General features: G+C 39.6%; 1 protein-coding gene and 1 pseudogene across 1 annotated transcript; both read right to left on the reverse strand.

Annotated features, from left to right (window-relative positions):
* Positions 1 to 18441: 18441 nt before the first annotated feature.
* Positions 18442 to 30063, reverse strand: LOC123835606 (cell division control protein 42 homolog; annotated as a pseudogene).
* A 12048-nt stretch (positions 30064 to 42111) lies between these two features.
* On the reverse strand, positions 42112 to 51778 carry ISL1 (ISL LIM homeobox 1). Its single transcript, XM_045887918.1, has 6 exons — positions 51751 to 51778; positions 50720 to 50909; positions 47705 to 47964; positions 45603 to 45889; positions 44247 to 44414; positions 42112 to 42228 (listed from the first exon to the last, which is right to left on the reverse strand). The coding sequence occupies exons 1-6, from the start codon at positions 51776 to 51778 to the stop codon at positions 42112 to 42114; spliced, it is 1050 nt and encodes a 349-aa protein (XP_045743874.1).
* Between the last annotated feature and the right edge of the window lie 20311 nt (positions 51779 to 72089).

Genomic DNA, 72089 nt, shown 5'->3' on the forward strand with positions numbered 1-72089 from the left:
AGTTCCGTTTCTTGAACGTGAAGTTCTTAAATCATCACTTTATTTTATATCTTTTACTCTCTAACTGCATTACCCAGTAGTTCTGAATATGCACGCACAAAGACTTACACACAAGTGTTGACAGAATATTTATTCACATTAGCCAAAAACTGAAAATACATCCAAAAGAGCTATATAGTGGGACATCCATACAATGCAATACTATTCAGCAATAAAACAAAACTAACTATGGGTATACATAAAGAAAGCAGATCAGTGGTTGCTGCAGAGTCTGGAAGGAACTTTTTGGGATAATGATGTTCTATATTTTTGATGTGGTAGTAGTTACATAGGGAGATGCATTTTTCAAAATTCATTGAACTATACTTTTAAAATGGTACGTTTTATTATGTGGGAATTATATCTCAAAAGGCTGACACTTAAAAAGTAAACTAGAATTTTATAAAACAACGTTTTTTAATATTTGCTTTTCTGTAAATATAGAAGATTCAAGAGACTGGTTGTTCAAAAATGCAAAAGATAAACAAAATAGAAATGGATTATTTCTTTACCTTTGGCCGTACATTAAACGAATAGTAGCATATGGTCACGCAAGGTGTTTCCATCATAAGTGATATGATGAACAAATAATTGTATATTTAAAGCAATTTTTAAAACCATCAATACTCACCTCTTAAATATCAGGAAAAGTAAGGAAAGGCCACAGAAGTCCCTGATGTAAAACAGGTAAGTAAAATTCACAATTATATTTTTTGAAAATCCTAACATGGCAAAGAAACACACAAGTTACCTGTTTTATTCACGAGTTCAAGGAGTCCCACTTTTGACTGTAACAAAACACCAAGAGGTACCTCATTCCCAGAGGAGACAGAGAAGAGGGATATCGTGCAGGTGACTGGCTTTAAAAAGAAGTTCTTGTGAGAGTATTATTAACAAAGTCAGTGCTATGGTTGAAAATATAGTTATTTTCACAGGGAGGAAAATGCAGCAACAAGCCTTTGCTGGCAACTTTATCCCCAGTCAGCATTTTATCAATACTAACTGAAGGACAAATGAAAACCATAAAAAAATATGGTTATATGTGAAAAAAAAATAACAACTTGAAATCCACATCCCCCTGGATGTGGGTCAGAAGTACATTTCTAATGGAAATAAAAAATGAAAGTGCCTGGGGATGCCTGGGTGGCTCAGTCGGTTAATCATCTGCCTTCAGCTCAGGTCATGATCCCTGGATCCTGGGATGGAGCCCTGCATCAGGCTCCCTGCTTGGCAGGGAGCCTGCTTCTCCCTGTCCTCCCTGCTTGTGCTCTCTCTCGCTGTCTCTGTCACTATCTCTCTCTCTCTCAAATAAATAAATAAAATCTTAAAAAAAAAAAAAAAACAAAGAAAGAAAAGAAAAAATTGCCTGACCTAAAGAGTGGTCTATGTAAATAAGAAATTATCTTTCATCCTCGGCCTAGCAGAGTATGAAACCACCAGTACAAACAAGGAACAGAAACCAATGGAAAGATTATTTATGAATATTTTCATTGAAATCATTATATTGAAATTATTACACAAACCATTCAAGCAAAAATGATTCTTCTTATACAAATGACTTAGATAGGGGCACCTGGGTGGCTTAGTCAGTTAAGCGTCTGCCATTGGCTCAGGTCATGATCCCAGGGTCCTGGGATTGAGTCCTTCATCGGGCTCCTTGCTCAGCAGGGAGTCTGCTTCTCCCTCTCCTTTTGCCCCTCCCCTTGCTTGTGCTCTCTCTTGCTCTCTCTCTCTCTCTCTCATGAATAAATAAAATCTTTAAAAAAACAAAAACAAATGACTTAGTTAAAGAAAACTAGATTATAAAATATTTATCATAATAGATCATAATGTATATTTCTTTTTACCCTCAAAATTCCTAAAATTATAGCAAATATATAATAACTATCATTCATTAGCTTTGTAGTGAAAGACAGATTGAATAAAAATGCAAATTTTTTTCTTGAATCACTACGTGTTTTTTTTTCCCACTTCCTATTTCCCTTAGTTCTATCAGAATCAGTGTACTTTTGTATTCTTTTTTTAATTAGAAAATTCACAGTTGTATATGTTTTTGCACATCCCCAAATAAAATAAAGTGACATATATTTGTTTATTCAACATTTATGAAGCAACTACTATGTGCAAAGAAATATGCTACTCATTGAAGATAAAACAATATACTATATACAGACATCTTTTCTACCCTCATAGAGCTTAGACAATTAGAATAATTAGAAAAAAAATAAATAAATTGTAGTAAGTGCTATGAAGGAAAAACAATAATCTGAGGACAAAAAATGCTACAGAGTAGTCAAGAAGGTTTTCTAGAGGTGGACCATTTAAACAGAGATCCAAAGGAAGAGAGGGACCTATTCAGGTGATGAGAACTAGGGTGAATTTCCCTGGCAGAGGTGAGAACATCTACAAAACTTCTGGAGACAAAGGGCTCAGACCTTGCAACAAAGAAGAAAATTAGCTAGATTGTAACCTGGCAAATGAGGAAGAGAGTGTTGTTAGGCAAAGGCTGGGTCACAGAGGGATTTTTCAGTCCTGGTGAGAAGTTCCAATGTAATTCTAAGTGCAGTGGAAAATCAATGGAGGACTTTTACAAGGAAAATGATGTGGTTTTGTTGACATTTTGATAAAGTCACTTTTCCGACCAAGTCAAAACTGGGTTGAAAGAGAGGAAAAGCCTGTGGAGGACACCCAATATTAGACTATTGCCATCATTCAGGAGAGAAATAACAGAGGCCTGGGTTAAGGTGATAGTGGTGGGACTAGAGAAAAGAGAATGGGTCCATATCTGCTTTGTAGAGAGTAGAAGCAGGATTGCTACTAGATGAGTAGGGCATAGGACAAGAAAGAAATCATCAGCTTCTAGCATCTGGCTTCAACAACTAAATGGAGGATGGTACTATTTACTGAATCAGAAATGAGTGGGAGAAGAAAATGGGCTTAGTGGAATAAAGAACCAAGATTTCCGTTGTGGACATATGAGGTTCAAGGTGACTATAATACATCTAAAAAGAGATGATAAGTAGACAGTAGAATGCATGTGACACAGGTGAGGACTAGAGAAATAACATGTAGGAGTCATCAAAACAAACTGGTGCATCAGACTCAATGAGATCATCTATGGTAGAAGTGTAGAATAGAAAAGCGAACCCAGCAGTAAATGTAGATGAGTGCCAATATTTGTAAGTTTGGTAAAGGAGAAACCAGCAAAAGGAACCAATAGAGAAGGGTCAGTTATGGAGGAAGACAATGAAGAAAGAGGCATGTCCATGAAGGCATGTCCTCTAAGCCAAATGATAAGCCAATGATAAGTCAAGTAGGAAAATACTAAAGTGAGGACAAAGAGTCATCTAGAAATGGTACAAGCAAGTCATCAGTGACATTGACTAAGGCAGTTTCAGTGTAGTAGTGATGACTAAAATCATGAGAAGTGAATGAGAGGTAAAAAAATAGAGACATGTGTAGATAGCTCTTTTGAGAAGTTTACTCAGAGTAGGAGAGAGACTTTAAGAATTTTTGCTGCAATGAGAAATATTACCACATGATTGAATGCTAGTGGTAATAATCTAGAAGGAAGTGAGAGAAAATAATGTGAGGAAAATTGTACCATCAAAGGAATGAGGAACTTGAGGCAGAGGCTGCAGAAAATTTTCCTCCATTGTGACAGAAGTGAAGAAAGAGAACATGGATCCTAGCATAGGCGAGTTGTAGTTCTGGAGAAAGGAAGATTGACAATTAGTGTTTAATGATTTGTTTTTCTATATTTTCTGTCCAATTCTCCCAAAATGTTTAAATATTAATATTTAACTCATCCTGACTTGGAAAGTTAGCTAAAGGAACAGATTAAATAAGCCTCAAATATAGCACTCATCCTTCTCTGTGGTAACTCCCTAAAAAATTGTCTCTGAGTACAAATGAATCATTTTTATAGAAAGTTAATATATATGGGTCACAACTAATATGCTTAAAAACACATGAAGTCTTTCCAAAGAAAATTACAGACCTAAGAGAATACCATTTACTCCTTCCTCTCTATGCAAGAGAAACTTAGGGCATGTTAAAGCACAAACATATATTATAGTTATCTGTATCGTATATCAGTTGAAGGAAGCACACATTTTTGTTATTACTTAGTTGAATCCACTTAGATGACATAATACTGCAAATATCTATGATTTTAGAAGTATGGACAAAAGATCATGGCAAAACAAAAATCACATGTCTAATGTATAGGCGTGCCACCAATCAAGGGCTGAACCAATCCATTTTTCAAAAAGGCTTTTTTTCAGTCATCCACTGCTGTATAAAACAAGTAGGGCCACCCCTCAAAACCTTGGAACCTTAGGAGTCAAGGAATAAAGTTTTGGAAAGTGATGGAATTACCACAGGATAAAACTAGAATGAGTTTTTGAGATCATCTAATTTCATGGTTTTTATGATTCCTCCCCCCAAAATTTTTTTTTTATTTTCCAGTGAAATATCATGTGAAACAGATGAGAATTGTGCTCAGATTCTGATGCTAGGCCTATCCCACATACTCCTGGTAGCCCTCAATCAATCTCCAAAGAACCATAAAGCCCCAAGGAGACAGAGAGAGAGAGTGAGAGACATAATAGATCTGGTTGCTGACAATGGCATTTGGATTTGCAGACTTCAACAACCCAGATTCTCAGGCTGACAGATCCACCATGGGAGTCAAGTCATCTTGAGAAACTCTAAATATTTATATTGGCTCTAGGACATTGACCCCAAGAACAAAACCATAGTGTCTGGGATGACTCCCGCTCAGAGAATGTGTCCTAGAGACCACATGATGGGTTCCTGTTGTGCTCTCCCATTGAGATAATCCTCCAAATTGTGAGAAACCCAAACCAGCTTGGAATGAGCAAGTAAGCCATGGACCATACATCACACAAGTACTGTGCTTTGGCACAAGGCAGAGTGATATTAGTGGGACTTTTTCTTCATACTTTTCATAGAAAATGGGAAGTGCAATTAAATGATAAGAAAATAATAGTTTTCATTTTATGTGGCATCTATATTAAAATATATAAATATTTAAATAATACACCACATATGGAAAATGGTCTTGTATATGACCATATTTGGAATATAAAACTCACTTTAAATCTATACCATAAAGAAAAATTACTGAATTTTTAAAATTGCTCTTCCCGTCAAAAGATGATCATTGAAGGAACTGATCCTACTAGTTGCATCTGCGAAAAACAATTCTAACACAAGGATTACAGCATTTTATTCAAGACTAATGCAGCTTTTGCTATATTTTGTTACTGTATGGTCTACAGTATCTCCCTCCCTCCCTCTTACATACACACACAGACTCAAAAATATGGTCCTTCAGTGTGAGTGTGGTTTGCTTGCTGCGCTGATTCTTAGTGACAAGGGACTCTGCCAGCATGGTATGCTTCAAAATGTCTCTCTTGGCATCGTATTTCTGCACCACACAGCTGACCCTCTTCAGCTCCCTATCATTGAGAACAGGGTACATTTTTACAGGATAGATCTTCATTATCCATCATCATACTTATAATAAAATATAGTAATGAAAATAATATAGTAATAAAAGGAAGTCTACATAACCATATAAGATGTTGCAAAAAGAAAGAAAATATTAAAACACACGTATGCCTTATTAAATCATCTATATAATTTAGTCACATACCGAAGTAGAGATGGTATCTGCATTGCCTAGATGGTTGCCCAAATTTCCTTTTGTCTCTCTTATATGCAATTTGCCTCTAGATGTTTTTCCATATTTGTTGGAGATGAAATTTCCAGTGTATACATGGGAATTATGGGTCCAGCAGGAGAGAAGGAAACCCCTCAGAACTTAGTCTTCTTCTATCACACATCTAATAGGGAACTCTGACTTTAGCACAGCAGGGGATCGTCCTTGAAGACCATAATTTATGTATTGATGTTCTTTGGAAACATTGTAGTTACTTCAGGAAAATGATATACCACTAAAATTGGCATAACTTAATACACAAAGATTATAATGATGTTCAATAGACTGACTTCAAGGAATGTGCTTTCTAAGAGAAAGGTGAAATTAAGAAATGACCTGGAAGGAGGAGCTTGGGTAGATGCAAAGTAGGAGGATCCTGAGCTCACCCCACACCACATTTACACCTAGATATCACCCACATCCAAGCCAATAAACCAGAGAGTGATCTAAAGACTGGAAAAACTAACTCCACAACTAAATATAGAGAAAAATCTGCATCTGAAAGCTGAGAAAGTTCAGAAAGTCAGAAGGAGGCTGTCTGCAGGAGGGAGGGAACTGTGTGCTCAGAGAGGGCAGAGAAGTGGGCCCTTGCACCAGTGAGTTCACACAGGGAAAACTAATCCTCATAATGTTTGGCTTTAAAAACCAGAAGGTCTGGGTGCCTGGGTGGCTCAGTCGGTTAAACATCTGACTCTTGATTTCAGTCAGGTCATGATCTCAGGGTCATGAGATCAAGACCCAGGGTTGTGAGAATAAGACCCCTGCTGGACTCCCTGCTCAGTGGGGAGTCTGCTTCTCTCCCTTTCACTCTCTCTCTCTCAAATAATAATCTTTTAAAATAAAACCCAGAAGGACGGAATTCCATGAGTTTGTAAAACCAGTGGGATTTGGAGCCTGGAGCTTTAAAAGTCTCTGACTCAGCACTGGGCAAGCCAGGAGGGTAAGTGATAGCTGGGTCACTTCCCTTAAAGAGACAGTAGCCTCTCTACAGAAAGGAAACATAAAAATGGCAATTTACACAGCACTGGGGGCAAACTGGAGACAGATCTGTTCATACTAATTTCAGAGCATGTTGGAGGACTTCTTTGAAAACAAGGGAGCTGGCAGGTGCCATTTTCCTCCTATACCCCCCAGCATAAACACAGTGCCACCTGTGGGAAGCGGGGCTGCCCATACAATTGTAGCTTTGGCCCCCGGCTCAGGGAAAATTTTATTAAAGCTGTGCACTTGCCTCACCAAGCAGTCAGGTGCACAGCTGCCTCTGCATGCCCTGCCCAGCTGCAGCACAGTGCCCAGCCACATGCCCAGCCATGGTCACATTCTGCTCCCAACCTCATGCCATCAGCCACCCTGGTGCACAGCCCCCAGCCACAACAGTTCTTTGGGGGATCTGGCATAGGACTAGTGGCCCAATGCAAATTTTGCTAATACCTCCGCCCTGCTCCCAGTTCCCCAGAGAGCACACTGCCCCTCTCCAGATCTAGCCTGCCTGTGTCCCACTAACACCAGAGAGAACAAACACATCCTACAACAGGCAGAGAGTCAGTGCAGACAACTGCACTGACAGCAAGAGTGACTCAGACACAACAGCAAGGCATAAACAACACAATGAATGGCTCAACCAAGAAATAAAAGAAGAAATAAAAAAGTATATAAAAACAAATGAAAATGACAGCACATCCAAAACCTCTGGAATGCAGCAAAAGCAGTTCCAAGAGGCAAGTATATAGCAATATAGGCCTACTTCAAGAAGCAAGAAAAATCTCAAATAAATAAGCTAACTTTATACCTAAAGGAGCTAGAAAAAGGACAACAAACAAAATCTAACGTCAGCAAAAAGAGGGAAATAATAAGATTAGAGCAGAAATAAATGATATAGAAACTAAAAATCAATAGAACAAATGAATGAAACCAGGAGCTGGTTCTTTGGAAAAAATCGATAAAACTGACAAAACCCTAGCCAGACTTTTTAAGAAAAAAAGAAAAAGGACTCAAATAAATAAAATCACAAATGAGAGTGGAGAAATAATAACAAACACCACAGAACTAGAAATAATTGTAAGATAATATTATGAAAAACTATATGCCAACAAATTGGACAACCTAGAAGAACTATATGCCTACAAATTGGACAACCTAGAAGAATTTATTCATGTATAAATTCCTAGAAACATATAAACTACCAAAACTGAAACAGGAAGAAATAGAAAACCTGAACAGATCCATAATCAGCAAGGAAATTGAAGCAATAATAAAAAATCTCCCAACAAACAAGAGCCCAGGACCAGAAGGCTTCACAGACGAATTCCACTAAAAATTTAAAGAAGAGTTAATACCTATTCTTCTCAAACTATTTCAAAAAATAGAAAAGGAAGGAAAACTTCCCAATTCGTTCTATGAGACCAGCATTATCCTGATACCAAAACCAGATAAAGACACCACTAAAAAAGAGAAGTACAGGCCAATATCCCTGATGAATATAGGTGCAATAACCCTCAATGAAATACTAGCAAACTGAATTCAACAATACATTAAAGAAATCATTCACCATGACCAAGTGGGATTCATTTTTGGGTTATAAAGTTGTTCAATATTCACAAATCAATCAACACGATACATCACATCAATAATAAAAAGGATAAGAACTATATGATCTTTTCAATAGATGCAGAAAAAGCATGTGACAAAGTACAACATCCATTCATGATAAAAAAAACTCTCAACAAAGTAGGTTTAGAGGGAATAAACCTCAATATAATAAAGGCCTGATATGAAAAACCCAAGGTTAATATCATCTTCAATAGGGAAAAACTGTCTGATCAATCATGACTAGCAAAACTATAAATTGATACATTTCTAGAAGGCAATTTAACAATATAAATCAAAGACTTTACAACTATATACATTCTTTGACTCAGCAACTACAAGTCTGGAAAAGAGTCCAAGGAAATAATAAGAGTAGTTTGCAGAAACCACTCAAAGTAGTTTATGTATAAAGATGTCCCAACACTGAGAAGCCAAATAAATAAATGACCAATCAGCATGTGGAATACTATGTAATTAGTAAAAATGATGAAAATCTATACTCCAAAACAAAGTAGGGAGGAAACCAAGTCAGCATGCTGAAAGCTGTTACAACAGCGTCTTACCCTCCCCCTCAACAGGCCAGTTCCTGACAGAGTTCTGGGGACACCAGGCCCACTAGACGTCATTGCAAGCAGAAGAGTATTTGCTTGGTAATCTTATGTTGAAGTTTGTCTGCAGGAACAATGGAACAATGACTTCAGGAACTGTGTAAATTTTTATTGACTTTGAGGATTTAGGGCAGGAACGGAGAAAGAACTTTTTACTTTCCAGAAGACCTGGTGCCCAGAGCTGAGTGTCAGGCTCCATTGAGAAGAACCATCAAGTCTCCATTCATGAGAAGTTTGTACTTCAGGAACATGTTCTATTGTTAGAAATTTCATTATCAGAAGTAATTTTGGGAGTAAATGAGTCTAGGTTATGATGGCAGAACAGGATGAAGTGTAATGAGTAATAATAAGAAGAATTGCCAATCAAGACAATTTGCTACCACTCTGATAAAATGCTCCATTCTGTAGCAGTTCTAGTGTTCAATTTCCAGGGGCTTTGTAAAGTGATCCTGATATCCATCCATACATACGTGTGTGTGTGTATACACATATATGTAATATAAATAATTAATATATGATTATTTAATAATTAATTAATAATTAATGTAATAAATATAAAAATAAATAATTAATAATAAATTTATATATATTTATATATAATTTAATTTTTGTGTATTTAACTGATTTGAAGCATTGGTGAAGCAACAGTTTGTGTGAGCTAAGGAGGTGATTAAGAATCATGGTTCTGCACTTAATCTGCAGCGATTAAGATCTGGTAGTGGGATGGCAGACAAAACAGACACACCAGAAGAGGCTGAAAATCCCCAGAAGATTTTTCTCATGAAAGAATCACATTAAAAAAAGAATTACACCTCACTTGAAAAGAACATATGATGACTCACAGTTACCCAGAACCTGCCCATAACTTTTATGACTTCTCTTCCTCCACAAGCCAGTTCAGATAAAGCCAACTTCAACTGATAAATATTGCTCTGAGATATACACATTAATGTAATTTTTGTCAATGTCAGCATATTTTTCTCATTGTTATTTCAGATTGACCTTTACTACAGAGGTTTATAAACTGAAATTTTATATTTCTCAACAGCCGATCACTCTGTCAAGGAGGTAAAAACTAACTTTAAATAAATACACAAGGCGGTATTATAATTAAGCATGCCCTAGGAAAATGCAGAAATATTTTTTGTGATAGAAAGAAAATCCTTCCATATTTACCTGGGTTTTCAACATATCACAACAAATCTTCTGAAAACTTATTTGTGAGCCATTAGGGCCTCAAAGATAATCTTTAAAGATACCCCACAATCTATATTATTCTAAATAAACAAAGGCTGTCTATTTAACTTTTGTTATATTATTCACAATCAATGAGATATATATTAGAAATTCAATGGTAATGAACATCCACAAAAGTTCAGACTCTAGCAACCATTAATATCCCCAGGAAGGCTAATTACTGTGTGGCCAGAAGCACACACAACACAATGACTGAGGTCTTTGATTGGAAGAATCCTATACCAGCATAGGCTTGTTATTAATGCTGCCGGGAGTTTTACTAAATACTATAAACATGAACAATAAGATTGCTTACTTCATGAAGTTCAGAGTTCGATGGGGAGGACAGACATATGGACAAATAACTATAAGCAATGAGATAAATGGTGTAAGAAGATGAACAGGTGCTTCCAAATCACAGCATTTAGCTTTAACTGGTTATCTGGCAATAGTCCCTGAACTATAAAGATATTTGGTTGAGAACTAAAGGATAAGACTTTTCCAAACAAGCAGCATAAAAGCATATGAGGTAGAAGGGTCAGCATGCTCAAGAAAAAGCATGGCCCCTTTTGAGAATTCCAAGTATAATTCCAAGAGACTAGATCACTAAGGAGCTAAGGAACTTCTTCAGTCCTGTAGGTAACAGAGCACTTTTGAGGAGTTTTTACACAGAAGTGTTATGGCATACCTGCACTAGCCAAGGTTTTCCAGAAATAAGAATACAGTAGCATGGGCAAATATATAGGAAAACATTTATTAAAAGGAATTGGCTATATGATTATGGAGACTGGCAAATCCAAAATTTTCAGGGGGAGTGGGCAGCAGGCTGGAAACCCAGGAGAACTAATATTCTAGTTCAAGTCTAAAGGCCATTTGCTATAGAGCCAGGAAGAGCTGATGTTGCAGATGAAGTCCAAAGGCAGTTGCTAGAGAAGTCTCTCTTGCTCCAGAGAGGTCCACATTTGTTCTATTCATGTCTTCAACTGATTGGATGTGGTCCATCCACATCTTGGAGGACAATGTGATTTACATAAAGCCCACCAATTTAAATGTAAATCTCATTCAAAAAGACCATCACCAACACTGAGCGCTGGGTGTTGTATGTAAGTGATGAATCACTAAATTCTACATCAGAAACCAATATTACACTGCATGTTGACTAACTGGAATTTAAATAAAAATTTGGAGATATAAACAACAACAACATTAACAAGGTTGTAAAAAACAAAACAAAACAAAAACACCATCACAGAAATATCCAGAATAATGTTTGATCAAATATCTGGGTAATCCATGGCCCAGCTAAGAAATTAAGAATTAATTCTTAACAGAATTACACAAAGAATTAACCATCACAGTACCATATCTCAAATTTCAAATCAAGATGGAAGGAGTTATACCATGTGAAGTAGACCACCCAGCACCTTTTATATATTAGTGCACAGCCAAAGTTTAAAATATGTTTCTCTTGGGGTGCCAGGGTGGCTTAGTTGGCTAGGTATCCAACTCTTGGTTTCCTCTCAGGTCATGATCTCAGGGTTGTAAGATGAAACCCCACATCGGGTTCCACACTGGGTGTGGAGCCTGCTTATGATTGTCTCCCTCCCTCTTCCTCTGCCCCTCACCCCTGTGCGTACACATGCTCTCTCTTCAAAAAAAAATGGATTGATTTTTTTAAAACTCTGCTTTTTATTATGGCAGCCACCTAAAATCTCTTTGTAGTTCTGGTTATCAAGAGTCAGTTTTGTTACTTGCCACCAAAAGCCAACAACCAATATAATATTATTCCCCACCTAGCAAAAAGATTTCTCTCTCATCCTCTATTAAAATCTGACCTTCATGTGCAACTCAAAGTAAGCCTTTATTGACTTCCATTGATCTCTTTCAGCTTGGAACCCACCTAGGAATAAATCTGATACAACAACACTTTGTAAATACAGATGTGCATGCTAATACTACTCTGTAATATACAGTTATCCAATATTTTAGTATTCTTTCCCCAACTATACTCCCATCCACCCAACTCTATCATATAACATGGTTCTGGGTGTAATGATAAACATTGAACATATATATATATGGAAGGAGGTGGATTACACAATTTAGAATGATTTTTCATTTAAAAATTGTCTTCCCATTATGTAAAAAAAAAATTATTTGGAAACTCTATTTAGGTGGTATTCCTCATTCGTTGACAATACCAGATAAATAAAGCACTACCTATGAATTTAAAATGCACACATCATTTTTAAAATCATCAAAAACATAATTTAAGAGTAATGAAAAAGTGGGAAAGTGGGAAAACATATTCACAACATATATGAGAGGGATTAATAACTTTAATGTATAAAGATCTCCTAAAGATTATGAGAAAAAGTTGGACCACCATCATGAACAAGCAATTTAAAAAGAATTACAACTGGACTCTACATATTGGTTTAAATGCTAATTAAAAAGTGAGATAATATTTGCACCTATGACCTTGATATGGATATTTTAAGTTATTGTAATGCCCAGTATTGATTAGGATGTGGGGAAACAGGCACCTTTACACACTGCAAGGAAAAATAGAAACTGGCAGTCAGCCTGAAGGCAAGTTGGCAATTTATATTAAAAGGCTCAAAATGCTATTTACTCTTTCATCCAGAAATGCTGGTGAATGTATACAAGGAGTAACAGAAAAGAATAGTCATCTCTTTGAGAGATTGGAAACTCCTAAAGTCTTTGTTCAACTAATAGGGAAATAGGTAAATTATAATTATGGTTTATTCACGTAAAGGAGTATATATGAATTTACACAATCCTATGAAGTACATATACTGTCCTAAAAACATAATCATAATATAATGTTAAGGGAAAAGGTACAATCTACATACTGTATATTGTGCACTGCAATATAGTGTATACTTTTAAAAGCTATATGCAGAAGTAAAAGTTTAGGTGAAAATTTAGAATGATGATGGGTGATTCTTAGTTCCTTCTTTTTGCTTTGTTTTAATTTTCTGCTTTTTATATTTTACCTTCACCGTGTATTGCTTTTTCAATGAGGTAATTGAAACAAATGTGTATTAATTTTTATAGAACTTGAATATAAACAATATCATTTATTAGAAAATAGGGAATATCTTCAACAATCTTACATTTACATAAGATTTTGTTTGTAATACTTTTCCCATGCATTGTTGTCTTAAGGCTCTGTGACATATCTATTATCATCCCAATTTTAAGGATGAAGAAACTAAATTATTTGAGCAAAGTCATCCCACTGATAAATGACACGGCTCTGTCTTAAATGCAGCTCTTCTGAGTTTAAGGCCATGGTCCTTTCCACAGCACCAAGAGCTGCCTCCCACTTACTCCCTGCCTGGCAGTAAAAGAAGTCGACTGAGCATTAAAATATAGTATCTTTAGCACTTCTATTCCAAATGTCTGTAGGCGCAAGCCAGCAGATCATTATTTTTCATTTCATTGAGTTTTTTTAATGACAAATTTTGACTGCGAACTCTTTTCAGACTGGAGAGTTCAAATTAAAATGTCAATTTTGATTCAGTGAAGATGCTCTACTTTCAAAATATTTAAGGAAAATATTTTCATGAAAACCAAGATGATTGGATGTTAGAGTATATAAATGTCATGATGAGTTCCACCATTTAGTAAAAAGACTTCAGGCCTTATTGGACAAATCCTGAAACTTTATAATGCAGGAAAACACTCTCGTTACAAATAGACATGTGCCTATGTATATTCACATAAATATTTTAAATGTATGCAAAAGTTCAAGATCCTTATACTACAATTTGTCAGTGTCTATGACAAACAATCCAATTTGTTGACAAGCAGTCTCCAACAATTATTGACGGATAGCATCCATTAGACTTCTGGATACTAATATAGCTCTCATTGATGAATTGCTATGCATTTTGCTAAGCCTCATTTCTTTCCATATATACATGTTAATTCCTTTGTAGTCATTTTATTTTACAGGAGATCAATGAAGACTTTTGAGGTTTGCTTTAGTCTCTAGCCAAACAAAACAAAAATTTTATAGATCTCTCATCACGCAGAAAAATCTTACAATTTATCATAACCAATCACCCTACTCCCCAACGATCAAGCACTTCACCAAAACCTATTAGAGCCACACCTCACAAGCAGTTTTAGTTTTAATGTAATTCATCCATAGTTAGGTACTGATCTCTTCAACTGGGGATCACGACTGGCTTAAGAAAAAAGGCTTTTGCCCAAATCTCCTTTACCTCTCCTTTTTTCTGTCTTCCAGAACCAAAAACAATTCTGCCCCACCTTTCTCTCCCTTTGCCTTCACTCTTCTCTGAAATTTCCAGTGAAGATAAGAAGGAAAGGATGTCTTTATTCCTTCCTCTTCTGAGAACTCCCAGAGTACTCTTCCCCAGGCCATAGGAAGATAAATCAGAACGAGAAGATATAAGTTGATACTGCTGTCCCAGCCTGGCACTATTTTCTCTCCTCTCTTCTACCTTCCCTCTTAGCATTCATCTTTATTTTTCTGCCTCACACAGATACAAGCAGCTCTCCTTGAGATCTCCCCAACGTGACTTTTCGCTAAAGGAAATTAATAGGTTTTCCAATGACACACCTGGATCATCACAATCTTTGTTGCTTGTTTTGTTTTCACTACTTGAACCACTGAAAGACTCCTCCTCAGCCATACATACGCCCTAGCAGGGATATTTTATATGTCTTACTTGTAAGTGGTCTTACTGCACATGTAAAGTAATTCCAGAAACATAATTACAAATATTTTATTTTTAATGGATTCAATCCAATTGTCAAAATACTTAAAAAAAAGTAGTCTGCTGAATTTAACCAGATTTCCTTGGCCATTGTTTTTAGACATAGTAAATCATAAGCTGACAGATCCACTGGAAAGCAAAATAAAGAGGGCTTTGGTAATATCCAGTTTCAGAAGGTTTCTCTAGGTCAACCCAAAGTTCAAGTTAACAATTATTTATAGAGTACTTATATTCTAACACTATTCTAAATTCATTGAAGTTACAATAGAAAAATAAGACAAATTAGCTGAGAATTCAGGAGAAATATACACAAAAAATTTAGAGAACAATGCAAAACTGTAATATAGATATATAAAACATATAAATATATGTTTTAAAGTGTATAATTAAAAGGTAATCACCAAGGCAAAAGCCAGAAGTGCTAAAGAAACTCTCATAAGTGAAATATTGGTAAAGAGAGGTTTTGTGGAAGATACAGAATGCAAAATGGACTATGTGGCTGAGAAACATTTCAGGAAAGTCCATAGAAAGGATGCAGAGGTGTAAATTAACAAACATGTGTGGAACTAGAACTAAAAGCTGTAGGAAATAGATGACCTTATTCACATGTTTCACATACATCCCACACTGGAAAATTCAAAATGGCTGTACATTCTCTTCTCATCAAGAGCTAGAGTCTGTCTGGACAATTCCCGAATCAGGGCTGTTATCATGGCTTCCTTTGGCCAGTGGGAACTTGGCAAGCATGACACAAGCAGAAGCTTGAGAAACAATTGCACGTTGTATAGCCTTTTGCTGTACTCGGTACCCTGAGACTACCATGGATGGGAAAGAACCCAAGCTAGTCCCCTGAAGGATGAAAGATGAAATACCTCAAAGAGAAGTGAGGTGACACAGACAACAATTAGTCCCCTTGCCAAAGCCTGCCACCAGCCAGGGATGCAAGTGAGGCCCGCTGACCACAGAAACACAGGTACACCCAGTTGAGATCGATAGAACCAGGCCAGACAGCATGCTCCCAGTCCACAGAATTCAAACCTATACATGCACACAAACACACACACACACACTTTTTATTTCTTTTCTTTAAAATTGCTATCATCGGCGCCTGGGTGGCTCAGTTGGTTAAGCGACTGCCTTCGGCTCAGGTCATGATCCTGGAGTCCCGGGATCAAGTTCCGCATCGGGCTCCCTGCTCAGCAGGGGATCTGCTTCTCCCTCTGCCCTCTTCCCTCTAGTGCTCTCTGTCTCTCATTCTCTCTCTCTCAAATAAATAAATAAATAAATCTTTAAAAAAAATAATAAAATAAAATTGCTATCATCCACTTCACCAAATAAGTCTCCAAATGAGTCACCTAGTATTCAGTTTTTCCTTCCCAATTACCTTAACCATTACTGTCAGATTAAGTTTTCAAAAAAGGACAGCTTTGATTCTCTCACTCTTCTGCTTGCAAACTTCTACTAAGTATTCATTCATTCATTCATTCATTCATTTAACACATATTACCAACCATCTGCTAGGTGCCAGCCACTAATCTAGATGCAGGAAATACAGCCTTAAAAGTGTTGTACAAAGTCCCTGTTCCACAAGACTAACAAACATTCTAGCTCATCATTTTCTACAGTAAAGGCTCTCTAGTCTGGCTCCCCATAAGATCACTGGGACAGATTTACAATTAGGTACTGAACATAAACAATAAATGACAAACCATACACTATTTAAATGGTCATCCACAGGGAGAGGAAGCAGAGAGGCTGATGGGACAGGCTGAATTACTTTGACAATAATTTGTTTTGTAAATGTAACTTTGAAACCATGTAAATATTGCACATAATTACAAAACAAAATTAAACTTATAAATTAATCTCTAAAAATTAAAATAAAATAAAACAAATGAGCTGAATACGTAACAAACTGCTGGTATAATCAAATAGATGAACTATTCAAAGTAACCTTAAGACAGAGCAAATGCCTATACATCCTTAGTGGCATATACACCAAGAACAAAAAGATTAAAAGAACAGCATTTCAGCAGTAATATTATTAGAAAAGGTGTTAGTAATTTTTAAGGGGTTTTTGTTTGTTTAATACATCTGAAAAGAATGCATATACAAGGAACTGAGACATGACGAACATTGGTTCAACAGTAATGAATCTACAAGAATTAGGATTTGGGGAAGGGGGACAAGATTACCTAAACATTTTAAAAAATTGGAAATTGCAACCAAACTAAGCAAATAAAATCCCTACTAACACATAGTTATGAAGTCTTCATAAGACTCCAGGATCTTTTTATTAAACTACAGAACCTTAACTAGCTACTCTAGAGTTCCTCATATACAAAACAGAAATAAGGGGATTCTCCTGACTGGTCCCCATGTTGTTAAATGTTCTCCCCAACCCCAGCTTCTTCATGGAGCAGGTCTCCATCCTCCCAACTTGAAAGATGATGTGCATCATTCCATAGACCTCTGTCTTCTGGCGCCATCCCTCACATTTTCTCCATTTACCAGATCTTCAGCTGTGTTCTAGGAACACCATATCATATGCTAGTAAGCAGGACATCTATGCTAAGCATGTAAGACAATGACTGACAGTGAAAAAAGATGTTTTTTAATTATGTATTCAATCCATCTGGTGTATTTCAAAAAGTGAAATACTTTTCTTCATTGATCAGTGAAAGACGTTAGAAATTAATTTTTAAAAAATTAGCAAATGGCAAATCATTCTTGAAAGTTACAGTCACATGTATAGTGCACCCTAGAAAAAAGGAGGGGCAAGACAGGTTCCACCCACTTTCATGAGTTTCATCAAATACCGGACCTACTTAAGGGTGGAGAGAAAAGGCAAAGTTCAAAAAGGAGTATGATATTAAATGAAGCATTTAGTATACTCTTTCTAATAGCTCCAGGTGGGGAACAAGTTTTCTAAACTAGATCTAGGAAGCGGAATGTGGAATCAATCCGTCCTTCTCCCATTAAGGGCTGCCCCGTGGTTAATGAATTTTAAAAACATGACTAAATAAAAACAAACCCTACACACCCTTCCTACTCCCGCTAAATAAATAAATAAATAAATAAATAAATAAATAAATAAATAAATAAATAAATAAATAAATAAATAAATAAATAAAATAAAATAAAAAACCTAAATGTCCCAGATTATTCTCCATAATGTGGATGGAGCCTGGGAGCAGCTTCCACAACCCAAATTAGTCTGTTATAGAGTCATCACAAGCATGCCTTGCTTTTAAGCCAAAAAAAAAAAAAAAAAAAAATTGAAATAGCAAAACAAAAACTAGTATTAATCACTTTTCTGACAACACACAATTACTCAAACGAAGGAGTACTGAGAGGTGGATGGGGATCATACCTACGGGCCTCGTCTCACACGAGTGCATGTAGGTAGGTGCAGGGCATCTGTCATTATTGCAAAAATGAATTTTAATCTTTAATCTTTAGTTTGATTTAACATTGCCTTTAGAACAATGCTGACACCAGCTGTGCAGAAAGGGCTCTGGGAGACGTTCACAGCAGCACGCAGGTACCTGCGGCTCTTCCACGGTTCTGGAGGCTCCAGGGCAGCCAATACTGCTCCATCAAATACATTCTTTAGGCCTTTCCGTGTGAGTGCAGAACAGTCCACATACTCGACTGCCTTCAGGTCATGGGCCAGCTTTTCAGCAGTCTCTGCGGTGATAGGCTCCTGTTTGTTCTTGGCAAGTTTCTCAATTGTAGAGGGGTCATCTCCGAGATCAGTTGAGTCCCACCAAGCAAGAAAGGAGTCTTTGGACAATGGTGAGTTATCTCTGGCACCCACTTTTCCTTCACATTTTCATATGAGGATGGGGAAAAACAAACTGGAAATACATCTGTTTGTGCAGAGCTCAGTGGTCGTCATCTGTTAGAATCCTCTTGCCCTGCACTATCACAAAGTTCAAGAGTATATGGCTCTCCACCAATCCTGTGACTGCATAGTTGTCAAAAACAGTAGGCTAATACTCAGATGGAAATCTGTTTGTTGTATGGGATATCAGGAGACATGTTTTACCAATGGCACCATCACCCACAACAACACATTTAATTGTCTGTATTGCTGAAACAGTTTTGTATCCACTTTAAATATTTCAGATTCAATGATGTCATCGGGTGCTCCACCAGGACATTGGTGGGACCACGCAGGGTCCCCTCGGCTCTCGTGTTGTTAATTTGAAACATCCATGTGTGCATTGTAGGGCAAATAATTTAGTATAAAACAGTCTCATTTTAATATTCCTGATGTCATTGAGAACTGGGATTTGGGGGAAAGCTAGGGAAAAGAGATACCCTGTGGTTCTGGCTTTGAATTAAAAGTATCAGTATAAATTTGTGATATGATGGTACCTTAAAAAAGAAAATCTCCCTTAGCTCTTTGTATTGAAGAGGCTCAGAAACATTGCATAAATAGCAATGAGAACCACTAGTATCTAGACTGCAGTCTTTTTTTTTTTTAAGATTTTATTTACTTATTTGAGAGAGAGAGAATGAGAGACAGAGAGCATGAGAGGCAGGAGGGTCAGAGGGAGAAGCAGACTCCCTGCCAAGCAGAGAGCCCGATGCGGGACTCGATCCCGGGACTCCAGGATCATGACCTAAGCCAAAGGCAGTCGCTTAACCAACTGAGCCACCCAGGCGCCCTAGACTGCAGTCTTAAAATATGGTTTCCTACTAAAGAGCTCTTTGGAGGAATAATTAACTGACTGTAGGTTTGGGGCAGGAAATGTATGTGATGTATGTGATGATGCTGGGACATCTTGTCTTATCAAATAGTAAATAATATTTTAAATACTATTAGGGTTATGTTAAAAGAACTCAGGAGCCAAATTGAACAGGTTCCCACCAAGCAAAGAGACAATAATCTGAGCATCAAAAACAGTAACACTGCAATGGACTAGAATACCCCATACATGTTTAAATTCATATTAATAGCAAGTCAGATAATTACTCTAATAATTGAATTCCATTACATGATGCTAATGAACAAATTCATTATTTTGAAAACTGATAAATAAGGGAAAGGATCATGTATCTTGCCTTTCCTATTTAAACTGTACCACTTTTTATACAACTAGTAGATGAGAGAAAATGTCTCTACAGAAGTATTCCAGCAAGTTAATGAAGGTAAGATAGAATATCATCATTTTGCAGTTTATATTAAATAAATGGCTCTAGGCATTGATTATCAGTGGTTGCTAACACCTCAATAAGAGAGACACATAGATATTATATGCTCCTAATGAAAGAACACACCTAGAAAATGGTCTTGCAAAAAAACAAGACAAACAACAACAACAAAACAAAACAAAACTCTGGAACCTAAATCTTATTAAACCTCTAGATCCAAATATCTATAAATGATTAGAAAATATGTTACATGATACCACAGGAATGTAATCAGTAAAATGCAGGGTGAGGGAAACTGTAGGACAATCTAGTTTCTTGAAGAAAACTAAACTAAAGGAGAGAGAGAGAGAAATAGAGAGGAAACACATAGATTGAAGGAGACATATCAACCAATCATAATGTGTAGACCTAGTCAAAACTCTGATTCAAACAATCTGTAAAAATTTATATGCATACACACATTTATGAAATAGTAAAAAATCGAATGCAACTGGCTATTTCATGATATTTAAAAATTACTGGTTGGGATGCATGGGTGGCTCAGTTGGTTAAGCATCTGCCTTCAGCTCAGGTCATGATCCCAGGGTCTGGGGATCAAATCCTGCTCGGCGGGGAGCCTGCTTCTCCCACTGCCTGCTGTTCCCCCTGCTTGTGGGCATGCTCTCTCTCTCTCTCTCTCTGACAAATAAATAAATGAATAATCTTTAAAAATTATGTTTTTTTTAAAAGATGTATTCATTTCTTTGTGGTGAGAGAGGGAGAGAATATCCAGGAGACTCCCCACTGAGTGCAGAGTCTGATAAGGCGCTCGATCTCAGGACCCTGTGATGATTGCTGGAATTCTATAAATAGAAAAGCACCACTTTTTGCAAGGTAGGAGGTATGGAGAAGTGAATCCAAGGGGATATATAGAAAGATAAACAGCAGGGGAAGGGAGCCTCTGTAAGCCGGCTACGGGAAAGTGATATAGTCCCAGAGTGCAAAATCTGAACCTTTAGAAATCTGAAATGTTATAGATGAAATTTTATAATGTATAAGATTTTTTCAAAATCATATAGAAGGTGAGAAAACTGGTAGAGATACAAAGGAAATACAACTGGTACAGTTATTGAAACTGGGTGGTGGGTGCATGGGTGTTCACTATAGTGTTCTGCTTACTTTTATATATATTTAAAGTTTTCCATAATACTACAATGGAATATTACTCAGCCATGAAAAAGAATGAGAGCTTGCCATTTGCAACAACATGGATGGATCTAGAAAGTATTACGCTAAGGGAAATAAGTCAGACAGAAAAAGACAGATATATGATTTCCCTCATATGTGGAATTTAAGAAACAAAACAGAAAAAAAAGAGACAAATAAAAAAACAGACTCTTTAATACAGAAAACAAACTGGTGGTTACCAGAGGGGAGTAGATGGGGGGGATGGGTGAAATAGATAAAAGGGATTAAGAGTACACTTACTGTGATGAGCATTAAGTGTACTCTTATAGTGATGTTAAATCACTATATTATACTCCAGAAACTAATATAACACTGTATGTTCATTATACTTCAATTTTTTTAAATTCCATAATAAAAAGTAAATATATATATAGATAGATAGATAGATAGATAGATAGATAGATAGATAGATAGATAGATAGATACATAGGCCCCATGCTCAGAGATTCTAGTTTAATTGGCCTGGGGCTTAGGTATGAAAGAAAGAGAGAAAAGGAAAGAAGGAAGGGAGAAAGGGAGGGAGACAGGGTGGGAGGGAGGATGAGCCACCTCTCTGCTTGATCTTAATGTGTGTGCAGCCTGGGCTAAGAACCACTTGTCTACCCTCCAGCCATTCCATAATTTCCAGTTACTCAGCCATGTCTGTTTCTCAGTGGTTCTATCCGAATGAACTGGGATCCACGTTAAACATGCTGACTCCTGGGCCTCATCCCAGAGGGACTTTCGGGAGGGTAAGGGGGCTTGGGAGTATGTGATTCTGCTATAAACCTATGGCAAAATGCACATCAGAGGGGGACTTCTCATTGTTCCCTGTACACAGCCCTCACACTATCATTCATGTTTTTGTTCATTTTATTCCTTCCTTCTTCCACCTGAAATGTCTTCCATTTATCTTTATCCAAATCATACCTGCTCGATAACCAAGTTCAAAAATCACCCATCCGTGAAGCCTAATCCCTTCAGTTGAAGGGATTCTTCCTCCTGTGAACTCAGTTTTTCACCTTTCCACAGGTTTATATCTGTTTATATATAATGTTTCAGCTCCCTTACTCAACAATAAACTGCCGTAGGTCAAAAAGCCTTTTTTACATATCTTTATAATTTCACAGAATTTAGACATACTTAAGAGTTCAATAAGCCTATGCTAAATCAATGAAGTAATGAAAACATAACAGCTGAGAGTGTCCAGGATACTTACCCAGTAAGCTCTCTTAAGAACTAGTTAACTTCCCCATTCCACTCTCAGTATCCCAAGAAGCTTCTCTAGGAAAGGTGGTACTAGGAGGAAGGCAGCTCAAGATAAATGGCTATCAGCATTTCTCAAGAATCAGCCAAATAAGCTATAAAATCTTAACTACTATCTAAATCAAAAATGCCATGCTTACCATTTTTACAAGCTAAAGAGATTGGTTTAAAGGAAAATATTCCGAAGTACTATTTTACATATAATAACCGTGTCCAAAAAGTGTTGACTATCCTGAGAGGCCACGTTTTATAAAAATGTAAATAAATATGCTTTTATGGATAAATATGCTTCAATTTTATGAGTCTTCTAAAGAAAAGGGGTATGTTTTCCTTCAAGTTGCTGAAGGAAAGGGGAAAAAAAAAAACCTTTCAAACTTTGACTGGGAGGCTTATCTTTATAAATTAATGCATGGCTCTCATTGAGTGCCTGCTGTGCTCAGCAGCTGATCTGATTCTCTCACTCAGTCTTCCATGAGTTAGAATTATCCACAGCTTGTCAAGGAGAACAGTGAAACCCGGAGAGGTCGGCTAACTGCCCAGGTCACTCAACTGGCAGAAAGGGGATTCAAGCCCCCATGGGCTTGATTCTTTCTTGCTGTAGACCTTTGTTTTCTTGGAACTTTCCTGTCTTTTGAGAGGAAAGCCACACATGGCCAGGGAAAGGAGTGGGAAAAAGAAGGGAGGGTGGATTAGAGGATGAGAAACAAGATGGAGGGCTTTTCTGTCAAACAGATCTAGGTTCCCATCTTACCACCTTCTCTGTATTGGACTTCTCTGATCTTCAGTTTCCTTCTCCTAATAACATGAACCATTTGGAGCTGTTGTGAGTCCTGTGTAAAGTGATACATATGAGGATCCTGGCTCATTAAATGGAAGGTATTGGTAAAAACAACTGGTGTGGTCAACTTTGGTCTTATCCTGAACAGGCTGTTCTTGTAGATTTCCCTTTACTGGGTTATCAACTATTTCAGTGAAATGAACTGACTGACTTTTCACCCTACACAGATTTGTTATTGTTCTTTGGGGAGTTTTCTTGTCAAATATCTTAAAGCATTATATATGTATGTATGTATACACACACACACACACATATAATATTCAAACTGTTGCAGATCTTTGTCGAATCCCAAACCCACCAGCTAAGCGGCTCTCAACTACCTCACCTCCCATAATCTGTCATATAAGCAGAAGCTCCACTCTGTGCACAAATCTTGCCCAAAGGGATGAGACCCAGGAAGGGTCAATGCAGTACACCTGTCACAATCAGCCTCTACAGCAGCCTTTCTGCATCTTGTTTTACGTTACCCAGGCATAATGATCATTATTTTTTCCTAGAGCAATCCTTTCTAAAGGCTCAGACCTGACAGAAAGGAATGGGCTAGGGAGGACCCTGGGACATGCAGGATGACATTTTTCCCTATTTCCCTCTCCCTAATTAGACTGGTTTTATCCTAAACCAATGGGTAGACGTTGATCTCTTAGGATACCCAAGTTAGAAAATATATATATATATTTTTTTCTGGAATCAATTTATATCATCCATCCAGAAGGTAAATAGGGATTTTATTTTATTTTTCTTTAGGATTTATTTATTTATTTGACAGAGAGAGAGAGAGAGAGCACAAGCAGGGAGAGCAGCAGAGGGAGAGAGAGAATCAGACTCCCCACTGAGCAAGGAGCCTGATTTGGGACTTGATCCCAGGACCCTGGGATCATGACCTGAGCCGAAGGCAGACACTTAACCCACTGAGTCACTCAGGTGAAATAGGGATTTTATGGAGTGTCTGATTCCATGGTTAAATGTGAGGTGACCCAATACTTAGAGATGCAAATTCTTCTGCCTTCAAACTCGTGTGAAGCTTGAGCGATTGAGACAGTAGTGAAGGGTACCGAAAGAGATTAAACACCACTGATGAATTATCTTTTTATTGACCAATTATAGCCACAGATATTATTTATGGAAAAATGTTTATAATCTCTACATTGCTTGTGAGAAACATAAATTACTAACCAATATAATCATTTCATAATTGTGTACAATCTTTAGTCCTCAAAACAATTACACCCGAATTGAAGAAGAAAGTAATAAAATTGTCTATTTATAACTTAGAAATAACTTTATAAATATTTTGACAGAATGATCCAGATATCCATACTAATGAGCATACATGTTTTTCCTAGCAAATAGTGTGGTTCTCATACCTCTACAATGCTGAGAATCTCTTGTTCTCTGGGGGAATATTTCACATACTAATTTATTCTCCCTTTATTCACAGAGAGCTAAAATTGAAGAGGCTACCCTTTTAATGTAGTACAAACATTTCTTAAAACTTAAGATCATATTTTTCTAAAAGATATGTTCAGATGTTTATACTTTTAATAATATGGCTATTTTAAACATAAACATAAAAAACATAAGACAAAATACAAGATTAAAAGTAGAATCTTGTTGTGGAACCAGCACCAAAAAAGGATTTTTATTGTTAAAATCTTCCTGAAAGTACTCTGCATTTATGAGATTAAGCTGTTGTGAAGTCTGTTTTATCTATCCCTGAAATTATTTTGTCAGTCTTTTTAACTATCTAAGTATTTTTTACAGTTAGAATTAAAAACCCAAACCTATCATTAGTATTCTTATAAATCCTTAGTAGAAAATCTGTTTACCAAGGAAAAGAAACAGAAAATTTCTTCTTAAGCAGGGGATGCGCTATAACCAGAAACAAAGCATGAATGATGTAAATTACACACTTTTCCAAATTTTTATTTTCTCTCTTAGAATGATAGAGAAGACAAATTATAGCCAAATATGCAAGGAAAGCTTGGTCATGTTTCCAGTACAAGGGATTAAGCTTTCTTCAGTGCTCCTGTACCATTCTACACTGGTTGCTGAGTAGCATTAGCATAATCCTGAATTATTAAGAAAATTAGAGGTCAGATTTACTTTACAGGAGAATTCGACCTCTCTGAATCAGGCCTGAGAGGGTCGTAGCATTCCAGATGTGAGCCTGGTGGTAGGTGTAAAGTGCACCACATGGAGAGAATGTGCACAGTAAGGAAAAAGACAAATTACCCAGAGCTATTACTGTCATTAGTTCCATCAGCCTGGGAAGCCCTCCCACCGCATTTTCAGAGCAGTGTGTGGAGAGGGCCTGGGGCTTATCACATCTCGCAGGGGGTCGTCTTCTGCCGGGCATAGTCACATAGCTTGACATTTCAGTTAAAAAAAAAAAAGTCTGGGCCTTCATCCTCCATGCAGGCTTCTGTCTCTCAGCTCTACAACCAGTAGCTAAAATAAAGGGAGCCAGCCCACTGAAGGCTGCAATCATTTATCTGATGGCAGAATTGCTAGCCTTTCTAGAGGTGCACACTGTTCTTTCACAGAATCAGTTTTAAGCCAGGGACAATAAGCCTGGGGAACTATATTGTACCAGGGGCTCCTTTGGGGTTTGTTTCATTAACCTTTTGAATATTTTGCCATAATTAAAAGGTTAGGAAGCTATGCCATGAGAAATGCGATGAAATAACAGAACATACACAATAATGTTAGATGGACTATTACATTTAGACTGTACAATGGTAACCAATGAGAAGGGCATAAGGGACCAGTTGATGTAACAAAGCCTTTTTCCCAGATGTTTTTGATTCTGGAAGTACACATGGATAATACTTATTATGAGATATTAAGCAAAAGAGCAGAATACAATATATACTTAGGCGTATTATATACGCAACATATATACACATAATAATCATAACTAGGTAAGAATTTGTGCTTGTGGCGAGTTGTATGCAAAAGAGAAATGGGTTGGGCTAGGGTGGTATGATTTTTTTAATTGTCTTTTAATTATTTGTTAAATCCTTTTAATGGTGCATATTCTCCTCAGTTAAAAGAAGCCATAGGAGCAAAACATATACAAACATTTTCATGAAGGAAATAGGAACAACAGAAAGGAAAACAGATGTAAAAATATAAAGCATCTTCCACCTTGCCTAAAATCAAGAAAAAGCATAAAGACTCGGCATCCATCTCAACAGGGAACAAAAAAAAGATGCACAGAACCAAGTAAGTTTATCCAAGAGAATAATACTTTTCTTACACCCTTCATAATAATAATAATGGTAATGCCACATACAGAGTTTTTTACATAGTAGGCAAACATCAAACTAGCCCAACAACCCTTTCTTAAACACATGAAAAAGTGGTTCAGAGAAATTAAGTAACATGCCCAAGGTCAAAGAACAAGTATTAATATCCAAGACTGCTTGACTCCAATAAATTACAGCATTCTCTCTCTGTCTCTCCACCTCTCCAACCCGATGTCTGTCTCTGTCTCTGTTTGTCTCTCTCTCATTATTTTATTAAATTCCAGGCCTCATTCTGAAATAGCACTATTTTCTGTTTCTTCCTTACCTTTAGCCCTTAATAAAGCAGTGCAGTTCTCATCTGACTTTGGCAGGTCTGATAGTCACTCATACTTTAATGTATATACAGTTAATAAATATTTGAGTACCTGTTCTGCATTGTGCTGGTTCTGGGGTTACAAAGCTGAAAAAAGTATATACTCTGGGCAACCAAAGGCAAGTGGGGGATACAAGCATGCAAGCAGGCAAAGGCACACAGCTGGGGCACATGACCTCGGCTTCTTGAGGAACTGGCATCTGAACTGAGAAACCAAAGGCTGAGTTGGGATTGGGCAGATGGATGGTGCATCATAGGAAATAATCCCTGTAGAGGGCCAAGGGGAGATAATCAAAAGAAGACAAAAACAAGACAAAACAAACATGGTACATTCCAGAAATTGAAAGTGACCCATAGAACTGGACTTAGAGAGCCAATGATAACCACACATTGTTGTACCTACAAGTCTTATTTTCTGAAGACCTGAAGGGTTTGCTTTTCAAGGAAAAAAATGATTCATGATGTCAAAAAGCAACACTTAAAACTTTTTAGGTTTTCCTTGATTGCGTATCAATAATAAAAATGGCTTTGTGAATAAACACATCAGAATTAAGTGTTACAAATGCAATTAATTTAAATATAATTGTGTCTCTAGCCACATATTCTGAGTCATTGGGCAACTTCTCTTGACTGGAGATTACTTTCCTTTTCTGCAAAATGGGATACACTTATCTTACATGTTTGTAGATGAGAAAGAGAAACAATATAAGGCTAGCACCTAGTCTGGTGCCTGGTACATAGAAGACAACTATTAAATGGTAGTTACAGTAGAAGAGTTTAGAGAGCCAAATGCCCATAAGTCTCATTTTTGCGACAAGAAGAAGAAAGTGCCATTTTCTCATCAGCCTCACACTTGGTTCCCAGTCCTGACTGGCTGTTCAAATATAAGATTACTTCACTCATAGCAAACTTCAACCAGGTTAATGATTCTCAAACCTTCCTGTCTTTCCCTACTTCCTATCAATTCCTATTTGATATAAGAATATGTGCTATGGATCAGTGGCTATAGGTCGCAACAGAAGCCTTGATTCATTCAGGATACAGCCTCTGGGGACAGATAGGACATTACTAAACTAAGAAGAAGGTGTCACAAAAGATCTCATTTACTGCCTCTGTCATCCAGTCACCCATCTGGTTTATGCACGGCTTACTATAGCACTAATTAGTTCAATGCCAAGAGGTTTAGGGACTCTTGTAGAATTCTAACTTCATGAATTTATCCTGTGTTGTTTTTTTTTTTCAATTGTTAATTGCATTATGTCTTACAAAACCAAGACCTTCACTTAACTCTACAACTTTCCAAAACATGTTGCTTATGTATTCTTGCTATGCAATAGTGAGTGATTTCAGGCTGCCATTCTGATTTAGTGGGTGGTGGGGAAGGAAAGGATTCTCATTAAATCTCAAGTATAAAAATAGATTTATCATCATTAATTTTGAAGAAAAATGTTTTTTCTCTCTAGAAGAAAAACAATTTTCTGAAAACAAATGTAGCTTGGTTTGTTGTAGCATTTTTTTCCCCATGAAGACAATCAAGACTTTGTCTTTGAAAAAAGACAACCAGTGTCAGGTGATTGCAAATTAATCCAGCTATAAGAGGTAAATTATGTTTCCGCTATTAATAGACTTTGTACATGATGTGCATTTTAGAAAGTACACAGGGTAAACACAAATGCTAATTTTTTCAGAAAAAAATATAGATTAAATTGGAAAACATTTTATGTAACAATTCTGGAGTCCACAAGGAATAGAGTAACTAAAACCTCTAGAGTTATGGGGTGTCTTCGTTTTATTGCCTAATGCACTTTAACGTAATCCTAAAATTAGAGCCCGGGGGAAAAAAACAGAATCCCTATCATTCTGAGGGAAAAACAGCATTAAAGAAATCACCATGACTAAACATTTTTAAAACAAAGTATTTCAACTATCTTCACCGAAGTCTTTTGCTTTGTCTAGTCGCACTTTTCCATACCACACCTTGTGCATTTACCCATCAGATGAGTGCTTCTTCCCTTTCTATTTCTTTTGTGTTGGCCTTCAAATCAAGTAAGCCTTTTTTCTTCTTCCTCGATTCATGGCTACCCTTACTAAAGATTTTATGTTTTATCCTCTTGGGTAGACTCTAAAGTATTGGGTGGGGGATAATTGATCTTCTAAAATTATTTTGAACTACAAATAATAACTAACCTCGTGTGCTTGTGTGTGTTACTACGTTTGGTTTTTATTTACTTGGGCTTGCAGTACAGGCAAGCCTACAGTTGTATATGCCCTATTATTTCACACAGAGCAAAGTAAAACTCAGAGAAACCATAAATTATCAGGAAGATTCCATTTCCAGAGAAGCAGATTATGGCAAATTTTATCACCGATCTTCTCTTGCCGTGGATGCCTTGGAGATGCAAAGCTGTATGCCACCTGTTTCTCCAGTGTTTTCAGAGTGGCCAAGCATCAGCTGGATGATGGCTCACAATCCAAAATGCAGGAGGATTTTGCTTCTTGCTACGTGAATTTCTAAGGCCCAACTGACTTCTTTACTTCCTGTCATTTTCACATGTGTTGCTTTTTTTCAGAGTCTTTTCAGCTGAGTTTTTAATAGTATGGTAATAGAGAGCCCAAGGAACATCACCTTCTGATGAAACACATATTTTAGCCTAGTGTCAACAAAACTAAGCAAATTGTTAACCTCTCAAATAGTTTTACAACATGCCAATAGACCTTTTTTCTCTTAGATTTTTGCCTAGTTTCTTATAATTACTGGATAATTACCTCTCCACACTCACTTTTTTCTGACAGCTTAGTTGTAGCCTCTGGGATTTTAACATCTAATTGATTTGTCCGCTTAGGTTGTGAATTCTTGAGTCTTGCTGAATTCAGCAAAGCCAGGCAACCAAAGGGGTTAAAAATATTTTGTAATTCTGTCCTCAGAGCCTTTCTAAAAGGGTTAACAGAGGTGCCAGACTCTGGTACTTCTTCAGTCATTCTTTACAAATGTGGTAACTAGACTCAGTGAATACTTAGGCTATCAGAGTAGAGCTCTATAGAACCACTGCACTCAATAAATGTCCAATAACAATGGTGAGGAGTTAGATGAACTATATTTAAAGTATTTCCCCCCCTAATTCCCCTCCTAAATCTGGCTTCCATCTTTGCCTCTTTATGGTATCCAATGATCTCAATTCAGCCAAGTTCAAAGGCATTTTCTCTGTCCTTATCTTCCTTGATCTTTCTGATGTATGGGGCACAGCTTTTCATACCTGCCCCTTTGAAGACTTCTGGCTTCAGTTCCTGAGACATTTCTATTGTCTTTTATTTTTCTTCATCACCATCCTGATCTCTTCACCTATTTCTCACATTTATAGGTCTTTTTTTCTTATACCTTCCCAGTCACTTTTCTTCCAACACATCTTTGATAATTACTATATTCATTGTGTCCTCTTGCTTTTTGTTTTTACTCTTCACAGATTCCTTTGTTTCACTGAGTTATATAGCTGAATAATGTACAGATACCCTCTAACACTGATCCATATCTTTTTGTACAGTCCCAGATACCTCAAGGGCACATCAAAACTCAAACATGCAGTTTCAATATAGAATCAATGCAGTATATACAGATCTCATTTTCACTTTCTCAGGTGCTCACCACTTCTTCAAAAGTCAATTCTTCAGAGAAGTCTTACTTAATTACTCTTCCTCAAATTCTCTGTGCCCTTTATCTGCTTGACTTTTCTTCCTAGCATCTGTCACTACTCTCTTTGTATTTATTTGCATGGCATTGGAAGGCAACCACAAAAATATAGGCTTCTTGAAGGCAAGAACTTTTTGCTTTGTTCACTGCTGAATAGCCAGCACGTAGAACAGTGCATGGCAAATAATAAGCACTAGATAAATATTTGAGTGAGTTAATGAATAAGTGAGTAAGGAAGTGAACACATGCATGATTTATTCAGAATCTGTCATTCTGGTTCAGAACCTTAGAGTTATCCTTGAGTTCTTACTATCTCAAAGCTCTACTCTATATTCTGTTGTATGAGGGTAAGGCTAAGCTAATGTAATAAATGGGGCCACTAATAGTTCAGTGGCTTAAAGAAGGTAAAAATTTGTTTCTCAATTCGAATGTAGGCTGAATGCTTCAGGTGAGTAGGCAGCTGCATTCCCCAAAGTTATTTAGAACATTGGTTATTTCCATCATGTTGTTCCACCATACCCATAGGGCACTTTCATCATCTGCCCAATTAAAGCTGGACTTTCGTGGGTTCTAGCTAATGGGAAGGCAAAAGAGAACATAAAGGAAGCACATCCCCAAGGCTAGAATAACCTACATTATTTCTGCCTAGATTCTGTCGGCAAGGATGAGGTCATGTGCACCCACCCTCCAACCTGTAAAGGAACCTAGGCGACATGGCCAATCCATGTGCTTATGAAGAAATGGAAAACAAATGTTGATGGGCCACTGCCAGTCTCCTCCACATCAGTCAATTTCTCAGAATATCTCTCAAACCAATGCTTTTCTTTTCTTCTCATGCTGCCTATAAAAAAGTCCATCCTTTGCCTGAAACCGCTATGCTCCTTGACTTGCTTTTTTTCTAGCCTTCAGTCTTTCATCTCACAAGCCTATCTCATTCCAAAAACCAAATGACTTCTCCAAATTATAACTATTTTTAGTTCCTTGTCTCAGAATGCTGTGGTTAACAATTCCTACCTATGCGAAGTCTGAATTATTTGTTATGGATTTCGGGGCTCATCAGCCTCCACGACTTCACAAGGATAAAGGGTAAAAAGATAAAGGAGTCCAGCACATATTACATATACTAGTCCACATTCATAGGTCTGTCTTTCCTAGAGTGTTTTTTTAGAAAGGAGACTTAAATTTTCAGTTATATAACATCACAATATTTTTCTTTTTCTTCAAGGCCCAGGGTATAAGTGACTTTCAGATCAGTAGTTGATGATGGAACTTAAAAGTCACAAAATAAACCTATGACCCGGACTTGGCTTAAAAACAAATCTGTATCATGAGAGCATTAATATAAGCAATTAAATTCCCTCAAATAATAGTTTCTCTATACACCTTCTGTAAAAGTCCATTTTTAAGGCAGAAGTACTTATTATGTGTTCTGAGGACCTCTAAAGGGGTGTCCCTGAAACTTTTTCAGGAGGTCTAGGAGGTCAAAACTCTTTTCATAATAATGCTGAAAAATTATTTACCTTTTTATTTTCATTCTCTCACAAGTGGACATGGAGTTTTCCAGAGGCTACCTGATGTGTGATATTGCCACAGATTGAATAACGAAGCAGATATGAGAATTAAGCTCTCTTCTATTAAGCCAGATACTTAAAAGATTTGCAAAATTAGAAAACTCTGCCACTCCTCTCACTAATTTTTTTGTTTTGTGACCTATACTTATTTTTCATTAAAAAGTTATTTATGGTAGGGCGCCTGAGTGGCTCAGTCATTAAGCGTCTGCCTTTGGCTCAGGTCATGATCCCAGAGTCCTGGGATCAAGTCCCACATCAGGCTCCCTGCTCAGCAGGAAGCCTGCTTCTCCCTCTCCTCCTCCCCCCACTTGTTCTCTCTCTCTCTCTTTCTCTCAAATAAATAAATAAACAAAATCTTTTAAAAAAAAAGTTATTTATGGTAATATGTTATTTTAAATGAATAATAAATATTGCAAAGTCCTCATTTTTAACTTACCATACAGCAAATATTAATAGATATAATTCAGATAAACAAAAGCTTTTTGAGATCATCAATAATTCTGCAGAGTGTAAAGGGGTCCTGAAATCAAAAAGTTTGAGAGTCACAGCTTTCAGGGGATAAATTACAGTTTTGCTAATTTATTGCATTCACTGGCGTCACGATTCAGCATCTCTCCTCAATTCCTGGAAGTAAGGAGAGTGGGCATCACTGAAAATGTTTATAAAATAGTTTCCATTCTCTGATCTAATACAGTCCCCAGTGAAGTCATCAAGGACAGAGCATTGCTTCTTTGATGTTCTGCTCTTAAACGTATGAAGGAAATAAGAAGGAATTGAGAATTGTGCTGAGAAACAGGTACAGAGGTCATTATGAAAACGGGCTCTGTGGACTCTCATGCATAACTAATGACTGTAAAGTGCTTTACAGATAGAAAAGTGTCATGTCATGGCAGAAACTACCACTATGCATCTTTTGCTCTAGGAGAAACTGCCTCCTTTCTTGATATTCCTTATGAAGAAGATTTAAAATATTCTTAGTCTGTGTAGTGATTCTGGAAGATTTCAACTTGAATAACCAAAACAACATTCATGATGAATAACATTCGTCATTTATACTCTTGGACCATCACTCAGTTCTGTAATGTTACAGATTCTATTCTGATGCTAGCCACTTAGCTTTGCCCTAGAGAAAACTCTACACCATGGCCAAAGGCTGCCATAATACACATTACAAATGCATACATTTATCCACAAGAATGATTTCATAGAGTCCATCGCCACTACAAAATGAAAACAAATAAACAAAGCATCACTCAAATTCCAGTAAATAATTCAATGGAAACAACTTCCTATATGTTGAGTCAGCATTATATAACCAGGTTTGGTCCCAGGTCTTGGTGTAGAGGAGCTACTGGATTTGCCTGGAAGGAGTATTTCTGAACTATTAGTTAAATAGGGGTTATTCCAAAAATTCTAAAAGGTGGTGGTGGTGGGGTGTTTTCAGGCCTTTTTAAAAAATAATACATCTATTTTTAAAGTCAGTTCTAATCCAGCCACTTCATATGCTCATTTGCACCTGCAAGACTAATATTATCTGGGCTTAGACGTGATGGAAACTACTTTTTAGGTCATTTAGCCCTAGCATACTTGCTATAAAGACATTGCTGGGTGAAGTATCTCCAAGCCCTGTTTTGCACATGACACATAAAGACATTTTCCATTAACATTAATGAGACCTATGAATCCATTGATGGGATAATAGAACTAAAGAAGGTGAGGTTTTATTGGTGATATACCATCTTTCATCCAAGTGCTTAACTTCTCATAAATAGGCAGAAATTTGGCTGTGCATAAAATTCAAGAGTGACTACTGTCTCTGAAGTTGTAAAGACTTCAAGGATACATCATAGTTTTAAAAATATTAAATGTACATTGATACAAATACAGAATTCTAAGTAGTGATCTCTAAAATATTTCCATGTATTACTGTAGAAAGTGAAGGATTTCAGAATTTACTAAGCATTTTCATTCTCCAGAAACTGGTAATCTATATGTTCCACATTTAATCATTTTAGACATCAGCATTCATTGTTAGTGGAAGCAATTATTGCATTTTACAAATAAAGTCACCCATCTTGTTTTATGAATTAAATCTTAAATGTATTTGGGTTGACAGGCTATTTTAATTTCAAGTATTTCTTTTTGAGAACTGATATCCCAGAATAAAAATTTTTGACTATTGTTATAAAATGTTAAATAACTAGCAGGTATATATTTTGAGTTTAAAATGAGATTTTTCACTATTTGGTCCATAAGTATTTTTCCCTTTATTGCTTAAGATACACTGTTCTGTTTCCTGCTAGTCCTCTCCTAAAATAAAATACACTTTTTGCTTTGCTAAAGTTATTTTTAAAGTAAACTTCCTATACATACTAAAAAACAAATTAATAGTTGTTCTAATAAGTAATCATTGAAATTTTTAAGACAAAAAGTGTTTTTACCTAGGTGTGGGCATTTTTTTAATGAAGGAAAAGAAGACTTATTTAAAACTAATTAAGAATATAGGTAACTTATCAAAATAACTGCAGGATAGAACCTGCATTAAGTAACATTTTGCCAATCATACCTTTGCCGTGCACTGAACAGCTAGTTTACTGCTATTACAGGACTATGAGCAAATAGATATAACATTTTGTAGAAATATTAATTAACAAGTTACTAGGAAAAAGTAAAATCCTTCATAGCCCTTAAAAGTTAATTCCCACCATATTTTACTTTATCATATTCAGTGGCCTGTCTAGTATTATCTCCATATACCTGCTAAGTATAACAAGTTTCAAACAACACATTGTATTTGTGACAGGTCAAAATAAACAGCAACCCTTACCCATGAGAACAAGACAAGTCAGTGCCTGAGTACAGTTAAGAATTATTTTCTGGAGAAAGAATATTTTTCCAATCTCCTTACTGAAATTCGTCAATTTCATGAAACTTGGGTTTTTGTCTTGCTTTGTCTTTTTTTCATCTAACACACAGTTGTGAGGCTGAGACTAGGCAGGGAAAGCATGATATGGATTTGTGGTGCCTCCAAAGCTGGGAGATGGTGGTGTTTGTATTACCACCACATTAAGCACATAACCAAATTACTCTCACCCACATCTATGATTAGTTTTCAAACAGAGGCAATATTATCTATTCCATGCCAGTGACACACACATACACAGAATGTTGTTTGCAAACTACAAGAATAGTGAATAACAAGATGTAACTAGAAACTCTCCCTCCTTTCTGAAACAAGAGAAAAATCCCATAGGGAAGGACCAAAATTATAATTAATTTAACCTCAATTAATCTGAAATGCAAGCCACAAATCCTTGATTATAAATCCCCAAGTTTGGCTATTTGTCCTTCTAAAAAAGAGCACTGCAAGCAATCCCTGTCCCAGTGGTCCCCTTGCTCCCAAGCGATGGCAGTGCCAGCTTCTCTGTGGTAGAAGCCAGCTGGAGGATCAAGGAAGACCCATGGTTTGCCCAATGAAGCGGTCACGAAAACACTGGAGAGTCACGTCACTTCTTTGTGCTCATGGGGAAGGAAAGGGCGCTCCGCCGCTCTGGGACACCCTGTCCAAGATGGTGACGCATCTTTCTCGGTCTACTGAGAGGTGGGGGGCGGAGGGAGCAGCTTATTACTGCACTAAATGTTTTTATTGATCGCCCTTGAGTCAGAGCTCACTGACCCCGCAAACCATAAATGGCTATAGCGCAGAACTGCCATTTCCAGGCAGCAAGAAGATATACCGGATTAGTCCAAGACACCTCGCCCTAGGCTTTCTCCACAGTCCCTCCACCCACTCCGCCTCCCGGGTTCAGAGTAAAGAAAAGGGCAGCAGCGGGTTTCCCCTGAGGCCCTCCCGGGAGGCCTGGATAGAGGCGAGGAGGCAGGACTGAGTTGCGGAAAGCGCTCTCCCTCGCGGTGCCGGAGCGGACAGCTGGGCGCTGGTGCACACCCCCACCCAGAGTTGGTGGCCAGAACGCGAAGCGGCCGGGGCGCGGGTCCAAGAAAACAAATGACTGTTCTGCAGCATTCCCATTAAACAATAAAGCAAGCTGTAAAGCCTCAGGTGCTGTGTTTGTTGTGCCGTCTGTGCTGAGCGGTGGCTCCGGCAAGGGTGAGCGGAGCGCACTGGGCCGGGGGAGCGCCTCTTCGGCTGATTCCAGGGAAAGATAAGGAGCCGCCGAGCCACCAGCTCTGTCTAGACTCGCGACCTCACAAGTCAAGCGCCTTGTTTGGATTAGCCCTCCAGATCTGCCAACCTGATCAACTCCTGAAAGAGAAGGGCCCAGCAACACCCTTTTTTCCTCTCACGGACCACGATTGTCCCTTCTTTAAGGGATCAAGGGTTGACTTGCCTGCAGGAGTCGCGGGGCTGGTTAGACCAGTGTCGGTCCCCGCTTCTTAGCGCCCACCCACAGGAAACGCACCAGAGGGAAGAACCACCAGGAAGATCGGCAAAAATAAAAGTAGCCATCTCAATCAAATCCATAAATAACACCACCCTGAAATAAACACGAACTTTCAATCAATGGAATGGAAAGAGGATCCCAGGCAAGGAGAGGGCTAAGTAGAATCTCCCACAGGACTGTCTTAAAGTGCCTTTCCCCCCCACCTGGCGAAAAGCAATCTTAATCCACATCTTTTTCTCCAAATCTAGGCGTCCTTTTTTGGAGGGGGTGGAGGGAGGGGAGAAGCTTTTCTTTTTAGAACGCTTTGCTTATCATCGCGGAGCGCTTTTCCCAAGGATAATTAGGCAGAAAGATTTGGAAAATAAATTTATTTAAAAAAATAAGGAGTCACGTAGTCTTAAGTGTGGCTCTGGGGAGAAACCGGTTTCTCCAAGGCACAGAAACTGGCTTCTCAGAGCTAACAGCTTAAGCGCCATAAAAATTAAAGGATGTGATAGTAACAATGCTCACAGCAAACACTCAGCAGCGTTCCCTCCCGCCCCTCCCCCTCCTTCGCTCCCTGTGAACCAACTTCTCTGTCTACACTTCAGAAGTCTCCGGGAGGTGTGGAGAGATCCTCCATCACGACTTGGGACATTGTAAGCTGTGAAGTTTATGTTTGTGGCGCCTGGGCTCAAACAGCCATTCAGTGGCTTGCTCAGTTATCAAGAAAACAACAATCAGAAAAGATCAGTAAACAGAATCGGCTGCCAGCGCCCTGAATTAACCACTTGCATTTTAGTTTAAAAACGTTGACCCACACTGTACAAGTTAATTGTTTTTATTTTAAATAGTTAATGAGAATTCAAGATTTGGGGGCATTTTTGAAAGTAACACTTTTTAAATAAATGCACACACACACAAAAATGCTTTACCCTTTTCTCCCTGCACGTCCCTCCAAAGAAAATTTGACTTGCCTTGTTGTTGTGACTAATCTTTGTTGATTAGCAGAAAGGAAGTAAATAGCCCTTAATGAATAAAACTCAAGCATAATTTGGGTTATAAATCTCCCTTACAAAAATTGACTAAACTTTACAAATAAGAAAATAAGTACTTTCTGCTTAGTTTACTTGTACTAGGGGTGGGATTAAAAACCCAAACTGATTGAGTTCTGTCCAAATTTAGCTCTTCTGGTGGTTTGGACAGAATTTTTAACTTTTTCCTTCTTTTCTTAAGAAAATGGAAAAGACTAAATAAATCCACATGGGATTTACAAGAGATATTTCATTGAGAACGATCTTATGGCTTAAAGATTCAAGGTGCTAGGGAAATGCCAAGTACTTGTAGGTACCTTAAAAGCACATTGTCTTATAGCTAGTAGTCGAAAGACCAAAAAAGAGGTCAATGCAATGAGTTTAACAAGCTTATTAGGGTGAATAGCAGCAGAGTATTACAAAGTCATCCAATCTTGAATTGCAAAAAACAAAAACCAAAAACCAAAAAAACCTGTGAATTGGTAAGTGGGTACACACACCCACGAAGAATGTCAAATAACCAGAAATGTTATTTCAATGAAGAAAAGTCTCTTCAAATATGATTCTAACTTAGAAAGGACCTTTTTTAATGGTAAGGAAAACCAGGCCCATTTAATGAACAGGAAAGAGAGACAGTAGACTGAAATAGAAGATGTTATTGCTCTGAAACAATGGAGGGGGGGAATCCTGAGTATCGATATTGATATGGATTGCCTGATTTAAGGAGAGCATCCTGGATGTTTTTAGGTGCATTAAGTTCTAGCTTGCAGAAGCTGAAGGAAATGAGTCATAATGTCCAGAAGGAAGAATTCAGAGTAATAAGGGGAGGGAGGATCAAAGATAATAGCAAACAGGAGGAATTTCATTAGAAGAGCACAGCTCAAAGCTAGGTCTCCAGAGGTGTGCAGGGAAAAGGAGAGTATGTGCAAGAGATGGTTTGCAAACAAGGAGACATTTCAGCTACACATTTTAGAGCACATGCTGAGGAGTCTAGAGGGGAACACACCTTTCATATGAATAATACAAGAACTAGAATGCTATCGACCCATCAATCCATTCTCAGCCATCAGGCAACAAATATCTTGAATCTAGCGAGTGAAACCAAATCGTTCATCACTCCTCTCCCAAATTACTGTACTTAAATTCAAGCTGTGGACCTCAGAAAAGTCTGACATCTAAATATGTAAAACATCACCTCCTTCCCCACCCCCCTAATCTTAGGAATAAATGTCAGAATGAGAAAGCATCACAAAGATGTGTGCCTCACTTAAGTCCCTCCATTGCATTCAAATCCTAAATAAAATTTTCCCACCTAACCTCTACAGAGTCCACCAGAGGCTATGGCTGGGGAAGGGCATTTAATGGTTTCCAAACCAGGGCTTGGGCGGTCAGTAACTTTGCAGACACCAATATTCACGTTAGACCTGCCATCTTTGCAATTATCAGTTAGCCATCCCAGGTATGATGGGGAGAAAAAGGAAAACTGAAAAGGCAGGCAAATAGAAATAGTGAAAAGAAAGGTAAAAGAGCCAAGTCTGATGGGAGACATTAGAGAGAGCCGGGAGAGGGGAGAGATAGAAATAGATAGAAGATAGATGATAGATAGATAGATAGATGATAGATAGATAGATAGATAGATAGATAGATAGATAGATAGATAGATAGATGATAGAGAGAGTGATCTTTCCAGGAGAGGATCTGTGTAAGATAAGACATAACTCCTGTTTTTCTCAACAGAAGACCACAAGCCATTATTACCGCCGGCCAAATTATTACCCCTCTGTGAAGAATTAGACACAACAATCAAAGTAATCAACGGGCATGTCTAATGCACTGTAACATTTTCAATGCAAAGTTTGTTTTCTCTCTGCCCCCACGTTAGAGCCTGTAATTAACCCGTTATGTAGAACGATGCCAAACAAAAGGCTAATTGAGGCTCGTTTCCCGACTTGCGGCAGGTTTGGAGAGGGTGAAAGCAACTGAAGAGCCCGGGAGCCGCGGGGCTCACCCGGTCTCCAGCCGGGCCTCCACGCTGCCCCCTGTCAGGGGTCCGAAGGGGCACGCGCCACAAGACACACGATTAGGGTACGTTAGCTCTCGTATTTATTAAGAATTGTCAGATACTTAAAACGGCATGACACTCGAGCATACAAATGAATCCAGTTTCTAAAGAGTCAAAGTATCATCCTGGGGTGGAGAAAGGAAAGGCGACAGGGCGGAGCCCCAAATCCTAACTCTACACCCGCAAATGAAGAAGCACCAAGAAGCCTGATTTCGGGCAGGGCCCTTTATCTATCCCTGGGTTCTGGCTCTCACACAGGAACTACTGCTAAATGCGGGGGCGGGGGGACTGGGTTGGGGGGGGAGTGTTAGAACGCACCTCAGACCGCGGAGGGGGCCTGCAGAACACGCGACCCGGCCCCCAACCCAGAAAAGGCTTTTTCCAAAGGAGCCTCCGCCGCGCTTCTCTGCCCTAGCCCGACATCCTTCCAAGGTTTGGGGAATTAGAGTTGGGGGAGAAAAAGGAAAGAAGAGGGGGTTGGAAACAAATTGGGGGTGGGGAAGAGAGACAAGAAAAGACACACGCTGACTGGTCTGGGAATTGCTGAGAAAACTCTCTCCCCTCTAGGCCTGCTCTTCCTGCGCAAATAAAGCAGCATTTCCCAATCGGCTGACAGCCGCCACTGGTAAATAATGGTCATACCTCACTGACTAGGCAGAAAGGCTCTCTTATTTAGCAAGAGCTTATACTTGAAATATAGGTCATTTCAACAATGCTAAGCAGGAGACTTTGGTATAAAGCACTTACTCCCAGAAAATAAAATAGTGACTCAGAATCAAAACCCATTTTAAGCAGGACCCTCTTCCTATTTGGGGTGGGGTGGATCGGGCAAGAAAAGAGACAGGAGGAAGGAGAGGTAGGGAACAGAACGGGGTGGGGTGGGGGGGAAATAGCATCTCATTTTCAAAAAAAAAACAGGAACATCATCACAGCTGAGAACCAAAGGCTTCCAACCAGTTTTGATTAGACTATTAAAATGCAAACTGGCAAATTCGACCTTAACTATTTGCAATAAAATATCATAGCTATTGTATGTCAGTTTACCCCATTCACATGCAGTCCTTAATTTCAGACATTTTAATGGCTTACTTGTAAACATATAAAAGAGGGACCCTGGATCATTGCATTTATTTATTTATCTATGCCAAACGTTTATTAGTGAAATAGTCCTGAAGATATAATTCTACATATGGCGCTTTGATTTCACATAATATTTAAGAAAAAAGACAAAACACATAGAATTAGACATATAATTCAAAGACCACGGTATAACCTTTATCTTTTTTTTTTACTTCAGCAAACAAAAAATAATGTCAAATGACATGAAAAGTGGCAAGTCTTTCGACAATAAATAATAAATTACTTTATAATTTTTGCAATGCAAGAGCAAACAAAAAAAAAGTTTCCTTTTTTTTTTCCTCTTTATTTCCAGAGAGAGAAAACAGTCATTTTAACCAATAACTATACACATCTTTGGGGGAAAAGTTCGTGGACAGACACAAGTCAAACACAATCCCGAGACGCTTGTGGCAAAATAGAGGTAACCTTGTTGCAATGCTTTATAAGTTGGTTTTTAAATTTGAATTCAAAAACCTTTAAAGTCGCTTCAGACTTCTTGATAGAGGATGGATCTCAAAAAAAAAAAAAAGAAAGAAAGAAAGAAAGAAAGAAGAAGGGGGAGGGGCAAAAGTAAAAAAGAAACCAGCTACAGGACATGCTAAGAGACCCAGGATTTCAATTAACCCCTTGTTAAAGTCAACTAAAAACATCGCAAACCAACGCAGCTCCACCTTCCTGAAAGGACTCTTTCAGCCAAGGAGGCCAGTTTCTCTTCCTGCTCATTTGCTGGAGCTCCCATTTGGCAAGGCAATGACCAATATAGAAACAGCACCATTCAGAATAGGATGGACTAGAAAATCTCTATTTCTGCTTTTCTCTAGATGTGCAGTGAAATGAAAATGCTTTTTTTGAGATCCTTGAATATAAATCCTCTACGTTTTAAAAACGTCTTTTTTTTTTTTTTTTTCAGTACTCCTAAGGTCATTGGATAGCGTATGTTGGGTTTGGGTTTTGTTTGTTGTTTAATTCTAGTAAAATCCCATGATTGTCTTCACAGTGTTGCTACCATATCACCTTGTCATTAAAACAGACTTCGTGCATTCCATGGAGCATTCATTTCTCGATTCAGTTTTCATTGACTGGGTCGTTAAATACTTTTGTTTCGGAGTTCAACATTATACTTTCCCACTTTCTCCAACAGGGAAAAAAAAAAATACATCTGAATGAATGTTCCTCATGCCTCAATAGGACTGGCTACCATGCTGTTAGGTGTATCTGGGAGCTGAGAGGACATCGACGCCACTTCACTGCCAGTGGAATTAGAGCCCGGTCCTCCTTCTGAAAAATTCACCTGCATGGAAGGTTGAGAAATGAATAAAGGAGGCTGCGATCGTATTCTTAAAAGGATTATAAACTTGTCATATGTGTATATGTACGTGCGAGTGTTTGTGTGCGTGGATGGATATGCAGATAAAGATATCTACATATATAACTGAATTTTAACAGGCTTAAAGAAAGCCCACAAAGAAAAGAACTTGAGAAGAAATCTTATTGCTTTCCCATCTTTCAAGAGATCTCTGTTTTAACTGAAATTGAATTCCCAACATTGTGTTGCATTAAATTATTTAAGAACAAATGTGTTTCCCACTGTAAAATGGCATCGCAACTCTACCATGCATGCTCAAAATAAAATTATCCTGCTGGCTACATGCTGCCCTGGGAGCAGGCGAGTTCTCAGTCTCTAGGCATCAAAGCCTCTCTTCTTGAGTTGGAAAATCCATAACACACGCTCAGATCGTGTGACAGGAGATTCAGAGGAGGCTCCACAGAACAATGATTAACTCCTCAGAGGGTTCACAGCGTGGGCTTTCTTCCTTGTTGTTGGTCCTACTGCCTTTTGGCCTTCCTCTGTCTCTTTCTCTCTCTCTCTTTAAATCAGGCTCTTCCTTCGGAGAAGAGACCCATATATTATAACGTCATCGCATTATAAATATCTGGCTCCTTCTTTTAAACCGAAAGTATTGTGTTGCTGTTGGAAACCTCCTTCTCCACTCTGCCCCCACATCCCCCTCCTGTCTTGGCTTCCCTCCCACTGCGCTCATCTAACACTAAAGTTTTAGAAGGTACAAACACTTGGCTGCCCTGAACCCTCCTCTTACTTGCCTTCTATGATCCAAGTTTTGCTCAAATAACTCATAAGATTAACCTCACTTTAAAATAAGTTCTTTTTCCTAATTCCAGAGTCTACCTTCCTTTCTATTCTATTAAACTTTCCCATGGTGAGGTCAAGGGACTTCTCAAATTTGCCCAGCCTCTAGACTGGCCCACTTACAAATGTAAACCTAGGCCAAGTCCTTGTAACCACTGCCTCTGGCCTATTACCTAACTGTTGCCACAGAGAAAGAAAATGTTCCCCCGGTAAGTGTGAGGGTAAAAAGCTAACCTCAACTAAAGTTTTATTTTCAAAGAAAGGAACAAGTTTTTAGAATAGATCTTGTTTTATAGAACAAGATTCTATAGAACTGTTGACTAAGAAAAAAAGTGATGTGTATATATGCCATATCACAAAGTACATATGTTTAATAATCCTATTTATCTTGATCCTTAAACCTTTTGTAGGCATAAGGTGAGTTAACATATTAATGCTAAAACAGGTGTTCATGCGCTCTCTCTCTGACTGGTAGAACTCATGTTCCTTTGGCTAGACATGCCCCACATATGTGACTGTGTATAACATCTGAACTCATACACTTCAAATGTTAAAGTAGTCCTGCATTGCAGATTAAGTTGGTCCCAGAAAGGGATATTAATAACAAAAGGTATCCATCATGTCTTTAAATAACTGAACTCTCTATTGATACATTTGAAAATTGTGCTTAGACAGGTGCCTGCTGCCCATTGATAATAACATTGATTATGTCTTACAACATCGGTTATTAATACAAACACCTTGATTTAGGTCTTTAAATATACTATTCTCTAGGAGCTGAGGAGGGAGTAAATTTACTAATTGCTGATCTAAGGTCCCTTCCAGCTCTAAAAGTCTAAGATGTTTGGTTTTGCAACCCTGTACACCTTCCCATCCATGTCTAGGTACTTAGATACCTTGGAGGTTATCCCTCAAAGCAGGCCCAGTTGATAGAAAATTCAACCTGTATGGTCAAATTAGGAACTCACAGAAAAGACTCACAAGAAGTTTGTTTTCCTTGAGCACTTGCCTCATCTACACCAAGGCTTCTTCATCTCTCCCCAACCCTGGAGCCAGGGAGGCAGGCTCTCCCCGCCTGAATCTTTCACTGTGTGACAGTTAAACCAGAATCTTCTTTTTGTTGGAGATTCAGCGTCCTCACTCTGAGAGCTGACACTTACCAGTTGCTGAAAAGCAGGCTGATCTATGTCACTCTGCAAGGCGAAGTCACTCAGTACTTTCCAAGGCGGCTGGTAACTCTGCACCTCCACTGGGTTTGCCTGTAAGCCACCATCGTGTCTCTCTGGACTGGCAGCCACCATGGGAGTTCCTGTCATCCCCTGGATATTCTGTGAATAGGGCCCCCCAACCCCAACATGTTAATGACCAAACTCCCTCCCTCCATTGTCTGCACAGCCTAAGCAAATATACCCTGGCATTATCTTATCTATATAGTGGCCATTATTGACTCAGTTAATCTGCTGCATGTATGGATATTAGCCAGAGTTCAGTTTTGTTTTATTTTATTCTGTTTTTCTGCTTCTGTGCGTGAGACTAGTAGGTCTGCTTGGACCTTATTAAACTAAATTCTATTCTGACTTTCTCCTTTCCCTTCACATTCACAGTTCATCCCAATTCCTCCCATCTGCCTTCACAGGCTATGGCATCACCGGGGTGGAAAGCTGCAGCCTCCAGACATGGTGGGTTTCCTGGGCAGTTTCAGTTACACTTTCTACAGGCACTTCTCTTCACAGCGCCAACCCCCACCCCCAAGCATTTGGGTCTGGCCGCTATCGTGTGCTATTACACACTCACCAACTTGAAAAGTGCCCCGGCTCAGGCTTGGCTGGCCTGCCAAGTTTAATGACAGCGGGGGTTTTATGGCATTTAAAAATAGGGCTGAAGCGGTAAAAAGAAAAAAAAAAAAAAAAGAACCTCTTTAGTTTAACTTAACGAGAAATCCTGTGGAGTGGGTGTTGCCATGGGCCTGGGATGACAGTGTATAGTAATATCTCCGGAGGCCTGGGCTTGACCTAGAGCAGACGGTGCCCTGTCTTCTCAGGTCACCTTGGTGGACCTCACCCGTCTGAAGGTGCTGAGGCAGGCCTTGCCCAGAGTCACAGGGCATACCCAGGGGGTCGACGGCCAGGGTGACCCACCCACCAACCCCTGAATTAGATAGGGAGGCAAGGAGGTGTCTCTTACTCTGGTGCCTGAGGAACTGACACCCTGAACCCTGGCAAAACGGGGCCAGGCCTTGATGCCCCCTGCCGGTGTAGTGCAGGGGTGACCCTGTCCTTCCGGTGCCCGAGGGGGGCAAGGATGAAAGGCACAAGCCCACCCACGTGGGCTGGGGGTGGAGGTGCAGGGCTCGGCAGGCGGCCCTTGCCCGCATGGGTAGAGGAGGTGAGGGGCTGCCGGCTTTTGCCCTGGAGCAGGATGGAACACGCTTGCAGGCCAACCTGGGCAGCCCCTTGCACCTTGCGTGCTTGCTCTGCTCCCCCCTCAAGTCCCCTACCGGCCCCAGGGCCACTCACAGTTTTGTCATTGGGCTGCTGCTGCTGGAGCTGCTTCATCATGATGCTCCGCTTCTTGTCCTTGCACCGCTTGTTTTGAAACCAGACCCGGATCACGCGGGGGCTGAGGCCCGTCATCTCCACCAGTTGCTCCTTCATGAGGGCGTCTGGCCGGGGGTTGGCGGCATAGCAGGTCCGCAAGGTGTGGAGCTGCTTCTCGTTCAGCACTGTCCGAACGCGGGTGGTCTTCTCGGGCTGCTTGTGGACATGGGGCCGCAGGGCCGGCTGCCGGGCGGAGATGGGCTCGGCTGCGAGGCAAGGGGCGCCGTGAGCGCGGGCCAGGCAGCTCGCCCTCCCTCCCGTACTGCTCCCAGACAATGGCCAGTGCTTTGCAGCCTCAACAGACAAAGCAGGGGCAGCAGAGATGGGGACCAGGGAAGCAAAAGGGAGAATAATATCTGGTTCTCTAATCTGAGAGGTCAAAGCTGAGTAATTCAGGCCCAGAACACAGCCTCCACCCTTGCTCTTGTCAACACAGCCTTAGCAAAGGGGCCCAGGTCTCAGGGGCAGCATCATCCAGCATTGTTTCTCCTCCTTCCCCGCCTGTCCTCATACCCGGACTGGGCCCAGGTTACACGAGTACCCACTACCTCCAGGCTCTTGGACAAAGGCCACAGATGGTACAAGGGGAAATGCAGAACACCCCAATGTCAGCCAGAGACACTGTACCAGCTGGGAGGTCTCTAATGCAAAGGTCAAAGAGAATTCTGTCAGAAAGCCTTGAACATCAGTCCAGAGAGGGCAAGCATGTCAAAGGGCTAAAGAAATTCAGTATTCTGGCCATAACTCCAGTCCTTGATCTTTCTTATTATGAAATCTACCTGGCTGTTCCTGAGATGGGCTGACTGCATGCAAAAGAAAACCGAAACTGTTGAGCTGCCCAGGCTCTAGATAAATGACAGCTGGGAAGTGTTCTGTCTCCTGACGTCCTCCCAATATTTCCACCTCTTCTGTGTTTCCCCACAAGCAGAGCGCAGGTTGCACAGAACAGAAATTGCCACTCTGGCTTTGCCTCTGTGCAAGCTAGTCACACATCCCCCAGAATAGAAGTCTTACAGCCTCTGAGAAAGCAGAGTGGACAGATCTGTGTTTCCTCACCTTCAGTGTTTAGTAAGAATTGATACTTTAAAAATGCACCAGGTAGATCTATTCCTGAGGGGAAGTAAGGTTTGGAAACATTGTCTGCCTTCTAAGGGAAGGCCTCCTCGTGGCCAACCTTGCCCCGTTTCTATTCTCCTTCTTGGGGAAAGGGCTCTCGAAATGTATGGTACAAATCCTTCACCTTCCAGGACCCCTAGGGTCAGGTCAAAACCTATTGGGTCAATTTAGTGTTACAGCGACAGGCCTGAAGATGAAATTCTCACCAAATCACATAGAATGAATGGTTTAAAGAGGCAGACTCCCTTTAAATGGCAATTATTGCAGATTAGCTTGTTGACAGTTTTAAATTACAGCTCTGTGCAATGGCCTGCAGTTATTAAGACTGTATCTTTTCACATCCATTCTTTCACAAAAGGATAAAAATAAATTCTAAAAATGTTTTAGTGTGGGGCAGTTGTAAGGAAAAAGGATTTGAAAGGCTAAATGACTTAGGGCCACCTAAGCTTCCTTCATTGGGTTAAAGGAGGAAGCTCTGGGGGCTAGGAGCTCCACCCCTTTAATTAGGCAGCGGCAGGAAGAATACCTGGCAGGGAGCTGAAGCCCATTTTCAGTAAGCCCGGGTTTGGAGGCCAAGGTGAACTGGAAGTACTGTCTGGATGTGTATATACATGTATGCACAAGTAGTGTACATTCATGTGTACCCATATTTAGACACGCAGATGTGTAGATGTGCTGGGGGCGGGGGGAGTCTGTGGACACCGTGAGTGCACTGCATCTTGCGCAAAAGAGCGAAGTACAGTGCAAACTGCTCCTAGAAAATCTCCTTTAACAGCCAGCCGAGGCCTCAGCAACTGCCCTGTGGCTACCAAGGTGGCCGCGGTGGCCCACGCAATGGCTGGGGCGGTGCTGGCCTAGCCCAGCGCCAGCCTCCCCCAGCCATCCTCCCTCCCGGCAAGGAGTACCTGCCATTTGCAGCGGCCGCGCCGGGTGCAGAGGGCTGAGTGGGTCACCGGCGCCCAGGCTGGCCCTCTCCACCACGTCGTGGTCCGCACGGCAGAAGAGCCCGTCCTCCCGAAGCGCGAACTCGTCCCCAGGGATGAGCTGACGGCTGCAGGCCACGCAGCGGAAACACTCGATGTGGTACACCTTGGAGCGGGCGCGCATCACGAAGTCGTTCTTGCTGAAGCCGATGCTGCACTTGGCGCATTTGATCCCGTACAACCTGCGCGTCGCCCGGCAGGGACAGGGAGAGAAACACAGAAAGAGGGGATCACTTCAAGCCGGCACTCCCTGGCCCAAGATCGTCGAGGACCCCGGCCACACTGCCCTGGGACGCTGAAATCAGCATTAGCCGACCAGCTGGGAATGGGAGGAAAGAAATCATTAAGTTTCTCTCACTTCTCCTCCCTTTCTTTTACCCCCCTTTTCTTTTCCTATGAACCTCTGTGTCTCCAACCATAGCTCTTAGTTCAGAACACCCCCAAAGTAAAAATGTTTGACATGTTGGAAACCTGGACCTCTGTTCTAGCCCAGCCCCAGGGTAACCCTTGCAGCTTTTGGCAGAAAGGAGTCAGGGGGGACTCTGGTAGCCACTGGCCCCACACTTTTGCCTTCCTATCCCCCAATTTCTGCTGCTAGAAATGTCTTTAAAACTGCTACAAGAAGTCCTTCCAAGAGAAAAAGGGGTTAGGGGAGGAGACTGTCACCCCACTCATTGGTAAATATACACAGATGCACAAGCAGAGTAACAAAATGAAACCTCTGAGGGTTTCCAGATTCCCTTCTGCACAATAAGCATGTTGCAGTTTTTCCCCAACTAAAGATTTTTCCTCCGGTAACGATGTTAACAAAGTTTCCTCTCCGTTCTTCCTTTTATTATTATCTTTAAAATCTGCTCCTGCTCTCTCAATCTTTTTCAAGCTGCTGAAGCATCTACTTCTATTTCAGTTTGCTTGAGAACCAGGACCAGCCAGAAAAATGAAAAAACCCACTTCTAAGGTCTTCCTCACGCCTGACCTTTCCTTACCAAGGGACAATCCTTGTAGGTTCCACCTAGGCGGCACTGCCCTGGCCCCCTCTCCATGTATCAGTAATAACAGAAGTGGGGGCATTCCTACAAACAGAGAATGGAGGTGGGGGGAAGATCCACACATAATGGGAGGAGGGTACCTCACTCCCCCAAGGGGAGAAGGGCATTCAGACCTAAATAGTCTCTCTGTTCTGCTTTTACAACTACAGGAGTTCAAAGGGACACACACACACACACACACACACACACACACACACACAATTGAGAGAGAGTAAAGGGGAAAAGGCAAAGGCAATTGGCTCCTTCTATAAATGTGTACGTGAAATTGGCTACATGAAGGTCTGTATGCAGTTGAGGAAAACACTATCTCCATTGGAGGAAAGATAGTCCTAGAGGTGCAAAGTGAGCTCTCCCTCTCCAGAATCTTAAGTTCACACACTAATCAAGTAAACAATGAAAACGGCTCATTTGTCAGAGGTTAGAAGGTAGATTCAAAAGTTTTTCTTCCCTCCGCCTACTCTATGTGAGATCTTCCATTTCATAGGATGAGGACTTTACCTTGCCTGTGACCAAACAATTTGGAAAATCCCTCCCCCTTCCTCCTGTTCCCCACTTCCCCTATTTCCTCCCACTCTCCTTTCCTCCCCACCCCCCATCCCACAAAGTATTAATAAACCCTTAGACACACTGTTCAGTTTTACTTATCAAGATTATACTCTCTATTTCATGATTTTACAATAAGAAAAAGTGCTGGACACAAAGTGAACAGGTAAAAATTGTGACCACATATTTAATTCGTAACTAAACTTTAATATAAGTTCTCAGCTCCAGAAATCCTATAAACTTACAAAAGCTAATTACTTGTTAATAGCCACTGGAGAAATTTTAAAAATATACAATATTTTTATATTATTTAACATAATGGTGAAGGTGTTATCTCTTCTGTTTGTTATTAAAACAATAAAATTTTCTTTAGGAATTCTACTGACATCCTAAAGCAGAAAATGAAATTTCAAACACATATATACACAGGTAGAGAAAATTTGAGATTTGTGAAGCATGAAGTTGAGACACAAAATAACTGGAAAAAAAAAAAAAAAACCCTCAGAAAGTCCCCTATGTGGTTTTAGTCTTGTCAGTATGGGCAATTCGCTCATTTTATCAGTTACCAGATTTTAATGTGAGAAAGGAAGCTGTTCAATTATCTAAATATACCAATTGTTCGTAGACAGATGATGGGCAATTTGATCTGCTCTGTCTAATTCATCAGCTCAGATAAGATAAGAAAGAAAAGATAGTCAGATGTCACCAAAGGGTTAATATTTAAAAAGATTAAATTTCCGGTCTTTTTTGCAGGGAATATTTGGATTGGTTTTGAAATTTTCCAAGAAAGGACTCTTACCCTAAAAATAAATGGGGCAATATTTCTACTTGCACTTTCAAGGTGCATTTCTAAACATCCTTAGGTCAAACTTTTATTTCGCCTAATTGCACTGACATCTCCACAAAATTTGTTACTCATGAGACATGAACTATAAAAATAAATAAATGAATAGGGAAAAACACTGCACAATACAATAAAAACCAACCTTTTAAAAAGAAAGTTAAAGCCCAAATGATCCACCTTTAAATTTCTGCTTGTTTTGGAAGGGGGAGGGTGAAAGAAGAAAATAATTTGAGCATCACAAATTCCAAGAGCAATTAAACAAGCTTCAACACCACACAATTTATGAAAACCACTATTGAGTTTGTGCAGGGATTTCCCCCTAAAAAGTGAGGTAAACAGAATAGTTTAATTTACATAACATACTTAAAGAATAACTTTTGCACACTGGACTCCACTAAGGCATACTTCGCAAAAAGACAAAGCCACATCAAGTAATAAAAAAAGGAGTAGAGAGAGACGGGGAAATCTCACAAAATTAAAGAAGCAATATAAATGGCGTACCTGATATAATCTCTTTTACAGTAGGTTTTCCCATCTCTAACAAAGCACGTACAGCTCTCATCCAAATACTGATTACACTCCGCACATTTCAAACATGCCGCATGCCATTCTAAATCCGGAGAAACCCTCAGAATATACTGATCGTGAATTTGATTGCCGCAACCAACACATAGGGAAATCAGACGTTTTTCTGAAATGAAAATAAATACATGATTGACTAACCGTTTACTTCCTACAGAGATAAACACACTTTTAGTGTCGTTCTCTTATAGGGCGTACTCTAGGAGTTTTGTTGGGTTTTTTTTCCCCTTCTTTTCTTTTCTTTTTTTTTTTTTTTTTAAGAGTATTGCACTTTGGGATGGTAATTGAAGTGTGCCATCAAAACCTTGACTCATTTTAAAAAGGAGGTGGAATATATGTAAAATGCAGATTTGAACAGTCTACATTTTTAAGCCTAGCACGCAATCAAACCCGTTCATTTTGTATTTCTTTTTCCTCCCTCCTCCCTCTTTGCCGTAATCATTGGGAAAGATCATGGATAAGTCAAGTCAAAGAAAAGGTTTTGACTAGAAGCGTTAAGTGAACGCTTATATTTTCCATGAAGCGCGCTCTTAAATAGCACATAGGACTGGATATTGTTAGTAAGAGCAGACATCAATACAGTTGTCACTCGTTCTCTTTTGCAAGTCTAATGCTAATTCACATCTCCGGGTATTGTATGTGCAGGCAGACCTTTGCAACGGAATAACCTCGGAGAGCTCAAGATTCCCGAGGAGGAAACCACCGCTTTAGCACCAGAAGGCTAGGGTTTTGGAGGGCACACAGGCGAATTCAAACACAAGGTACGATCAGTTTCCCGAAGATCAGAACCGACAGCAAGCATGCAGGCGTGGCGGCAACAAGAAAAAGCCACCTCTTCTCTCTCTCCAGGCAATGACTCCAACTGTGAAGAGCCCTTGGCACCCGTGCCTGAGAGAGACCCCCGCACAAGTACAGCACACCGAGCCCCACAAGGTAAAATAGCCTCTTACTTTTTGGTGGATCTCCCATGTCTCCCATATCTGTAAGAGGGAGTAATGTCCACAGTGAAATGGTGGTTGTACAGTTGGTGAACAGCCCACAGAGAGGATGCTGGAGCTGTGGCTAAGTGGGAAATAGTGGCCCCTGGGGTTGCCAAGGCTGAGAGAACCGCTGCCCGGCTGCGCCGCGCCCTCGCGGATCTGGGAGTCCAATGTAAGCCGGCGGAGTTGGCGGAGCAGAGGCGCTGCGGCGGCGGCGGACTCGGCGCGGCTCCGGCACCTCTCTTCCTTATCTCTTACTCAAACTTCTCGGCTCCAACTCAGCTCCATCGCCATTGGTCTGACGCAGCGCGCGGGGACGTCAGGCGAGCGCCGCGCCCATTGGCTGTGGGGCGCGCGGCGCAGCTGTTCTGATTATCATATTTCAGCCTCGCCGCCGCTGTGCGCCACTGACCGCTCGGCGAGCCCGCGGGAGAGGATTAGGGCTCCCGAGGCAACTTGCTCTGAGCTCAGGCCGCTCTCTCCCGAAGCTCGGGCTGCCCAGCTGCTCTGGCTTTTGGCCTTCCTCTCCTTCTCCTCCTCCTGCCCCCCTCCCGTGCTCCTTCCCGGCGGTGCCGTCAGCGCCCTCGCCTCCTGTCGCGCTGCTCCTCCGCCCTGCGCTCCTGGGGTCCCCGCAGTCCGGCTGGCCGTGTTGCGCGCGGGGCACTTTTCTGCCGCCGGTGGCGAGTGGCTGGTGGGTAGGTCTTCCTGATGACGAGGTCCTTCCAGGCCTCTAGGAAAAGGGGCGACTTGGAACAGGCCGTTTGGCTCGGTTTGGTCTCGCGCTTTAGCGCTCGGCTCCGGGCCTGGCCCGGCTTGGCTGCCCGGGAGGGTGAGTTCCCGAACTGGCTGCGCCTGGCGCGCCGGGAGCTGCCTGGGGGAAGAAGAACCGGGAATGGGATGAATAAACCCACAGGAATTGTTCTCTACTGCTACCCCACTACCCCGTCACCACCGACCTCAGATCTCCAAAAAGCTGGGGTGGGAGGAAAAGAGTGCTTCTTGCCTTTAGCGGAGAATCAGGTTGGGAGCACACAGGTAAAACTAAGTTGACTCCGCGGACTGCTCTCTCTTCTAACAGCCCTTGAGGTCTGCTTTTGCAGTTTAGCCCTAGAATTTAGAAGCGCACTAACCCAAAGCCACAGACTGAAATGATCTTCCAGTAGCGGAAAGTTTGTAAAGCGATTAATATATATCCTGTCCAGTTCCTCTGTCTGCTGGTGTCCTGCCCTTTGTTTTTAAGCAAACGTGTGCAATTTGCTCGTGGTGTTTTCGGCAATTATAAGGACAGTTCTCCATGTCTGTAGTCTAGAGATTTTAAAAAATGTGTTAGTTTAAGAGCGTGAGGAGGGAGGGATCAAATCTTGAAAGGCAGTGAAATACCTGTTTCACTTCACCGGGTTTGTTTATCTGACAATTTTCTCTCGGGAAACAACCTGGAGAAAGACGAACGTTGGCTCCAACTCGCGGGTAACCTTTTTCAATAATTTCCGACATGTTCCCGTCACCTTTTACAGTCTCCCAAAAACAAAGTCACGGGAAAGTCCACGAAGAACACCCACACGTCTCCCTAAGCTTCTAAATAGCTAATCCTTATCTAAAGTGACTGCCAGTTTTCTCTTCAAAGGTCCACAAACCCAAGCAGTAGAAGGCTGTCTTGCTGCCGAGAGAAAACCCAGTTGTGTTAGGAAACTCCTTTCTTTGTACTTTTCGCCAGATCCAACCCTTGATAAGAGCTGTGAGCTCTCAGCTGGCCTCAGTATCTCAGTTTGCATGGATATGCTTTTCCAGAGTGCAAAAAAACGTAAGATGTTTGAGTTTCCTCCTGATCTAGTTGGGCTTTACCAAGAACACGTATCTGTTTCGTTTTGTTTTCTCTCAAGGAAGAGTTTTAACTGGATCTCATGCCTTCTATTTTTATTATAAGTATATCTGTGTGTGTGTGTGTGTGTGAAATTGAAAGTTGGAATAGACATAGGTTGATAAATTTATCCAATTTTTTGTTTAAAAATCTGTTTTGTTTAAAGTTTCTAGCCTCCCGTATTATATGCATGGAGCCTTTTGTCAGGCTGCTTTTGCAAAGCTGCTGCTGGTAATCAAAACACGAAGCCAGGTCTTCCCGGTATAAGGGCATGTTTCCCTTACAGATAACCAAGTTGACTCTAGTTTAAAAAAAAAAAGAAAAAAAGATACCACTATAATGCCAGAAAGTAAGTGGAGGATTTTAACCAATCAAATTGCATTATGCCACCTTTATAACATGGAATTAAACAACAGAAGCTGCAGAAGCCTGATGACATATTTGAGATCCACAAAGCGCCCTCACTATCCATTCTCCTTCAAACCAGTCACATACACAGCGTGGTATTTTAACTTCCTATACTGATAACCTATTCCAAAGAATTATTGCTGATGATGGTAGCAATTCCAAATACAAAAGCTGGCATGTGGCTTGGAGGAAAACGTTCACTCATGGGCAGTTTCATCATAATGGTGAAGACACTTTTTTTTTTTCCTTTTTTTCAGCCCACACTGTTATTGTAATCAAGTATTTATTTTCTTAGTAAGTTCCTAAGCTGATAGCGGTAAAGATTATGCAGAAGATACTCCCTGTTAAAAGGAGAAAGTTGAAGGAACCCAATAGTATGTTGTTCCATGATGGATGTGTTCTTGAGTTCTGTGTCTACTGCTAATACATTTTGCATCAGAATCAAAGTTAGGGGAGCAGCCATTATTTTTTTCACTTCACCTGAAAGTTTAAATGTGACCACAGATTATTCTCCTCTTTCCTTAGCTGATTGCTACATGTGCATTTAATGCATCAAATATATCGGTTAAAAAATTGTGTAATGTTTTTATAGAATACAACAAACTGTGATTAGCAATATTTCCCCCAGTACTCGATCACAGGAGCGACCTCTTGTGTTCAAAGGGGAGATTAGACCCTTTCCCCTCTCCTGACAAAAATGGACTTATTTTGACCTTTGCATGTTCTGTTAGGTCAAAAATGCATCTTTCAGAACAGCAGTTGTGTGAATCCCCTTCTGTGAATCTCCTCTATTGATGAGAGAAGAAGAATATCGGTAGTTACTAAGTATAGTCCCCATTACCTCCAGGCCACCCCAATATACTTCACAGTGTCTTTGAATATAAAAGGTATGCTGAGATTAAGTAAGTTCCTCTTGAGTCTGTGGCGTCTGCCAACGTACACTTGTACACACCTTCCAAATGCAGCTATTACACTTAAAACTCCTGGTGGTCTCTTAAGCCTATGTGTTTGTGTGCTGTTACTTTCTTTCTCTGCTTTAAAATTTAAACCTTCCACATCAAACTTAATGCAGATAGCCCTGAATGAATATGTTCTCAGGCTACTTTTCAGAAATCTAAATAGGTTTTAATTGCAATTGAAAAGTGACATTACACATTTAGAATGTATTTATTCCCCAACAAGTTCTGGCAGATATAAGTGAATTTTAGCTCAGTTCTTTGGAAAATTATGTACAGTAAAGGAAAAAGCTTTCTCCTTCCCCACTAACCAAGATTGGGAAGGAAAGGGTGTTTTGATCAGCTTTCTCTGAACTATGAATTTGTTTGGGAACTTATTCCCAGGGAGGTGAAGCTCTCTTTAGCCCACATCAGAATCAGGTTTGAAGGAGTGGAATAACAATTGTTCTTCCAGTTTCCATGAAAAAAAAATTATATATATACATATATATATATATGTATATATATATACACATATATATATATGATGGAAGGATTTATTTTTTCTGATATTCAAAAAACATGTAATTTGGAGGTCAAAATGAACATATTCACCTCAGAAAATAGGTATAGAATATATGAATATGTACTCCATTCCCCTTCTCATTTTTACTTTTTCTGTGTAGTCTTAATCATGTAGAAAAGGCTACATAACCATCAGTATCTTAAATCACATCCAAGGGTCAGATAAAATTATGTGCATTTAAAGAGAGTAATGATTAACCATTTCTATTCCTCCCAGAATGAGGGTATAGGTTTTTAGACCCAATTTGCCCCTCTTCCAGTTGTTTTTAGGTGGTGGCTTACTGAGGATGAATCAAGAGAATCTACACTCTAATTTCAAAGGAGAAGGGAAGAGATCTTTCTGTACCACTGGGTTTGAAATTATTGTCTCTCTTTCCTTTAATTGTCCATTAAAAAAATACCAAGCAATGATAATAATAAAGGCAGTTGTTAACAACAACAACAACAAACCTTCAGTTGTGATTCTAGTTTTATTGACGGGGACTCCTGCTGTGAATGTGGTTTTGTTGAGTGTCAATTGCTTTATTAACCAGTTAGAACAATCTGGGTGAATTAGCAAGAATCTTCTTCTGCAGGCTGAACTTGTTAGCCTGCGTTTCTGGGTTCAGGTAGCTGTTTCTGTCACCAATGTTTCCGATATTCTTTACTGGCAGAGGCAGCCCGGGGAGGCAGCGTTCATGTGCGGTCTGCTGCTCCGTTACCAGCCGAGATAGAATTCCACGCTCCCGGCAGCGGGGAAGCCACAAACCTCAGATCATTCTTGAGAATGCGAGGTTCGCTGTTGATTGCAGGAAGGAGTGCGACCAATAGAAGACAGAAATTTGCACCCTTCATTTAAAATTGTGCCTCTGGAAGTATTATGATCACACAAAAGCGGCTGGTAGTGTCAGGTGAAATCTTTTTCTTCCCTTTTTTTTGGGGGGGGGGGTGTTTATTGTTTTTGGAACTGTAAATGACTAGGAACAGTAATTTTTAACTGGGCCATTGTTCTGCGTGGAACCCAGGTTGGAGCCAATGAGTGTTGTATGCTGACTGCGAGGTTCTGGCCCAAGGACGCACTGAAACCTACATCTCGCAAAGCTTTCATTAAATGTATCGGATTCTCGCGGGGGTAGCTGGGAGTCTGGAGAGGAGAAAAAGCTTTATCTTCCAAGTTCCGGACGATTCGGCTGAAAGCTAACATATCTGCACTGCAGCTAGCAAAACACCCACGGGCCCACCGGAGCTCTCAGGAAACCGGGAGCAAGTTAACTCGGTCTAGTTGATCAAATGACATTATTTCTGAAAGAAATGACACCCTTTCCCCCACTACAATTTTGTCCCACAGACATCTCTGAGTTTAGCGCCAAAGGATTGATTTCCACCGCCCGCTGGAGGTTTACTGGGAATGAGTGGAGGAGGGGAGGCCGAAGGTACCTTGGAGGAGGTCAAGAGGAGGAGGAGGAGGAGAAGGAGGAGCAGCAGAAAATTACCAGCCAAGCGGGGGAGGGAATTGGAAGCCCGGAAATCTATTAGGATGCCTCAAATAACCTTCCCTTACCCTCAGAATTCAGCGCTCAAAAATCAGCCTCATAGCAAGGTGTCCTGGGCTGGAGTTCTCGGGTGGGTTGCGGAGGTGATGTCAAGAGTTAAGCTACTTTCTATGACTTAAACTGGTGGTTAAACTGTGTCAGGGCTGTTTAGTGTAGCTGAGAGATGTGTGGGTAGGGGCTGTTTTTAACGGGAAGGGGCAACCATTGGTAGCATCTACAAGTAGATTCTGAGAGTGGAAGGGAAGGTGGATTCGGGGCTGGAGAAAAATCTTCAAATCTTGGTAAGTGGCTGATCATGATCAGTTCGAGAGAGAAGATTTTAGCGAAAATTTTGAAGATGGCCGTCTGCTTCGACTCCGCGGACGTGAATGAGAGGATGGAGCTCTGGGCTTGTATGCGCCTCCGGATCCAGTCTGTTAAAACTCATCAATTCTTTGAGACTTCAGGTTGAGAGACGGATTTGCCCTGCTACTCTACCTGCTAAATACCAAGAAAAGGGGCTCTGGAGACGACCCCTTCCAGAAAGAATGTCATTTGATCAACTCAACTGAGTTAATAACTTGCTCCGGAAAGGGTCAAGAACGCCTACCCTTCCCACCCGCGCAGTTGCGCGGCGCCAAGGTCAACTTCCCTACCCCAAGTAGCCTCTCAGCGAGGACCCAGGAACTCCTGTCCTGTGGTTCTTTTCGGGCTCAGAGTCCTGCGATCAAGTTTCTGGTATTTCCAAGAACCTACACCCTTCTGTGTTCAAGCACATATGTTCAAGAAATTTAGCCTAGCTCGGGTCCCGGGAAAAGAGAAGCGTGAAACAAAGAGACGCAACCCCCGCCCCCTCCGGATCCCCTGGGTTTCCTCCCTCCAGGATTTCCAATTTACCAACCTTCTAGCTGGACCCTCACCCCCACCCCCCAGTGTTCTGCGCTCAAGGGCATTTTTCGATTCCATCTTCCCTTTGGCAAAGGAGGAAAAATCGAACTGAATCTACACCCCTTGCCCTCCTGCTAGACTTAAGGAGAAAATCAACGTCATGCAGACCTCTCTCCTTCTAGGTTGGAGAGCGCAGCCCCTGGGGAGGCCACTCAGTTCCTTAATTTGAATTTCCTTGCCACCCACGTTTGGGACCAGAGCCCGGGTTGGCCTCCGATGCGCTTTGGTGGGCCCAGGTGGGGACGTGAAAGCAAAGGTGAATGAATCCTGTCGCCCGCGGCTCCGATCACTAAAAGAGGAGGGGGTCCCTCCGTGCCACCTGGGGGCTGTCTGCTGGGGGACCTTCCAACCTCCTAAAGGCGAGGAGTGGAGAAAGAAAGCTCAGCCTCCGGCTGTGGCCTCAGAGATGCAACCCTCTGGGAAGGTTCAACTTTCAGTCTTAGGTTGCTCCCTTCCTTCTCCGCTCGTGCTTCAATACCCCGGGTTTCCCCAAAATGCATACACTTGTGGAAATGAAAGAATCAAGGTACCATTTTAATTGCTTCAAACTCTGTCAAATCACCTCAATATGCCATCTCCAGAGGCTCAACTTTCTCTGAGTGCCTACATTCCAGAAAATTGTAAGGACAAACATTCCCTCTTCATTCGCCTTGTTGACGGCGTCGGGAAATGACATTATAGTTATTAGTACACAGTATTAAAAAAATAGTTTAATTCTTAATATCATCCTCAAAATATAGACACCCCAACGTATTAGTTGTCATTTTTTTCAAGTTTATTCTATTCACTTTGTGTTGCAAACGTTGAATTGGAAAACAAGAGAGAAACCCCGCAGCGTAGATTCACTTCGGTGCTCTACTGTCAGGCGGGGGAGCCGCCTGGGCTGATTAGCAGAGAGAGGGCTCCTTTGTTGATTTAAGAGTTCACCAGCCAAGACGTTACAATTACCTTGATATCTTTTCTCAGTTGTCTATTGTTGACTCATGTCTGCAGTGCCTCCACTGTACAAAATTTGATCCAAAAGAAGAAAAACAAAAAAATTTAAGTGAAAATATAATAATGGTAATAGAGGTCTATTTTAACTGGCTTTGTTTATGGATTGTATATATTCCACACCCATCTATATGAAAGATATCAAAAGTGTATAGCACATTTTATATATAATTTATATGTTATAATTATATGCTAATGTAACATCATTTTTATGTTATAAGTTAGTGCCATAAAGAAAAGTTTGAAATGCTATTTCTTATACACATAACACTCTCTGTCCAAGAAAATAATTAGCAGGCTTAAAATTGATATTCGGAGGTGTTTCTATAGAGAACAAAATCCGAAACTTCGAGAACAGAAATCCCATCAAATATGATGGTACATAACTAGGTTGCTACAGATTAATACCATAAGAAAATCCTCTCCTGTTTTGCACAGTCTCATTTTATTTTAGCTGTGCACTTAAAATTTGTACTTTTTCATTTAACTGTTCTGAAATCTCTGATCACATGATAGCAGCAAGAAATAAAATCTGAAAAAGTCATCGATAATGCTTAAGGAATTACTATAATGAAATATTGTGCTTTGACAGTATTGTGCTCATCTTTATTTAAATGTAAATATTGATATATTAAAGTTAACATAACTGTATAACAAGATAGTATCACCTCATCATAATTTACAAGAATTAATATAAAGTAAAAGAGCAAGTGTAAACTTCTTTCCATAGTGGCTAGTTAGGGTTTATTATCAAAATATAGTAATAATAATAAGATTCATATATGTAACAAATATGTAGCTATCCACTCTCCTATCAGAGTGTTCAATCTAGTTATAAAAATATTGAACTATTATTATAAGATGTATGCTCTCACTTGACTGTAGCTAAATTGATGTTTTGCCATATTTTAAGAATCCTTTCCCTACTCCCTAGATACATGTAACAGCCTAGAAAGATCACTGCATCTTGAACTGTAACACTAAATCAGAAATTATATTATTACCCATAACTAGCATCCTGCTGACTTTCACTTAAATATCAGGACCCAAATTATTTTATATCTCACTTCAGAATGTGGCACAATGTGCTATTTCATCTTCTTGGCCTCATCTTAGAATTTATTATACACCCTCCTTTTTATGAGTCCTACAAACCATTGGTGATAGTGATGAGAAGCACTGTATATAGTTTCACTGGCTTCGGATTCTTGTATGGTGTATGAAAAAGAAAAATCATATCTTTTAGGTCTTGATGGCATATTCCTTCCAATCCTGAGATGTTGATTTAGCTGTCCCGAATGTCACATGATATGCCTCTCCATAGTCCTGTACTCAAGCCATTGCAGAAATGCTGACGTGACTTTGGTGTGCTGTGCCAGGGCAAATATATTCTTTTGAATTATGCCAGCAGTGAGGAAGAAACATGAGTACAGATCTCAAAATGGAAGAAAAGGTGAGTGGATGGAAAATTACTCTTTTTGAATATGGCGGTAGAGGAAGAATTGAGTGTGCATGACTTTATCAGCCATCAAAAAAGAGGATGAAAATAGGTGTTAGGCTAAGATGAGGAAAGTATTCAGTTTTGAGAAGAGAAAGAGAAAGCTTATTGAGGAAAGAGACTAGTGGGGTCAATGTCAAGAGAAACAAAGGAAAGGAACTGGCCTCAGTGACCCAGTTCATCCTGATAGACTGTGCATTTAAGGGCAAAATCCAGATCCTTATTAGTAGATGGAAGTTGGGAAAGTAGATGAAGACTAGGAAAAAGTAGACTTTATATAGTTATTTTTATAATCTGGCATTTAAAACTTTAAAACTCCAATTTAAGAGGTTTCTTTTTTTCTTTTTGAGAAGTAGACTGGCAATTTTTAAAAGTTGCTTTGCATCCTTAAACATATACTAGAATGCTTACAAAAGTAAGCTCACTGTTGGTAAACGGTAACAGCACAGAACATGCAAACCAAAAGTGCTGGAAATACAATAAAATGGATTCCTCCATTAAAAAAAAAAAAAAGTCTATGTAAAGCAGGTTCCTTTAGCAACAAGATTCAGGACTCAGAAAGGAGAAAAGACTAGATCTGAAAAGGAATTTTTTAAAAATGGCTTCGAAGTTTTCTAGAGTTTTTGTTAGCCACTGTTTTCTCTACAGTTTGGATTATACCAGAAAGTGTAATTCATATATTTGGAACTGTTCCCTTAAACCACAATAAAAGCAGAAAGATGTGAAAGCACTGCCTGATGCTCAAACCTGAAGGGCTGCTGGCAACATTGCTGTGACGTTAGCATTTCTGACCTGGCTTCACGTCCTCCCAGACCGTTTCTTCAGATGTGAGAAGAACGTAAGCCAAAACCACCAGGGAGCATTCTTCGCACCCGTGCACTTGAGAAGGTTTGGCTGTCCAAAATGTTGAAAAGGTCCGATACAGTTGTTCTCATAGAATCTATTCTGGAGGTCACGGGGTCAGAATGTCTGCACACGTGCACGAACCAACAGGCCCATAAAAGCCTGAGAGGAGGCAGCAGTGCCCCATAAAAGGTCACACCCAGCCAGGATCCAACAACATTTGAAAGGCGTCTGCTATAGAGAAGAAATATGAGACTGACAGCATTGGTAGTGGCAGCAGCAGAGAGAGATGGATGGGGATTAATCAGGGTAAAATACTGAGCAAAAGAGACAGCAAATTCTGCCAAGCATGAATACTTCTCTACTCACATGTTTCACAAAGTACACTCTTCAAAGTACAAGCCGATTGGCCAAGGTCAGGTTGATCTTTGCTAGGCTGAAAGAAGCAGCTGCTGAGTGTATATCCTGGCCAATGGGGAACACCTAAGGATTTTTAATGTTAAAAAAAAGGAAAATTAGTTGCGGTTCAACAGTAGAAAAACTCCTGATAGCACAGGTAATCACAATTGCATTCCTTCTCTGGGCTCAGGCCATAAATTTTGGGGGTAGTACCCATTTATGAAGATTATTGATTGTCATTAGCTTGTGGGTCTCCAGAACTTTTTGATGTATACACCTTGTGTTTCTTAGATTTAGCATCTTGCCTTATTTCATCATCTCTCCTCACTGAGGCACCTTTTGTATAAGCAAAACATGTTCCCTGACAGCCTTTGGAAGACCGAATAGGTAGCCCCACACAGTGCAGTTTACAGGACTCTAAGCAAGGGCACCACAACTGAAATAGCATCTCTCGGTTTTATCCAGGTGCACCGACTAACTGGTCAAGATTTACTTCCTTGACACTCATAAAGGCTCTTTAGTCTTCAGGTATTTTTGTTTCGTTTTGTTTCTTTTTAACTTATATACTGAGGCTTTCTGTAGGTGATTTTTACCTCTTTCTTTCCTTTTATATGATTATGAAAGTTTTTTATAATAAGCTTGTTATGCTGACAGTAAGAAAGAAAAAAAGGAAGATGTTAAAAAGGAAACAAAAAAGACCTAAAAAAAGTGATATACAATGAAATACCACTTAACAATGAAAAGAAATGAACTATTGATATGTGCTATCACCCGGATAAAACTCAAAATAAATAGACTGAATGGAAGAAATCAGACCAACAAATGGATACACTGTATGATTCCATTAATTCTAGGACATACACAGATTAATGTAGAGTGACAGATCCACTGGGGCTTGGGGATGGGGGTTGGTGACAGGGAGAGGCAACAGTGAGGGATTGCAAAGGGGATTCAGGAAACTTTTGGAAGTGATGTATCTTTTGGAGGTTCATTATCTTGACTGAGGTGATAGTTTCACATATATATATATGTGTATATATATATCAATCAAAGTTTACCAAATCATACACTTTAAATATGTACAGTTTATCATATGTCAATTATACTTCAATAAAGCTGTTAAAAATAGATTCCAAGAAGGGAAGAAACTGAGTATTGTGTTGCCTTACTCTTTTTTTTTTTTTTAAGATTTTATTTATTTATGAAAGGGAGAGAGAGGAGGGGGAGGAGCAGAGGGAGAGGGACTAGCAGACTCCATGGTGAGAGCCAAGTCTGACGGGTTGGTGGGGGTAAGGGGGGCTCAATCTCAGGACCCTGAAATCATAACCTGAGATGAAGTCAAATGCTTAACCGCTTAACCAACTGAGCCAGCCAGGCACCCCACCTTATTCTTTATTATTATTGTTGTTATGATTATTATCATTATTATGTACTTTTTACAGTGAGGGCAAATGCACAGCATTGTATGTGATAAAATAAGGCACTTGAGAAAGAGAAGAAGAGAATAAGGGGAGAAGAGAGAAGGGGAGAGAAGAAGAAACTTACCTCAACCATTGGCCTGACCAGTGTTTTGTCAGTTGTTGCTCAAGAACACCAATCTGAATTTTCTGTGACCTAATCCTGTAATTTTAAGCACTTTTCTGTCCTCTTGTAATATCAGCGTTAGGGATTCCAGCATACACTTTCAAGAAGGCATCTCAAATATCCTGCTTTCCCCAAAGTAAAATTATTCTCTAATTTCTAGTGCTTTGGGGGGTAATTTTTTTATGATATGATTTTCTACTTGTTTAGGTATTGGGCTTTCTACCATCTTCAAAAACTCTTAAGTTTTTAGGGAGAGAGTCCACTTCTACACCATTACTATAAACCTTTGGCTTTTTGCAGATCTTTAATGAACTATCAAATTATCTCCCAGCCAGATTGTTGGAGTCCTGCTGCCTTTGGCTGAACTTCCTCAGATGGCAGTGGTTGATTCCTGAACACTCTGTTCTGTCACCCAGTGGGTCCTAGAGTCAGCCTGATTTACATCTGAGCTCTTCATATGCTTTCTTTGGGCACTGCCTCCAATACCTGGCTGCAGCCTAAGGCTTCCCAGGCAGGTTAGCCACCTTCCTCTTTCTGCCCACTGTGGATGGGTCTGTAGCATGTCCCTAGTTTATTCCTTCTTCCTTGTAAACTTAAGTTGCTGTGAAGTGACCTTTATATCTGATCTTCAAGTAGTCATGTTGGTTCTGTCTTTAATCATTCAGCAACACACTAGCCTGTGTGTTTCTGTGAGGCAGGGCGAAGGGTAAAGGGAAGTGATTTAAATGTGATAGTGCTTAAATAGAAGGTTTATTTCTCTTCATGTTTTGGGTTTGGGGTTTAAACACTGATCAAGGAAAGGATCAGGCAGTGGCTCATTTTTGTGGGTCTTTCCACAGGACAGGACATGAACCCAGTGGGTGACCAAATGACTGTTAAAGACGCGGAAGGGCAGAAGGCATTTGTGGGCAGAAGAGATGGAGCAAGATTAAGAATATTGGCGTTGATTAGAAACTTTGCTTTAGGGCACCTGGGTGGCTTAGTCGTTAAGCATCTGCCTTCAGCTCAGGTCATGGTCCCAGGGTCCTGGGATCGAGCCCCACATCGGGCTCCCTGCTCAGTGGGGAGTCTGCTTCTCCCTCTCCTGCTCCCCTGCTTATGTTCCCTCTCTGGCTGTCTCTCTCTCTCTGTCAAATAAATAAAATCTTTAAAAAAAACAACAAAACATTTCTTTGTACTCTGGTCAGAAGCTTGCTTTTTGCTATGCTTCTGTGCTTCTATAGGCATTCTGCTTAGAAAATTCTCTCCTACCAGCAAACTTTCAAAGCAGAAAAAAAGGACATTGAAAAACTGATGTCAGGAAATGTGTTTTTCCTTTGTTTTTCTCTTTGTGGAAGAGACTGTTATTTACTTACCAAATGTCCATTCCCTCCCACCCGTCTTCTTTCTTGCTAATAGAATTCTGGTTTTGTTTGCTTGCTTATTAGATATCTCCAGATAAAACACTCTATTTCCTAGCTTCTCCTGTAGATAGGAGTGGTCAGTAAGGTAGAAGTGGAGGTTTTTGTGTAGGTCTTCTGGGAAAACTACTTAAAAGGTCAACAAACAACTAGCATGTACCTCCCTTGCTCCTATTTTTTTCTCTCCTTGATTAGAACCTGTGGCCAGAGCTCCAACAGCCACCTTGTGTCTTTGGGATAACCTTGAGGAAGAAGCTATGCAAAACCAGTAGATGGAAGGGTTGCCTGGATCTCTGTTTATTTCCTAGAGCCGTCATATCATTTCTGAACTGTTGTATTATCTATTGCTGCATAACAAATTACTACAATTTTATCAGCTTGAAACAACACCTATTATCTCAGTTTCCTTGGGTCATGAGTCTGGGCATGAGTCCTTTGCTCTAGGTCTCACAAGGTTTCAATCAAGGCATCAGCCAGCCAGCATTTTCATCATGAGCCTTGACTGGGGAAAGATTCTGCTTCTGAGATCACTCAGGATATTGGCATAATTTATTTCCTTGCAGTTGTTACAGACTGAGGTCCCCATTTTCATGCTAGCTGTTGGCCAGGGACTACTCTCAGCATGTAGTTCAGGACTTCTCTATGTGGCCATCTCCATAGTTCACAAGATGGCTGTTACCTTCTTCAAGGCCATCAGAAGAGTCTCTCTCTTCAGAAAGAGCCCATTCCCCCTTTTAAAGATTTTGCTTGATGAAGTCAGGTGACCCAGGATAACCTCCCTTTTGATTAACTCAAAAAATGACCAATTTGGGACCTTAATTACATCTGTCAAGTCCTTTCACCTTTGCCACATATGATAGCCTAATCATGGAGTGACATCCCATCATATTCACAGGTCTTGTCCACACTCAAAAGTCATGTGTAGCAGGAGGTGAGAAGCTTGGAGGCCATCTTAGAATTCTGCTTACCACAACTATCAACCCATGGGCTTCCTTTATATTCAGAGAATGAACTTCTCATTCCTTTGGCCAGATAGACAGGGACATCTCTATTGCTTGCAACCAAATACAATTCCTAACTGTTACAGTATCTGGAGATGTAAGGGAAAATATATAAAAGAATAAGTTAAAAAATGTGATTTCAAAATTAATATAAAAAAACATGTTAATTAAACATGTAAGTTTCCACAAGAGTCAAAAATGAAAGCCCTCATATATATATATATATATATATATATATATAATAAAACATGTAATTATCTATCTCTACATATATACATCTATATTTATTAAAAATAGAATCACACAATATATGATATTGTCATCGAATGTTCATGTCTGTTAATGCCTTCCATCCAATAGACCATTAGGAATTCACCTGTAGTCGAACAAGCTGGGTTTATTGTTCATTGCAGCAAGAGAGACTGCACACCATGGAGAACTGTGTAGTGTGTTAGTAAAATGGTGTTAGAAGGGATTTAGAGGATTCGTGCCTTGGTTTGGTGATTTTGGTGGGGGGAGTCAAGGAAATGGAGGTTTGCTAACTCTGGATTGGGAGCTATCAAGAAGTGAGGAAAATTCTATGATTGGGTATCTTAATAAATCTTTTCTAGAAGGAGGGATGACTAGAAGGAAAATAAAGCTGTAAGGAAGCAGCAATCACTTAAATTAGCCAGGAGATGTTTAATATTTCTGTGGTTTGTGCAGTGACCTGTGCTTAGACAAAATTGTGAAGTGGTCTTTTTCTTTACAGTGACAAAGAAACCTCGCCTCATGTTGATATTCTGTGAGATTGTTTTGGTCAGTCAAATAGGAGAAAACTGAGTCTTAGCTGGGAGGGCCAAGCCAGCTCCTAACAACTAGCAACACTAAGGCCCAGCTGTAAGGGTCAGACCAAGTTTCTGGATGTCAGCAGCTGCTTTACTCTTTCTCCCAGAGAATCTCTCTAGTGAGAGAAAAAGAGAGACACAAATGAGGTAATATATTGCCTTTAATCAGTCCATTACACACATAATCATATATGTACGAATATAATGTAGTTAATAATTCTAGACTTTATTTCAAGACATTTCCATGTTGTTTGAAATGTCCAATGTTGGTGGGATGCACACACATACCACACATATATACATACATATATGAAATACATGCTTTATATATGTATCATGTATATATACTTATATGCTTTTTTTTTTTTTTTTTTTTTTTTTTTTTTTTTAAAGATTTTATTTATTTATTTGAGAGAGAGAATGAGATAGAGAGAGAGAGAGCATGAGAGGGGGGAGGGTCAGAGGGAGAAGCAGACTCCCCGCCGAGCAGGGAGCCCGATGCGGGACTCGATCCCGGGACTCCAGGATCATGACCTGAGCCGAAGGCAGTCGCTTAACCGACTGAGCCACCCAGGCGCCCATATACTTATATGCTTTTTAAGAGAAAGCATTACTCTAAAGCTATCTATAGACATGTTTATGATACATAATATATAACATCTACTATATCTACTTTGTTGAGAGAAAAACATTATTAACTATCACTTCCAGAATCAGTATTTAGTAAGAACTTGTAGGGTTTATCTTGATTGGTCTTTGTTTCAAAATTGTATGAAATAAACAACTAGCTGCTGCTGCTAATATCAACAACATTTTCTAAAAATATGTTGAGTATGTTGTGTCCTTCTAAATATTTATCTTTTTTAATAATCTCAATAAGCTATATTTTGGGAAGCTTTTTGGGTGGGCAAATAAATACTTCCAACTGAGACAAAATGAAGAACAATTCAACTCTCCTCCAGCATTTACAGAGATTTCCTTCTTATCTACTCATCAAAATGTCCTTGGCCCAAAATAGGCCTAGTCTATAATGATTTTTCTCCCCAACGTTGGAGGGAGAGAGATTCTACCCACTGGTCGAACAACCACTCGGGTCTCTCATCTTTCTATTAGAGGAAGTGGCCCTTTCCAAATTCATTCTGAAGTTCCATCTGGAATATTGTGCATTTCTCACAATTCTAGTCTTTCAAGGGTTATAAACCTTCTCTACAAAGTAATTACACAGTTATCTGAAAGGAAATGTGGATTGCTTGTCTAAATTAGTAAGGATAATTTGTAATTTCTTGGGGAAAAAGTCAGAAAATGGAAGTTATCTTTGAGTGTATGAATTGGATTTCAATATTCAAAGGATGAAATCTTCCACAAATCTTTCCATTAAATGTTTTTGAAAAAGGTGTAAGGTAAGCACAATACTGAATCTTCTTTCTGTAACTCCTGGAAAGGTGCCACAGAATATGCATTTACATCAAGTCTTTGCTTGAGGTGAGTAAGCAATTACCATCGATCAGCTTAGCAGCCAAAAAGGCACCAAATTCATTATTCAGTTTCTTGATCCTTGATCTTGCCAGGTATTCTATACACGTGCCTCCTGCAATCTGTAAACTGAAATGTTGCTTCATATCCAGGTCACCTGGTGAATCAAAGGGAAAGTGAATAGCATTGCTGCCTCTTGAGAAGGCACCATGATGAAGCACCATGATCTTTAGCACCTTCCACATCTTATGGTACTGTTGCCAGGATGCTTGAGGAGATATCCTGCCAAACCTTGAACTCTATGAGAGTCATTCGGATGTCCATGTTGGTTCTGACTGAGCTCAAGTGACCAACAAGGTGATCTGGATTGGGCCATTCTCCCAGCCTTGGTTTGTCCATTCTAGGTTTGTTCCCTATTCCTATTTGGCCACTGAAGTACCCTCATTGCTCTCAGTTGATGCCTCTGGTGGGTTGAGGCAGCCCCACATCAGCTGAGGTTTGGTTGGTTTTTAAGCACCAACCCAGAAAGTGCATTTTGAATATATCTGCTTCAGATTTCCTGAAGTCATGCATGGAAAGTCTACTCATAGAGAAGGTAAAGTGCAAGTCTTAGTTGCAAGAGATATATGAGACAGATAAGTCTAATCTTCCTGTTCTACCACCTGCAATGCATACCTCTATACCTCTAATATTAAAGAGTATATTTTAACATCACAAGGCTGATGTGAAAAAAACTAAGATAATTGATGTGAAAATAATTTGTAAATACCAAGCAGATTGATTCTATAGGCATTGTAGTGATAGCAGTAATGATAGCATTATTATTATTATCATCATTACTATTATTACTACAGTTATTGTCATTGGTGGTAGTGATAGTAGTAGCATTAAGAAGGATATGGTAGATCTGTTTCTGTTCAAATGGCAAAAGACTTAAGAATCACAAGTACATTAAGGATTGAATTGCTAGTTAATAATTTGCTGATGATTATTATATTTTTCTAGCCATGTAGAAATATACAGTTTTATTTTTTTCTTAGAGATGCCAGGCAATTTATATATATACATGTACATTATGTATATATGGATGTACATTATGTATATGTGTATGTGTATGTGTACATTATGTATATATACATGTATACATATATATTAAGTATATATATGTAATATGCCAATAAACACTAATATGAGCACATATTCATTAATGTTGTATAAAGATTTTATAAGTACTATCCATGATGTAATGTGTGATATAATATCACATTATAGCTTAAATTTGACACATATAATACAGTATACATCAAGTTAAACAGAAGCTAATACCTCATAACAAAGACAGACCAATTATCATATACATTAGAGTTTCATCTCACTTCTTTTACAAAGTAAAAATTATTTATTACAATATTGTGTAAAAATGTTAAATGACCTTGAAAATGCAGGTATTTACACATATGTGTGTATTTCAAGCATATTATGTTTTACTAACAAATACCTGTAAGTCTAATGAAGGCAGCTCAGTGTAGTTCAAACAAGTGTTTAACACGGACAACATGAGCATAAATCTTGTCTGTTCTTAATATGCCTTAGAGATAGGAACCTATTTTATAGCTAAAAGCAAGTGCTAAAATTATAATCTCAATGTGCATATTCAACTAGATTTATATTTTTACAATCCTTTGATTTGAGGCATTTTTAAAATATGCATTATCTAGAGAGTGAAGCCTGTTCTTCTGTCTTTGTTTCAGTGAGAATATAGAACAGATACTATCATGTCTGTATATGTAAGACTCTTTGTGGCATGTCCAGGAGCAGTAATACGCATTGAACCATCCCCAGTCCTCTGCTCTTTGTGACATTCATCCATGAATACAGTGAGCAGAGGTAGAATCTATAGCAAAATGGGAACCAAAACCAATTTTAATTGTTGTGACAAATCTCAAGCCCACTTGGTGGGGAACTTTAGCTTTATTTCCCAGAATCTTTCATCATCTGCCTGCAGCAAAAATTAATCTGTAGGGTTTGATTATTTATAAGATGGAGAAATAACTGAAGTACAGTTATTTAACTAATTTGAGGGGACTGGTAGAGGGTTGTAAAAATTATGCCATTTTATTACCTTACCTAATTTATCAAATTCTATGAAGTGTGAATGTTTGTGATTTAAGTACATACAGAAGAAAGTTCCTTCTATTGGCAACTCTGACCCAGCTCTCACTTGGGCATAATTAAGTTGATCTATCTATACACACAGTATAAAAGAGCCAGATGTAAAGTGATAAATGTATTTTGGATATCAGTCATTTGGATATTTATTTTCCATATTATAGCAGATCTCCAAAAGATGGACTAAATTTTTTTGATCAGTCCAGATATTTGGCATCACTTTGTTATGTTTTCTAAAAACAGCCATGGTAATAGGTTTAATAGACTATAAATAAAACAAATGTGCTCCTGATGGGCACACACATTTTTTAAATTAAATTCTATTTACCATTTATTTATTCCTGTAATGATCTGTTATATCTAACTGACCTTCAGGATTGCAGTGAATTGTATTACCTCATGAAAAATGTCTCTATTCTTCTTTCTGCCTTTGCTAATTAGTTTTAAAAGTGCCTAAAACCCATTTTTTTCTCTTTGAAAAATGTCTTTTTGTGACATTTTTTGTAAATGTTATTTCTTATCTGTAAATATGAATAGCCACTATAAGCGTGTGTGTGTGTGTGTGTGTGTGTGTGTTAATAGGTGAGGATTCGGTTTCTCTATAGTGGGGACAGATGTTATAATTCAATTTGGAAGATGAACAAATTCAACTTTTAACTACTGGTAGACTGTTGTACTATCAAACTTTCTTATGCTTGGAATTCCTTCAGAGCACCTCAAGGACAATTTAAGACTCAATTAGTTGAATCCTTTTTTTTAAAAAAAGAAAGTCTTATTTATTTATTTGAGAGAGAGATAGAGAGCATGCATGCAAGCAGGGGGAAGGGCAGGGGGAGAGGGAGAGAATCCTCAAGCAGACTCCCCGCTGAGCATGGAGCCCCATGTGGAGCTGGACTCCACGACTCAGAGATCATGATCTGAGCTGAAATCAAGAATCAGATGCTCAACCGACTGAGCCACTCAGGGGTCCCACAGTTAATTGAATCTTAAATGAATAGTTATGAAAAAGATGTTCTGTGTTGAATTGGACAGTGTTCTGGCAGCAAAGAGATGGCACACTCAAAAGACTTAACGAGAGTTATTAATGAAGGGACTATCTAGGGAAGTGTGGGTAGGGGTACGGTTAAGGGAACCAACAGGGCGGTAAAGCATTTGGGGCTAGCAACAGTGGGAAGTTGTAATCATTTCTATGCCTTGGATCCTGGAAGCTGGGGAAGGGAGGACGCCTATGGCCAAAAGGGCTGTGATGGTGGGTTACATAGGGATAAATACTCTAGCCTCTCTCTTCCAGGCTTCCCATTGCCTACCAGTACCTCCCATTCATTGATATCAGCTACAAGCCAAAGGTTAGCCTTCTGTGGCACTGATCAAAATGGAGAAGAATAGAAAATGGATCTGGGGAGCCAGAGAGAAACAATTAGCCCAGACCCTGTATTCGATTTTTATTTCTACTGTAACAAATTATCACAAATTTAGTGGCTTAAAATAACACAAATTTATTATCTTATGGTTCTGGAGGTCAAAAGTCCTAAATTTAAGTTGTCTACAGGGCTGTGTTCCTTCTGGAGGCTCTAGGGGAAAGTTAGTTTCCTTGCCTTTTCCAGATTCTGAGTCTACATGCATTTCTAGACTCCGGGCCCCTTACTCCAATCACTCCACCCTCTGCTCTGTCATCTCAGCTCCTTCTCGCACTCTGACCCTCTTGTCTTCCTCTTCTAAGAACCCTTGTGGTTACATTGAGCCCACCCGTGTAATCCAGGATAATCTCTTCATTTCAAAATCCTTAACTTAATCCTATCAGCAAAATCCCTTTTGCCTCATAAGGTAAAGTATTCACAGATTCTGAGGATTAGGACATGGACATCTTTGGGGAGCCC

This window comes from Mirounga angustirostris, unplaced genomic scaffold, assembly GCF_029215605.1.
Source record: "Mirounga angustirostris isolate CCGP_5_RB_7025 unplaced genomic scaffold, mMirAng1.0.hap1 SCAF_7, whole genome shotgun sequence".
NCBI lineage: Eukaryota > Metazoa > Chordata > Mammalia > Carnivora > Phocidae > Mirounga > Mirounga angustirostris.

Coding starts and splice junctions, on each gene's coding strand:
- ISL1 (XM_045887918.1), bottom strand. CDS start 51,778: ATGGGAGACATGGGAGATCCACCAAAAA. Junction 50,910..51,750: donor CATGGGAGATCCACCAAAAA/GTAAGAGGCTAT, acceptor TTTTCATTTCAG/AAAAACGTCTGATTTCCCTA. Junction 44,415..45,602: donor AGCAGCCCAATGACAAAACT/GTGAGTGGCCCT, acceptor CCCTATTCACAG/AATATCCAGGGGATGACAGG.